Source organism: Crotalus tigris, unplaced genomic scaffold, assembly GCF_016545835.1.
Source record: "Crotalus tigris isolate CLP2741 ecotype Arizona unplaced genomic scaffold, ASM1654583v1 scf7180000023887.291335, whole genome shotgun sequence".
Taxonomy (NCBI): Eukaryota; Metazoa; Chordata; class Lepidosauria; order Squamata; family Viperidae; genus Crotalus; species Crotalus tigris.
The window spans coordinates 70,746-142,834 of record NW_024100249.1 but is presented as its reverse complement, the minus strand read 5'-3'; the positions used below and the strand labels follow the sequence as shown (position 1 = coordinate 142,834).

Sequence of the window (72,089 nt, the reverse complement as noted above, 5' to 3'; positions counted from 1 at the left end):
AAACAGCATAAATCTTTCCATGGCCTTATTACAGAAGAGGAACATATACTTTTGTAAGAAAACTTTAAAGTCCACTTGCCTCCCTGATGTTTTCCAGGCAACAACAACAGCATCAACATCTGGAGAATTGCTGTCAGAAACAAGAGAAGAGAAGCGTATGAAAAGCAAAATGAGCCAAAATGCATGGAAGTGGTACCAAAGTAAGACTTGGACATCTGGACCATTGAGAAATGCACAGATAGTCCTTGACTTACAACAGTTCATTTAATGACTGTTCAAAGTTACAATGGCACTGAAAAATGTGACTTTTGACCATTTTTTCACAGTTAGGACAGTTGCAGCATCCCCATGGTGACATGATCAAAATTCAGACACTTGGAACTGGGTCATTTTTATAACGGTTGCAGTATCCCAGGGGTCATGTGAACCCCTTTTGTGACCTTCTGACAAGCAAAGTCAATGTGGAAGTCAGATTCCCAAAGTCAATGTGGAAGTCAGATTCTTTCTGTGGCAAGAAAAGTCATAAAATGGGGCGAATCTCACTTAACAGCAGAAATTTTGAGCTCAATTGTCATAAAGCGAGGACTACCTGTAATTTCCTAGTAGAAAAATTCAGTTCCATGTTAGTGTTGCCTACAGACACGGGGTTGTTGCTGGGGGAAAGAAAGAAGATTGTGTTGAATATGTTCACCGCCTTGAGTTATTTGTAAAAATAATAAAGGCAGGAGACAAAGTCTAACAACTCATCCTGCTGATATCTTGGTAAGTTAATAGTAATAGCACTTAGACGTATATACTGCCCCATTCTTTACAGCACTCTCTGGGCAGTTTGCAAAATCGGTAGGTCATTGTCTCCCAGCCTAACCCAGGGAAGTTTTGAGATTAAAAGGTGTATGGAGTGTTAATAATAATTATAACAATAATACAGTCTTAGAAAGTTGTCATTTGGGAGAATGTAAGAGGAAATGCTAAGGGTTTTTCATTTAGAGATTACAATGGAACAGACAAATGAGTCTAGCAAGCAGCACATAGTGCTGAAAGGATATATGGGTAAGTGAACCAGCAGCCACAAAATTAGCTGATTGTAGCCTTTTAATTCTAGGGCAGTGGTTCTCAACCTTCCTAATGCTGCGATCCTTTAATACACTTCCTCATGTTGTGGTGACCCTCAACCCTAAGGGCTCTCCAAGCGTGCACCGACACCGCCCACTCACCCGCTGTGCCCGGGGCTCAGCGTCCCTCCCCTGTCCTTGCCTCACTTCCGAAGGTCGCCGGCCTGCCCGGCTCCAGCTGGCCGGGGAGGGGGGCAGGAAGGCCACTTTGCCAGCTCCGCCCAACCTGGTTGGAGAAGCGCCCGGGGGGGAGAGGGAGGGAGGGAGAGAGAGAGAGAGAGAGAGAGAGAGAGAGAGCCAAGAGGGCGACAGCACCGGCAGAGCTTAGTTCAGCCTCCTCTGCGGAAAGGGCCACGAAGCAGCACAGCCTCCCTTAGGAGATGCTCAACGGAAACGAATCCGGCACTGCAATGGACCCCAGCTCGAAACCGTGTGGAGACGGATAGAGGAGCGGTGTCTCGGTTCCTAAGACCATCGGAAATATGTGTTTTCCGATGGTCTTAGGCAGCCTCTGTGAAAGGGTCGTTCGACCTCCAAAGGGGTCGTGACCCACAGGTTGAGAACTAAGGTGACCAACCATCCTCCTTTAGGGAGGACAGTCCTCCTTTTGTAAGTTCTGTCCTCTCTCAAAAAGTGTCCTCCTTCATGTCCTCCTTTTCGATATTTGAAGACTAATCGGTAGGGCTTTTTTTTCCCTCATAGAACGCTCAGAACGGGGTTCCGGCATCTTTTTTTGATGGGTTTTTTTTTTCAACTTTTGCATGAGCTGTGCTACTCCCACTATTGGCTTTCAAAAGCCAATAGGAATTGCTGCTGAGCGCCCCAAAACACCCGGCTGGCAAACTTTGCACATGCAAGTTGTCTGTATTATTGTTGCAATGAATAAAATGTTTCTTTTATTTACGATATTTTTTTTCTTCAATTTATTTGTGTCCTCTTTTTTATTGTAAAAAAGTTGGTCACCTTGGTTACCTGTTCTGGGGGAAAGCTTGGGAATGAGAGTAAACACAAACCTTTCTTTCTCTCTCTCTCTCTCTCTCCTTTTCTATTTGTCCCGCTGAAGTTGCTCAAGAGCTTATTAATTGGACCACATACTGCTTCTGGCACAGTCCCATCTTCATGGGTCATTTCAGGGAAGGAAGGGGTTTGAGAAGCAGGAATGGCTCAGAAGTCTTGTCAGTGAGAGAAAAACAGAAGCTTCTCTTTCTGCAGCCAGTAGCTGGAGATACCTGTGTGGGTGTTTGCCTGCAACTGATGAGCAAATGCAGATGTTAGCACAGGTAGGCATGCACAGCCCTGTGGAAGGAGATGCATATGGATGAGGTAGCATGAGGGCATGCAGGAGTGGAAAAGAAAAACATGGAGAGCATGTTACTTGCTTCACTTGAGACCTTTCAACCGTCAATGCCGTTCCAGATCAACTGATGTTGCTCTGACAAGGATCACTGCCTTGCTAGACAATATAGACCAGTGGTTCTCAACCCTTCTAATGCCGCGACCCCATAATACAGTTCCCCATGTTGTGGTGACCCCCAACCACTTATACATCACCGGGTGCCAGGGGCGTGGCCAAAGAAAAGGGGGGAAAATGGTAGACAGCCTTGTTTGGCGACCCCCGTGAAATGGTCGTTTGACCCCAAATGGGGTCCCGACCCACAGGTTGAGAACCACTGATATAGACAATCCAGCCATTCATTTTATGAGTATGGGGGTTTGCAAGGAAGAACAATTACAACTCCAAAGTCCAACATTTTCACTACTGAAGAAGGAACTAAAGGCTTAGCTTAATGATAGCTATATGGGGAATTCTGGAAGTCGCAGTTTATAAAACTTAAAAGTTGCTGAGGTTGAAAAACACTGATCTAGTCTCTTACTTGCAGTTTTAGAAAACAATTAGCAAATTCATAACCAAACTATTCTTCTTCTTTGCAAAGGCAGGAAGCCAAGCTTATTTAGCAGTTGCCCCAATTTTGGGGAACAATCTGTTTCCTAGGATTTGAAAGGTATCATTTTTTCCCCATTGGGGTTTATGAATTCTTTAGCTGGGCTGATTTTCTAAATTTTAATCTATTTTATAGTTAATGTGAGGTTTATTTTGATTCTATTTTTTATCTCTTATTTTTTGGCACCCCTTTTCAAACTTGGTTGAGTATTATCATGTCAACCACCCATAGCCTATTGAATTGTGGTGGGATATTTATTAAATTCTTCCTTCTAGGAGATGAGAAATAAAATAGCATCCTTTCTACAATGCAGCATATTCTTACTAGTCTTTAATTAGTTTGCACTTTTGTGATTTTCTTTTCTAGATTAATTAATGGTTTTGATAATTAAATGGAACCCTTAGAACAGGGGTGTCAAATTGCTGGCCTGCAGGCCAGATGCATCATAATGAAATCGCACCCACCCCATTGCTGGCAATGGCAAAAAAAGTCGCGATATGTCGCAACACGTCATGTGACGTTGTGAGTTTGACACCCCTGCCTTAGGCTAATTTAAAGACAATTCTAGATTGTTACATCCTCAGATCATTGGGATGGCACTAGGAAAGGGTGTTTTGAGATCAAAGATAACACACCTCTGAATATTTTGAAGAAATCTAATCAAGATTGATCCATCAAGATCCATTCCAACTCTAATTTTTAACCTCTTGGAATGTCTGTGAAAAGAACATTATGTGAGGTTTGACCTTTAAAGGTGTTACACTGGATATTTAGCAGCTGAAGAAACACTGAAATGGTGTGTCTCACAAAACAGACCGTCCAAGGTGGGCAACTCAGTATCTTCCAGATGTTTTTGGATTTCAGCACTTACGAAGTTCTGAAAGGGTGGTCACAGATTCAAGGTTGCAAAATCCAAAATTTCTGGTAGGTGATTGCATTCCAGCCATGAACAAAGAAAACAGAACAATTTAGATCTGTGCAATGATTAAAAAAAGAGAAATATTTTAGGGCAGAATTACCCAAATTACCCCAAATTACCCAAATTTAGCAGAGATGAGACTTCAACTCATAGAATTTTCAGCTCACTGAAATTAAAGGTCACATGCTTAGGACCCAAACAATCAAGCTGAAAACAATACCCTAAATATACCAATGGGAAAAGCATAACTCTATCAACACTGACAGGGAAAGCTACTGTACATAGACAGAAAGCAAACCCCACACTTACTAGCACTGATGAGGTTATCTAGTTGGGTAATGAAATGTTTGCAAGGAAACAAACAAGTTCAGAGAGTACCAAAGACTCCACAGCTCAACCATGAGCTATAGATATTTGTTTCTATTAAAACCGTATACGATAAAACCTTTACTAGACCGTTTCAAAGTCATAAACCATTGTGCAGGTTTTTCAGAAACCCTTAAAAATGGACAAAACAAGACTAAAATAAGTGTGTGTGAGGAGGAAGATAAATCATTGATGATTACACCACCAGACTTCTGTCTCATTTCAGTCTTTGTATAGGATGTAAAAGTAAGCTATAGACATTCAGATTGGTTAACTTAGGCTCTGAGATAGTTTGCAGTTTCACTTAAGAAGGGAGGCAGAGATAAATAATGCTTGTTGCTCTACCTGAAAATATCAAAACCAGCTGTTACTTGGCCTTGAACTCTAGTTGATTTTAAGTGTTACAGTACATGCAATTTTCACGGTAGGAAGAAATCAGAAATTGAGGAAAACTAAGCCACCTGTAGTGTATTCGCTCTTCTCAGATGGTGCCAACCCTGCTTATCTATTTCACTTATTTAGGGTGCAATTTTATAACATTGTTCAGCTCTCCACTAAACCTTTAGGACCTTAGTGTTAAATTAGACAAGTGGATCTTGGTGGTCATCATTTGATCCTTCTATCAGAAAAGCCACATGCCTTCACAAACATGGGTGAGAGGAGTCATCTTTTTCTTCCAGGTTCAGTTATAGAGATGACCTTTGAAAGTCCCAAGCAGCCAAGCTGAACAGGAGAGGAGGTGGAAGATTCAGGCTCTATTTACACAAACTATCACATTTCAGATCCCACCCGTGGCAGGAACCAAGAGGGGAAAGGAACTAGATGATGCAGTTTCGCTTCTCCAATTTCATCTGTCTTCAAATGAAAAATAAAAGCACCGGGAAGCCATTGAGACTAACAGATTACAAATTATTTTGTAACTGAATGCACTTGCTGTGACCAGCAATTATGCTGGAAGAGGGAACAGAGTAGTGGTTGTGGGGAAAAGAGGAGAAGGAACTAGGAATCTTTGCCATCTTCAGTTGCTTATAAAGTATAGTAATAAAGGCGGATAAAGAAATCTAATAAATTGGGCTTGTGCCACAATTAGATGGAAATTAATCAAAGAGAGAAGGAACCTAGAACCAAGGAGAAATTTCCTGACAGTTAGAACAATTAATCAGTGGAACAACCTGCCTCCAGAAGTTGTGAATGCTCCAACACTGGAAGTTTTTAAGAAGAGACTGGACAGCCATTTGTCTGAAATGGTATAGGGTTTCCTGCCTGAGCAGGGGGTTGGACTAGATCAGGGCTTTTCAATCTTTTCACCCATTGTACCACTTTTAGGATATGGCAACATCCGAGTACCACCAGTCACCTAGCAAGGTGTCAAAAACTTGATGACCAAAAAGGAAAAAATGATAAAGTACAGGTAGTCCTTGATTTACAACAGTTCGCTTAGTGGCTGTTCGAGTTACAATGGAACTGAAAAAAGTGCCCCCCAAGCCACAGCCGAGCAAGACACCTGCCCAGCAGCACTCTTCCTTCTGTCCAAGGTTTTCATTGTTGTGAGCATTTCTGTTGAGGATTGGCAGCGGGGGTGGGGTGGGGGGGGATATTTGGTTTTTATTCCCCCCATCTGCTGGGTGGTTGCAGCAGGTTTTGATCACTTCACATGACCCTGGGACACTGTGACCATCATAAATATGAATCAGTTGCCAAGCATCTAAATGTAAATCACAAGACCCTGGAGATGCTGCAACATTCCAGTTGATTGGTGCTTCTTCAGGGCTCAGCAGAAGCACCAGGATCAGTGCCGAGCTCCAGCTGGAACCTGGCGCTGATCTTGGTGCTTCCACTAAGCCCTGACAGCCCCAAAGAAGTGCCGACCAGCTGGAAAGCGGTACTAATCCTGGCGCTTCCGCTGAGCCCTGACAGGCCTGCAGCTCCAGCCGTCTCTCGCTCAGGCTTGTGCAGTGCTGCCACCAGTTCAGCTCATTCCCCTCCCCCACTATCACTTTTCTAGGATGGTCGTGTACCACTTGCCATGTGCCAATGTACCACAGGTGATACCCATACCACTGGTTGAAAAGCCCTGGACTAGATGACCTCCAAGGTCCCTTCCAACTTTATCATCATCATCATCATCATCATCATCATATTATTATTATTATTATTATTATTATTATTATTAGATTTGATAAACCTATTGACTGCTGTATGTCTTTGTAAAGAACAGCCTTCTTGATTCCAACCAAAAGTTCACTTAAGAGAGCTAGCTATATCTCAAAAACTTGATGAGGAAGGCTCCCTTCAACTTCCTTTCTTACATCTACTATTCAAAAAAAGGGAGTGATTAAAGCATGAGTGACAGTGAGTGGGATGAAGACCCTTCACTTCATTCATTTGCTTGTCTAAAGAGAATCTATCAATATTAAAACTTCTATAGTTCATATCAGCATTCCTGTTTAGAAGAAGTTATGGAGATAGGTCTTCTGTATTTCTCCTCCTTTACATTGCTGGCTAGCTGAAACATCCTCTCCTTTATTGAAGCATCTTAGCTAGGGATTGTTACATTATTTAAGACCTCCAAAAGCAATATCCAAGAATGAGCTATTGTGAAGTATTATTGAATGAACAAAGGAGTAGCTAACTGACTTATCTGCATGAATGTAGCTTGACAAATTGTAGGGCAGCATCCATGCTAAGCTTGTGAAGATGTATTACTTGGAGCTCATTTCTTTGCCCTCCTGGAGGGAAACAGGGGTGGTCTTGGGTGTATTTTGGGAAGGAAGCAACGTGTTTATTAGTCTTCTCTGTAGACAGGGAGTAGGCTGAAGAGAAATTAAAATGAGATTAATTTTTGTCCCATGGATGTGAAAAATCCAGCCCAGTGCTTGAGCTTAAATTGGAAATACTGTTCAAATTTTTATAAGGAGCTGGGAATTTTACTAGTTGTAGTTCTTTTATGAATTTATGAATGAATGAGAATTCTTTAAACAAAAGCATTTTGATCAAGAATTTCAAGGGGAAGAAGGAAAATCAACGACAAGCCAGATACAAGGAAGTTGTTGAGCTCTTTCACACCATGGCCCTTTGGATTTTGCAAACTGTTACAAGCTGTTCCCAGCAAAGGATGGGCTTCCTTCTAATCTTTTCACCAAGTGTGGCATGCAGTCCACTTTCCAGAGGATCCCAGGACAAGCTGTCAGATAGGGGCTGTGATGGGGACACAGGCTTCTCCATTCCAAAACTAGAGCCAGGAGATTTGCTCACATGTGCTTTATCTTGTGGTTGCAGAGCAGCCAGAGGTTTTGGCTGCTTGTAAAGTTCCATCTCCAGATTGAACAGACAGCTGCTAATGCAGGAAGTGGGTAACTGTGAATGGAGAATATTTCCTGTATCTGACAGACTCATGGAGCAAAAAATGGGGCCACATCAATGAGCTGGGAAATTCCTCCAGTGAAGCCATTTAGTTCATATTCGGTTAACAGTTTTCCCCATGGATCATTGAAGGCTCTATGTATGCATTGAGAAAAATGTGCATATCTTAAGAAGACCTGGAGGACAATAACACTCTTCCACTTGTTCTCCCCACCAGCTGGAATTTAAGCCACTTTCCCTGTTACTCAGGTGAGCAGAATCAAACGTTGATTAGTTGCCATTAGTAGCACAAAACTTCTACCCATCCATTTAGCTCTTTTTAAAACTCTTTGAATGAATGCCCGCCGCCACTCACAGATACCAGTAGTGGCAGAACCCATTTAAATGGTATTTTATGTAAAAAAAAATCTTTTTATCAGTCTCAAATCTCTTCAACTTAGCTTAGAGTTTTATTTATTTACTTTTTCCATGTGTATGTTTTTATAAATCTGTATCACAGCATCTATTTTGCAATTTTTCCTTCTCATTTTCATGGAGTGTGATGGTTGCTTCACCACATGCATTCTTTGTACTTGAGTGACATGCCAGAGTAAGTTAAGCCATCAGCAGCCATGATTCCAAATCATGATTCTGACATTTCTTCTTGATCCTAATTTAATCCACAGCTTGCCTATGGATAACTCTGTGACCCAAACCACTTCATAACTTAGTGTGTTGTCCAAATGTGCTACTAAAGGAGAACTTCCATGATGAACAGGTAGGGGAGGTGGCTAGCAGAAAGAATCAGAGGCTGACAATGTTTGCCAAAGCACTGAGAACTTTTGATAGTTGTTTGGTCCGCTGAGAAGATGGCACTTAGCCCAGCCCTGAACTGACATCATATCTGCTTCTTCCCCAAAACCACAAATATATTTCCCATCCTCAGTTATAATGAAGGACACTTTGACTTTTGTGCTTGGAAAGATGTGGTGAGCTCAGGGCAGGAAGGATCTGTCATTCAGAAGGAAAGCCCAAGCCAGAGATCCCAGATTGGTTTTAATTTCACATGAGTTTTTAGAAGATTGATGGAAGAGTCAGAAGAAATACATATCTGATGCGCGCCATGCCAGAATGAGGTGGGGAACAAGCTCCTTCAGCTTGGTGCACCCAAACCAGAAATATGCAGTTTATATTCTGCAGCAAACATACATCTTTGGCTGCCTTGGGAATTTATACTTTCCCTGGATGAATGATTGCAAAAGTTTATGGAGTTAGTAGAAATGGCTAAATTGACTGCTTTGATTAAAGCAAAAAACAAAAACAAAAACAAAACACAGTTGCTTTTGTTTCTACTTGGAAATGGTTTCTATGTGTTTGAGGTGGGGGAAAAACAAAACTTTTGATTTTGGGTTTTACTGATTAGATAGGTTTGTTGTTATAGAAATGACTAATTTATACTACTATGTAAAAGTAAAAAGTTGAGGTTTGATGCTATTATCTTATTGTACTGCACCAAAGAGAGTTGGAAGTCCATGCCTTTTCTGTTCTTTCTCTTTTCCCTACATTTCCCCCTTCCCTTTTCCTTCCCTTATTTTCCTGCTATTTTCTTTTGCATTTTTGCATTTTACATTATAAACTAATAAAAAATAAATAACCAGGGGATTTGTACTTTCCCTCAGTACCAAGAAAATGTTAACTGCAGGGTGCAGATGAGAACAATGCTTTCAAATAAACCTGGATGCCTTCATGCTGTTTGGCAAAGCCCACAGTATGTTTTTATTGTGAGAGACATGCTAAGAGAAGGCCGGGCAATTAAATTCTTTTACGTTCTCAGCAGTTATCCCTGGAGGTGCTCGTGAGCAATGAATGTCATCTGTGAAGAGGCCGCCTTGTTCTTGCAATTATAAATGGTGCCCTTTAGAGAAGCTCCTTTATGTTGCCTCTCTACCTTTCTTTTGTGTGCCTTTGTTCCCCTTCATTGCACTTACATTGGCCTTGAAGAGTTGCAATGTGATGCAGATGGCTTCAGGTCTACAAATTCTTATTGAAACCATAAGGAACCAAGGACAACCAGGAACTGTCCAGGCTTGTCTAAGACAGAATAATCTCCAGCTAAGCATGTTAATAATATTTTGAGTCCTTTTTAGCATCTAAACAAGTGTTCCTCAACTCCGCAGCTGTCATGGACTACTGTTAGCTCTTGGATGTTGCCATGGCATGTTTGAGCCATAGTTAGGGATAGAACTTGTATACCTCAAGGCAGTGGTGGGATTCAAATATGTGAACAGCCGGTTCTCTGTTCTCTGGATGCCACTTCTGGAAGTCCATTCTGGGCCTGGGCAACAAAAAATTAGCTACCGGTTCTGCCAAAGTGGTGCGAACCAGCTGAATCCCACCACCGCCTCAAGGACATTAAAGTGCAGGATTGCAGCTAGGAAAATCTAGGTCCAAATCCTCCCTCTTCCAGCACTTACTCACTCTTTCCCACCAAGTGCTAGATGAGTGTGGTGGGCGTTGTAGTGCAAAGAACCCAGATTAGTCTAGTGGTTAAGGTACCAGGCTAGAAAGTGGGAAACTGTGAAACTGTGAGTCCAAGTTCTGCCTTACCCCATGAAAGCCAGCTAGATGACCTTGGGCCAGCCATGCTCTCTCAGGCCAACTAACCTCACAGGGTTGTTGTTGTGGGGAAAATAGGAGGAGGAAGGTTATATGTTTGCTGCCTTGAGTTATTTGTAATAACAAAGTTGGTATATAAACAGATCAATAAATAAAATATGGAGATCATACATTTGTTATTTTGAAGCCTTTTTACCCAGATTGGAGATATCATTCTGGAATTCTTCAGAATTCTTCACTACTCAGAAGCCTTGATTCCTGAGGGAATCCATAATAGGTGCGTAAGTTTATAGTATTGTAAGTTTATTGTATTGTAAGTTTGAATGATCTCAAAGCATTGTGGAAAGAACTGATCATCCTGATTTTTCCTTTTGACATTCTTTTTCATCAACTGCCCAATTTTTTGTTTCTTTGTTTGCTTTGAAGTTTGCTCTTCTGAAGCCAAGTATGATTGTGCTATCCACTTACATCCATTGTGAATATTGTTTTTTTTTTAATTATGATCACTATTCTCAACTGGCTCAGTTCATTTTAGATCATGTGCAAGATTCTGATTAAATCTAGTGATTAAATCTGTGATTAAACCTAGTGTTGTTTCCTCCATTATCGGTAGTTATTCCAGGACACAGTCCTTTTGGATATATAAAAATCTGGTTTCCTGGTCATATCTAGAATGTGTATGCTGCCAAACTATGTGAGAGTGAATGAAGACATTCATTGTTATTCTTTTTTCCATTCTGTAAATTAAGATTTATTGGGAAGGGAAAGGTGGCATATGTACTAACTTGCTTTATGGATTGTTAGACATTCACAATAATCCAGTGAGAGGGGGGGAAAAATCTGTTCCATGTGGAATCTATTGGGAGTTAGTTCCCTATTTCATAAGTCTATGGGATTCCAAAAAAGGAGAATATTTGAGCTCAGGATTGAAATGAGGACTCCTTGGTTTATATTAACCTGGTGTATGGATTTGACAATATATTGTACATTATGACCGTGGAGTCCTTTGCTCTCTGAGCTTGGTTGGTTTCTTGTAGACTTTTCATTACCCAAACTAGGTACATCATTCCTTACTAGCATTGATGATATTGCCTAGTTTGGGTAATGAAATGTCTGCAAGAAGGTAACCAAGCTCAAAGAGCAACCCCTCTATGGGATTCCCTTAGTTCCCTGTTGCATAAGTCTATGACAGTGGTTCTCAACCTTTTTAATGCCGCGATCCCCCAACCGGTTGTAAGTTGAGGACTACTCAACCAGTCGTAAGTCGAGGACTATTCAACTGGTGCAGCACCGTTTGCAGAATGGGACTTTTGGCGGGCTCAGCAGGGCAGAGACAGCCTGGACAATTCCTATTGGCTTTTGAAAGCCAATAGAATTAGACTCTATTCAAGAGAGTCTATTCTAATGGCTTTCAAAAGCCAATAGAATAAAAGGGAGTAGCACAGTTAAGGAAAAGGGGAAAAAAATGGCGGACTGCGTTGTTTGGCGACCCCCGTGAAATGGTCGTTCGACCCCAAATGGGGTCCCGACCCCAGGTTGAGAACCACTGGTCTATGAGATTGAGTGCTCTTTTGGACATAGAGGCCAACATTACCCACAGAACACTTCCTGTCTTTTGTATAAATATTCAGATATTCCACCAGGTTTCTATAATGCTCAAGGAATCTATGTTTTCCTCTAATATCAAGCATTCCAATTCTCCCATTTTGGCTCAGAGGTAGTAATCATTTTCAAATAAGCATCAATACACACACACATACACACCATACATACATACATACATGCATACTTATTTGAAAATGATAGTAACCTCTGAAACAAAATTGGAGAACATATATAGTTTGACCCATCTTTTCTGGCATGCACTCTTACCCTTGTGAACTTGTGGCCTTCTTGATTTATCAGGAAAAAATGGTAGACCAGGTTATGGGAAATTAAGTAGAAGAGACTGACTGGACCAAACTTAGAGAAAGCACCATAGATTGAAATCCTGTCAGAGATCGTATGTCATCTGCAGCCTGGGATCAAAAGCACAAAAATACTACTCTCAGTACTAATTGTGGACCGGTTTGGGCAAAGCCATGTCTAATGAAATTCTGCACGCATATGGAGTATTTGAAGACACAGGAAAAAACATTAAATTAAAATTAAAGCCATCTGAGTGACTGAAAAAATATAATCTCTAACAACTGTGAGTTCAGTGGTAGTCTACAAGGAGGAGACACCATATACTTGGATCTTGATAGATTTCCATTTTGGAAGCTTTATTCTCCCCACTTCAATTGGATATAGTCTTAACTGTTGTTGCAAGCAGTTACTATGTGTACAGCTGGTGTTCTTTAGCTTCATCTATCCACCCTTCCACCCATCCATCCATCCTTCTTTCCATCCATCCATCCACCCACCCACCCACCCACCCACAAAATGTGTATGAAGCTTCTTCACTTTGGGAATCTTATGACATGAAAAAGCACAATGAGTATTTTATATGAATTTGTGAGCCCTTCTGAAACATTTGTGTTAAAGCTAAATGCATGCATTCTGATTCTCCATTAGTAATAAGAACCACAAAATAATAATAGTAATAAACAGGGAGGAAAATGGCTGCAAAGCATCCTAAAGGAATTTCACTGCTCAGAAGCTTTATTAATTTCAGCTCAGATATCATCGGGAAACGTTGCCTGGGAAGAATCAGATGCAAAACGTTGAAAGTTGTTACAAAATCATTTACTCTGTAATTTTTCATAGTTGATGTACTTAATTTCTGGATCTCATTAAAATTTGGGAGGGCTCCAAAAAGAATAGATTATGTTTCCTTCTGAAAGTAACTTCATTTTCTAACCACATTTTGATGGGCATTTTTTTTCAGGGGAAAGAACAAGTAGTTTGAAGCCTAAATTTAATTACCTACTGTATGTGAATGGTTATAAGAAATTATTTCATTCCTGAACACTGTGAGGTTTTATTTATACACTGTAAATTCTCCAGGAAGCATTTACAATTCTGTTTGATCAATAAAAGTATGCTTAGTGGCACATCTCAAAATGTAACTGAGAATGTGGGGTGGGCATTAAAACATCCAAGTTATTTCATCCTAGCTTTAATCCTTTATCTACCTAGAACAGTGGTTCTCAACCTTTTTAATGCCGCGACCCCGAACCGGTCGTAAGTTGAGGACTATTCAACCCGTCGTAAGTCGAGGACTACTCAACTGGTGCAGCATCGTTTGCAGAATGGGACTTTTGGCGGGCTCAGCAGGGCAGAGACAGCCTGGACAATTCCTATTGGCTTTTGAAAGCCAATAGAATTAGATTCTGTTCAAGAGAGTCTATTCTATTGGCTTTCAAAAGCTAATAGAATAAAAGGGAGTAGCACAGTTAAGGAAAAGGGGAAAAAAATGGCGGACTGCGTTGTTTGGCGACCCCCGTGAAATGCTCATTCGACCCCAAATGGGGTCCCGACCCACAGGTTGAGAACCACTGACCTAGAAGAACCTTGGGACATGAGGGATTATAATGCTTCCTTTTATTGGAAGAATAAAAAATTGCTTTATGTTCTCCTTTAGTCAATGCTGTATTTTTAGCTCATGCCAATGAGCAATATGAGAGCGTCTGTCTTTCTTTCTGGGCAGGGAGGCAAGAAAAACAAGGCAGAGCCATTTAGTATCATGTCTAGAGCTGGTGGCATTTTTCTCAATGCATTTTCTCTCCAATGAGGCCAATTTAGGTCTTTAGTTCAGATCATTTTGCCTACTGAGAATGGCATCAGGCAGAATGAAACTTAATGGAGGATCCTGGAAGAGGCCACTGTGAGGAGACTCTTATTCCAGTCTCAACTTCAATTTGGCTCAATCTTAATTTATTGCAGATACGGTCATACAAGAGTTGCCAACCCATTACCAAGGTCAGAACATACTAAACTAGAAGATTTTATGGAAAAGATTCACACACACCACTAGAATGTATTGGTGCCTTCCAATTCATATTTCTAGCCAACCCAACTTTACATGGTTCATCAACTATATTCTTCATGCCTTTCACTACATTTTAGTGTCGACCATTGGTGATTTGATTAAAATAATATGATTCATGAGAGAAGAAGAACCAGAACTGGATCACGACCAAGATGATGTAGATTCTAGGATATTTTCAAATATTTTATTGAAAGATACTGGAGCAATTATGAGATGATCTGCTACAGAAGAACATTCTGTTCTTGCTAAAGTTGTATGGAACAGTAATAGGGATGGTAGCTACCTCAATGCATTGCCAAAAATAAAAATATCACCTAATTCTGATCCTTAAGATGGGATGCGGGTTGCTTACATGTAAGGCAAAACATGAGATTTTGCCTCAACTGTTGTTCTTTCCCTAATACTCTGATATAAACCAGGGAAACTTATTTGTGTGAGTTCGACAATAGAAAATGTCTCCTAAGGATTGAGTTGCAATTCTATTTGTAAGCTAAGAGTCTTAGTAGGAGGCAGCCCTGAGACAGCTTTGGCTTTCTAGGACATAAAGTGGCTAAATGTAAAAAAGTAGCACTTGGATGGAGGAACCACTGTAGAATCCCAAAGCTGTTGGCCAGACTGGGTAGTAAAAAACTCAAAAAACGTATTTAAAAAAAACCCACCAACATCTCAGAGGACAGTGATAACAATCCACTTCTATATTGTTGTCATCACAAAAGCTACATTGGTGTGGTAACCCAGAAGTTGAGTTTGACTCAAGTTAAAGTCTTAGGTTAGTATGACTCCTGATAGCCTTAGGACAGTGGTTCTCAACCTTTTTAATGCCGCGACCCCCAACCAGTCGTAAGTCGAGGACTACTCAACCGGTCGTAAGTCAAGGACTACTCAACTGGTGCAGCACCGTTTGCAGAATGGGACTTTTGGCGGGCTCAGCAGGGCAGAGGTAGCCTGGACAATTCCTATTGGCTTTTGAAAGCCAATAGAATTAGACTCTGTTCAAGAGAGTCTATTCTATTGGTTTTCAAAAGCCAATAGAATAAAAGGGAGCAGCACAGCTAAGGAAAAGGGGGAAAAAATGTCAGACTGCGTTGTTTGGTGACCCCCATGAAATGGTCGTTCGACCCCAAATGGGGTCCCGACCCACAGGTTGAGAACCACTGCCTTAGGAGAAGCCACGTTTTCCATATGTGGTGCCAGTGCTTTTTTTCTAAAAAAAAAAAAAAAAAGGTGCCGGAGCTCACACACATCATACAACCCGCCTTGCCTACCCTACAAAGTTCCATCCAAAAAAAGGTGCCGGAACTCCGTCCTGGGCGTTCTATTAGAAAAAAAGCCCTGCCTGGTCCCATCCAGATGCATTGGACTACTTCTATAATACTCAACTACAAATCTCACTGGAGTTTATGGGATTCACAGTTTAGCCCAATAGGAAGGCACAAAGCTATGGAAGACTGTCTTAAATTATCTTCTAGTTCTCATGTGTAAGTACCAGTAATATTTCTCTATAATGAATGGCGGTGGTGAGGATGGCAGAAAAGATTATTGGCAATTCACTCCCTTCTATCCAGAACATAGCATATAAGCGTTGTATCCGAAGCAGAGCATCCAGATTCTGTCATAGTTTTATTCCATATTGTATCAACCTTGTGAACATTTCGTTACCAGGCTAGGTAACATCTTCAGCATTTAGGGCAGTGTTTCTCAACCTTGACAATTTTAAGGCATGTGGACTTCAATTCCCAGAATTCCACAGCCAACATTCCTGGCTGTGGAATTCTGGGAGTTGAAGTCCACGTGCCTTAAAATTGTCAAGGTTGAGAAACACTGATTTAGGGGATGTCAGTGTCGGTGTTCTGTTTATAAGGGTTTCAAGTGTGGGTGTGTCAAGTCCAGTTGCCTCTTGAAAAAAAGCACCTTGGGAAGCACTGCCTTAATCCAAGGCCGGATTCCCAGACCTGGGCCCTCCAATAGTTTAAGGCTGGAAGGCCTAACCAACCACGCTGCTCTTCTGATCACACCAACGCGGCTGTCACCTTGACTTTTTCAACCATACCCCGCGGCCCTAAGGATTTCCCCAAACGCTGCCGCCAGTCGCTTTCCCTCTTACAACCGAGAGGGCCACCCGCCTCCTTCCTCCCCATAGAAACGCCTACGGGCTGCCTTCAGCTGTTCACTGAAACGCTCCGCTCGCGTTCCGCCTTCGCACGGTCCACTGCCCCAAGTAACTCAAAGGGTTGCCTTCGCGCAACACGCGTAAGCCGCAGAAACCCTAGCCCGGCTTAAACGTGTGAACGCAACCGCGGGCATTCACGTGACCTGGCTGACCATCCCCGCCGTTCGAGTGCGGCCGCGAAATCCGGCGGGGCACCTTTCCCTTCTCCGCCTCCTGGGGTGGGGTGGGGTGGGAGAGCTTTGGAGACGGCGGCGCCCCCGCGCGCGTGGGGCGTGTGCGGCTGGGGAGTCTCCACCTCTTCTGGCGCGGGCCCGGGGAGTCTGCCGAGCCGCCTTTGGAGCTCTCCGCAGACGGGGCTGGAGACGAAGGAGCGCGCTGTGCGAGGCGGCGGCGGCGGCGGCGTCCTGCAATCTCTTTCTCGGAGCAGCGCCCGAAAGAGCGACCCCTCGTCGGCTTCCTTTGCCAAGCGGGCTCGGCTCGGCTCCCGGTCCGCAGCACCCCATGGACGCCAGGTGGCTTTTCTGCCGAGGCAACGCGCGCTGAGCGTCCCCCGCGGCTGGGCTGCTCTCGCCCTCCGGCTCGCTGAAGAGAGGAGAGGCTCCGCTTTGGCCATGCTCCGATCCTGGGCGCTCGTGGCCCTCTGCTTAGGTGAGAGTTAGGCAAGGCTCGGCTGCTCGTTGAATTTGGAGGCGGGTGGGTCGGAAGGGCGGTTGTGTGGCTTCCTGGCTCGGCCCGGGATTGGCGTTCTTGGCGCCGTCGAGTTTAAATCGGGGCTGTTGATGCCTTTCGGGAAAGCGATGTCCGCCCCCGCCAGGATGGTTTTTACAGCGTAGCGAGCTCCGGGTTGCCGGGTTGGCGGGAATGGGCCTTGGAATGGGCCCGGAGAAATGTTAAAGTGAGGGGTCCTTGGTGGTCTCCGAGCTTGCTGGTTTGCAAGCACTGATGGTGTTACCTAGCTTGAGTAATGAGACGTCTGCAAGAAACCAAGCAAGCTCAGAGAGCACCAAGGATTCCTCATGTCAACCCCGAGCTGCAAATATTCTCCTTTATTGAAATGTTAAAGTCAAATGTCAATCCGAGCGTGTGGCGCACGCAACTTGATAGATGGGCTGCCGTCGAAGAGACGGTGGAAATCGCGCTGCGGAAAACTTGGTTACCTGTGACTTAACCTGGGATCGTTAAACTCAAACTACGATGTTTAAACGCGCTGCCAGAATAGCAGCGCGGTCCTATTCTCGACCCTCCGCAGCTAGCTTGATTTGTACACTGGTTTAGTCTGCATCGGGTTTGGAAAAGTTTGAGGTTCAAGTGTGTTAACAGAATCTAATCACGGAATTACTCCTGGATTGCAATGGAAGGTCAGTTAGCTGGAAATCAGAAAACCAGGAACAGCAGTACCGTAAACGGCATGTTTGGTAGCTAATCCGTGAAAGCGTCTGTTAAAATAAATGTGTTGACCTTTTAAAGATGCCGCAAAAGCTTTTACTAATTTTGCTTTTGTACACTCGGAGGGTTATCCTTAACAAAGAGCAAATCCGCTCCCATCAGTGTTTAAATATTGCAATCAGTGATAATGATAATGCTGGGCAGTTAAGAAAGTAATAGTTTTTCCTGATTAATCCAAAGTACCTTGTTCTATGTGGGGCAATACATCTCTGGAGGTTCTCATTCATCCAGCTCATAGTTGCCCCAAAATTACTTTTCCAAAAGTCAATTGGACTTTCTCATTTTTTTTCTTGAGAATGTTTTGCTTCTCATCCAAGAAACTGAAGAAGTTTCTTGAATGAGAAGCGAAACGTCTTAAAGAAAAATCAGACAGTCCAGTTGACTTTAAAATAAAAAAAAAACACTTTTGGGATGTGGGGCAGTATATAATGTAGTCACAAGAGGGAGGAACTGAATTCACCTGTTTGCAACCCCCCCCCCATGAATTAGCATATTAGCTTACATATGGATGAACCAATTTGCATGTTTGGTATTCTTTTTTTTTTTTTTTTTTTTTATTGAAATTTTTCAAAAGTTTTACAAATAAAAATCCACCCCCCCCTCCCCAACCACCCCACCCCCCCCCGACTTCCCAGAACTGAATATAGGATTATTTAACAAATATTTTAAAAATAACATTTGCAATTTATAAAATAATTAATAATAATAATAAAAATCACAGTAATAATATATATAGAAATAATATACATAACATAAACTTTAAAATGAATAATATATACTAAAAAAGAAAAAAAATAAAAAATAAAAAGAGAAGAGAGAGAGAGAAAGAAGAAAGAAGAAAGTAGACGAAAAATAAAGCATATATATATATAAAAAAAAAAATATATGAATAATAATACATTAAAAATGTATATATATAAAAAAGAAAAAGAAGAAAGAAAGAAAGAAAAAACAATCATTACAAATTATAAAAAGGCTAAATAATATTTTTCCATATCCAAATTATGTTGTATAAAATTTATCCATTTTTCCCATACCGCAAAAAATTTTTCTTGAGATTGCTCCTTTAAGAAAGCCGAAATCTTTGCCATTTCTGCCAAATACGAAACTTTATGAAACCATTCTTGTAAAGTAGGCAAAGATTCCTTCTTCCAATATTGTCCTATTAACAACCTAGCGGCTGTAATCAAATTTAACATCAATATAACCTCCTTAGCATCACAGTCAATAACAATACCTAGTAAAAATAATTGCGGAGTAAATTTTACCCTTCTTTTAAAAATTCTTTGAATATTCCACCATATCTTAATCCAAAAAGCTTTTATATGCTTACACGTCCACCAAATATGGTAATAGGTAGCATCCAAATATCCACATCTCCAGCATTTCGGCTGTAGATTAGGGTACATAATGGACATTTTCTTTGGGTCAAGGTGCCATCTATAAAACATCTTATAAAAATTCTCTCTTAAATTTTGCGCTTGTGTGAATTTAACATTTCTTATCCAAATAAGTTCCCAAGTATCCATTGAAATCGTTTCACCAATATTCTGTGCCCATTTAATCATACAATCTTTAACTAGTTCAAGTTCTGAATCTAATTCCACTAAAACCCCATAAACTCTCTTAATATGGGTTGGCCTTTGATCTCTTACTTGTTTTAAAAAAATTCCATCTTCTCTAAGCCAGCCCATTTTACAATCCATCTTCCATCTATCCACTATTTGTCTATATTGGAACCATGAATAAGTTAAGTTTTCATGTGTTAATTCTTCCAAAGATTTTAACTGCCAGTCTTGGCCATCCCATCTTAATAACTGTACGTAAGAGACCTTGTCCATATTTACCCCTTTCCTTATACCTTCTATGGCATGCCGAGGTATAGCCCATAATGGTATTTTGAAGTCACTTTTATAATACTTTCTCCACACTCTTAGCAAAGAGTTTCTTATAATATGAGACTTAAAAACCCAATCCACTTTTTTATTAAATATTAAATAGGCATGCCATCCAAAAAGCATGTTTGGTATTCTTTTCATTAGCCTAAGAGTAGCAATTCCCCTAGCTTAGTGTCTATCAAATCTGGGCATGTTTAGGATGTGTGGACTTAAACTCTGGAGGATTTCCCAGCCACTCGTATATATTGAAAGAGTGGGAGAATGCTGACTTTCTTGGCTTTTTGAAAAAAGTAAATTCTGCACAGAATGAAATGGCCAATGAGTATGTTGAGAATGTCAGGAGAACTACTAATGCAGGGTGAAAGTTAATCACGGCTGCATTTTCAAGAGCCAGTCTCTATTTGGAATAAACAGATTTTCTTTCACCATCTTTTTAAAGAGAACTTGGCCAAATTGTTCCTTGCTTTTAGCACTCTTTTTTTTTTTAAAAAAACGATACTTCTTCCCAATATTGTGCTCTGGAGAATATGGGGAATTCTCTCCAAAAGTAGCATAATGTGCGAGACTTAATAAATCTGTTTCCTGTGTGGGCTGAGCCACCTGGGCTCCTATTTGTAATGCAGAATGGATGGAGAACCAGGAAAAGCATCCAACACCCCTGTCTGTTGCCCAGAATGGATGAGGCTTCCTGTGTCTCTTGTGCCCAAAATACCAGATGGTGGTGTTGGGGGGGAGGTGGGGATGTGCTAAATCTAAGACAATGTCGTATTCAGAACCCTTCTGTTCTTTCTTTTCCCTTTCCATATTCTGGGATTGACAGCGGGCTCTGTGGGTAGCCTGGTTGAATCTTGGCTCATGTTTTAAGCCTAAATGGTTTTCTTAAGTCTGTCCAAGGTCAATTCCAGAAGAGTGGCCACAATAACCAATGGTAGTTAATATAGCAAAAAGTCTGGAGGCGGCATAAACACAAATCTTACTCCTCTATTTTTTGTCTTGTTCTGTGGAGAAGAACGTCCGTCACCAGATGGATAGTTTGGCTGATTTTTTTGAGTGGGAAAAATACTATTTTCTTGTGCTCTTTTGGTCTTTTTCATTTGAAATCCCAAGTCACTGATCTCTTGGCCTGCAGATTTTATATTGCAACAAAAGGGTTTCTCTCTCTCTCTCTCTCTCTCTCTCTCTCTCTCTCTCTCTCTCTCTCACACACACACACACACACACACACACACACACACATCATCATCATCATGTGTTAAGGTTCTGCTTCTGTTTGCTTGGGCTGGGATGGGTTCCGAAAGCAGCTCCCTTCTCAAGCAACTAATGCCAATCTATAGTATATCAAGAAGAATATTTATATGCACACAGTGGGCCTTCATGAGGCAGAGAAGGATTGCTAGTTGCTCAAATGTTGATGAGAGTTGACATCTGTGTATATAAACATGACATTCCCTGGCAAGTTTTGTAAAATCTGAAGCCACCCAAACATGGCTGACATCCATTTACTTTATGGAAATACATCTGGAAAGTGAGGTATAACGATGGAGCCTTGAGTTCACTTGTTGAGATGGGTAGCCATACAAAATACATTAATACATAAAATACATTAATGATGGACTTGTGGATCTCTGCAGAATGCGAGGCTACTGATATTCACATCTTACAACAGTGTTTCTAAACTTTAGCAACTTTAAGATACGTGGACTTCAACTCCCAGGATTCCTTAGCCTGTCAGACTCTCTGGGGATTTCTAGGAGTTGAAGTCCATATATATATATCTTAAAATTGCCAAGGTTGAGAAACCTTAGAACCTGGAGTTTCAACATATTTGATTGATAGCTAAAAGCAAACCATGGTAGGGTGATGGCCAAAATGTTGGAAAAAAGTAGAGCGATCTAAGTTCTGCCCTCAGCCACGGAAGCTGAGTGGGATATCTTTGGGGCAGTCACACTTTTTCTACCCAGCCTACTTCACAGGGTTACTGTTCTGGGAAAAAGTTGGAGCAGGGAACGCTATGTATGTTTCATTGAGTTTTGGTACAAAAGACAGGATCTTAATTTAATAAATATCATATGATTATCAAATATCATATTAGATCCAAGTAGAAGGTTAAGATGGCCTGAGATAAAAAGATCTTTGTTTTTAGCGTTATAATCTGCAGTAGCAGATAAAGCAATAAATAAAAAACCCTAGTAATGCCACACCTGGAATACTGCATGCAGATTTGATCACCACATTTAAAAAAAAGATGTTGAGACTTTGGAAAAAGTGCAGACAAGAGCAACTAAGATGATTAAAGGCCTGGAGACTAAAACATATGAAGAATACAGGAACTGGGTTTGGCTAGTCTAGAGAAAAGAAGGACTAGGGGGGACATGATAGCAGTATTCCAGTATTTGAGGGGCTGCTACGAAGAGGAGGGGATCAGTTTATTTTCCAAACCATTAGAGGGCAGGACAAGAAACAATGAATGGAAACTAATCAAGGAGAGAAGCAACTTGGAACTGAGGAGAAATTTCCTAACAGTGAGGACAATCAACCAGTAGAACAGCTTGCCTTCAGATGTTGTGGGTGCTTTATCATTGGAGGTTTTTAAAGAAGAGACTGGACAGTCACTTATCTAAAATTAAATCTGGGACATCTCAGTTCCTGCATATAGTAACAGATCTTCTGTAAACCATGCCTACCTGCCACAGGAGTCTTCTTCCTGCTGGATAGACAGATACATTCATTCACCCACTCACTCCCCTCACCCATAAATAAAGGCTGCTTATAAAACTAGTGGATTTAGAAACTAAAGCATGTAGTCCCTTGTGAGAGCTGCACTTTTGTAGATAATAGTAATATTAAGAGTGGTTATGTACTGTATGTGTAAAACCCAAGGAACCAAGAATGATAGGTAGAGTTGCTTTCAGATTGTATTATTATTGTGTTCAGCGATTGAGAGAAATCTTGCTAGACTCAAGCAACAATCTGTATAACTACTAGATATACTCTGTGAAATGCTAGGGAGGGTCCACTTTCACCCTTTCCCTGCATACCAAAAAGTTCAAGCTTTGCTGTCTAGTTTCCTCTCTGGGAAAGAGCCCCTCCCTCCTGCAATTCTGAACTATATTCCATCACATCGTGGTTGGGAGGAGGATTTCTGACCCATTAATAATGGGTGGTGGTTAGGGATTATCTATTTATTAGAGAAAAATAGATGTGTGACAATTGAAGGCATCTGTTTTAGATTAGCCATTTGTCCAGAACAGTATAGGATCTCCTGTCTGATCAGGGGCTTGGAGTAGAAGACCCGTCCAACTCTGTTATACTGTTACAGTTTTCCTAGACCACCAAATCAACAAAGAATTTAACCTCTGAAGTGCTTCAGGGAGTGCCTGAATGGCATATGAGTGGCATAGATGCTTAGTCTTCTAAGAGGGACTTTGAGGCATTGGGGCAAGAACAGAGAGTGATTCAAGAGACTCATGCAGAAGACTAATGGGCAATAGTAAAGCTAGGCAGTCAGATAATTAATAGAACTGGACTTACTGGTGTTATTGTGTTAGAGCTGACCCTCTTTTTAGGTTGAAGGTGGGCAACATCCCTGTTCAGGGAGATGCATTGTATGCTACTGGTGGATGCAGCTGAAACAAGTAACTGTTTGCATGTATCCATCTCATTGTTGCAGGACTGAGCCTCTGATATATTACTGTATATGAGAAAAGCGAATCAAATCACTTGTTAGTTTTCTTGGTCCATGCAAATGTAGACAACATGTTGACCTTTTAAGCTTCCTCTCCCCCCCAGCATGCAAAAATCTTGTTTGACATAAAAGATCCTTGAATATGTACTAGCCTTCAGTGTGGGTTGTTTTAAAAATATGGGACCAATATTATGCTATGCAGCTTCTCTGCCTGCTGTCTGAAGGGGATATTGCCTTGTTTTCTTTTCTTAGCATCTATGTTGGGTCTTACTCCATGAAACTTTTTCATAAAGAGGTGTGTGGTTAACTCTTGGCATTCAGAGGGCTGGGAAGAACCGTGTCTCTCAAATAGTTTTTAACTGATGTGATTTTATTCTACGTGCTGCTGTACTCTGTGGTTTGTGCTAATTATTTTGAGCTGACTGAATTTAAAAATAGAAGTTCATTGTTTCAGAGTCTTTTTTTGAACCCTTCCTTGCATCCTTCAGCAATAGATGGAAGAAGAAATGGCTTGTCTGGGTTGGGATAAAATGCTATACTAAAATTAAAGATATTTGTATTGTGGATTGTGGTTCGTTGTGTTCTAGGGCTTGGGTTTCGATAGATAGGTAGGTAGGTAGGTAGGTAGGTAGGTAGGTAGATAGATAGATAGATAGATAGATAACCTTTATTGTCATTTTAATGTGAGCACAATGGCACACACTAAAAATGAAATTTAGTTGCTTGCTCTCAAATTGTTAAACATACTATATACAACATATGTATAGACCTACACCCTTACATATAAGTAACATATAAATATTAATCACTGTCCATCTTAAATACAAAACGGAAGGAGAAAGCTTTAGAGTTCACAAGGTGAATATGGTATGGAACAAAACTGTAACTGAATCTTTTGTTGGAGCATGTTATGTGAACCAAGACGTTGTCTTAAGCTATGAGCATATAGCATGTTGAGTGATCATAGGAATTACTCTTTCATAAGTTGAATTTAAGATTTAATGCAATGTTTCTCAACCTCAGCAACTTTAAGCATGGCTAGCAGAGGACTGTGGGAGTTGAAATTTACCCTTCCAAAAGTTGCCGAGGTTGAGAATCTTTGTTCTATACTGAAAACAGGACTCAATGCAGCAGAAGTCAAAATGTTGGTGATTGGTCCATTTGAAGGTCCTCTTCTTTCTTTTTCTTGGTTATGTGATGCAGTGCAGACCATATGCAGATATCTTCCGCTTCCCAGTACTCATGTTGACATAAATATGCCTACATGCAACGCAAGGTGTTAGCAGAAACAAAAACAGTCAGGAAACACCTATGCAAACTCCCTGACTGGAGACTCCCCAACAGGCAGAAGACACCCAGAAAACACATGTACACCCACTCTGATTAGACCAGTGGTTCTCAACCTTTCTAATGCCGTGACCCCATAATACAGTTCCTCATGTTGTGGTGACCCCCAAGTGGGTGTGGCCACCAATAAGAGTGAGTAGGACAGCTAGGGAAAAGGAAAAAAAATGGCGGACAGCGTGGTTTGGCGACCCCCGTGAAATGGTCGTTTGACCCCAAATGGGGTCCCGACCCACAGGTTGAGAACCACTGGATTAGACCCTAGGGAGGAAGTCTGTACATGTGGACATGTTCACATATCACATACCACACACATGCATGCACAAAAAAACACTTTGCTAAATGAAACAGAAGAAAATACAGAAGCCTCCTATGGTGGTTGTTGGTACAGAAAGTGCGTTCTGCAGACTTTCCTTGCCTTGTTTAGGATTCGGAGAGATTCAGTGGTGGTAGGGCTGGGGAAAATACCAAAATAACTGAACTTTAACATTGAGTTTTGCTGCTTGAAGAAAAGTCTCAGTCCTTTGTAAAACTTTTTAAATATGTTCCATGGGGCGGAAGGAAGGAAGGAAGGAAGGAAGGAAGGAAGGAAGGAAGGAAGGAAGGAAGGAAGGAAGGAAGGAAGGAAGGAAGGAAGGGAGGGAGGGAAGAAGGAAGGAAGGAAGGAGATGGGAAAAGGATGGAAGGAAGGAAGGAAGAAAGGAAGGAGGGAGGGAGGGAGATGGGAAGAAGGAAGGGACGGAGGAGGAAGGAGAAGGAAGGGGGAGGGAGGGAGGGAAAAGGAATGAAGAGAAGGAAGGAAGGAAGGAAGGAGATGGGGAAAGGAAGGGAGGAAGGAGGAAGGAGAAGGAAGGAAGGAAGGAAGGAAGGAAGGAAGGAAGGAAGGAAGGAAGGAAGGAAGGAAGGATTCACTGTTTTTTCAAGTGTAGCCCCCTAAGGTGTGTGGAGGCCACAGTGTGGGCTAGCTAGCAATTCTTTGAAAAGAAGCTAATTGTGGAAGGCTAATAAAGTGTGATTTGCATCAATGTGGGATCTCCTTAAAGCTGCAATGCAAGTCCTACGTGTGCTGTACATGCATTATAAAGAGGAGCTTTTCTATTTAACCATTTTGTATGTTTAAAACTTGGAGCCGTACACCTGTACTGGAATTCTCTGAGCCTGGGAATGGAGATTTGGAAAATATTGCAGGACCAGCAGAGATCTTTATTCCTTTGCTCTTTGTCCATCAAATGGCAGTAACAGCATCTTCCCTGCACCAAGAGGCAGTCAGGATGAGGATTAGACTCATCCAAAAGCTTGTGCCTTAAAATACTCAATGGAAAAAGGGAAGCTATCTGTTTTCTACAATTCTGTAACTTAACTCCTTTTTCCTGGCAATAAATCTGATTATTGGGACAATGCAAAGAGTTTTCCCCAGGCGTGTGTTGTCACTGTATCATAACTCATGGGAGAAGTGGCTTGAGACATTTCACCTTCTCTCTTTCAGTCATATCCTTTTACCGCACTGCTAGTCCAGTCCCGGATAAACATTTCTAGGAGCTTCTATGGAGATTCTCAATCATTCAGGTCATGGTTGTCCCAAAGGTGCTTTTCCAAAAGGTAATTGGACTTTCTTGAGGTTTTTTTCCCTTGAAAACATTTTGCTTCTCATCCAAGAAATTTCTTCAGTTCTGAACATTTTTTTCCTGAACAGTTTTGAACTGAAGAAACTTCTTGGATGAGAAGCAATTGTTTTTTCAAGGGAAAAAAACCAAGAAAGTCCAGTTGCCTTTTGGAAAAAGGGATTTGGGATTTCTAGGAGTGGTGATGTAGCTTTAGGGCAGTGGTGCCAGAGGTGGCACTCGGAGCCCTCTCTGTGGGCACACGTGCCGTTGCCCCAGCCTTGCCTGCCCCCGCGACCCCCTCCTTTCCAGCAGCCCCCCTGAAGGAGAGTTGCCCCCGAGCGTGGCCCACATGGAGCAGCGCAGCCAAGGACATGGCAGCCAGGCAGCATAGACAAGACTCTGCCTTACACCCCATCATGCCGTTGATACTGCAGGGCGTGGACAGAGGGTGTGGCCGCCATAGCGCTGCTGGGCTGCCTGGGCGATCTGCGGTGGGCCCTGGATGCGGTGAGTAGTCCTGTAGGCAGGCAGGGCAGGGGGTGGGGGGCAGAGCAGGGGCGGGGCAGGAGGGTGGAGCGGGGGCGGGGGCAGTTTTTGGGCACTCGGTCTCTAAAAGGTTCGCCATCACTGCTTTAGGGAAACAAGCCTTTAGTGTGAGCTGACTTGTCCATCCTTCTCTGATTTTGGGAGAGTATGTTATACAAGGGGACATCTTCTTTCACCTTCTATATGTGAGACTGATGATGTGGCAATTAGCAATAGAAACTACTCTTCTTCTAAGAAGCAAAGTGACTGCATTCTTTGCAATGGTCAAGTTTAAGTAAAATTTGAATTTTTTTTCTTTAATCTGCATTGGAAGCTATTTTCTGGAAAGCGTTAAAGACGCTAGTGAAATGGTATTCAGAAAACAATATGGATGGCAAGGTGTAGTCAGTAAATTTTCAGCTTTAACTTGTTGTCAGGTTGACATTTAAAGGTTTTTTTGGCTGCATTCAAGGAGAAACATGTGTGAAGGCAAGATCAAAGACAGGCCTCTACTAAGCTGAGTGTACCCATCCAACAGGATCGTTGGTTGCTGGACCTTATTGCCTCACACTTCATTATGAGCTCTAGATTTTTATCTGAAAGTTTCAAAAATAACATTATCAGAGAGTGGCAAGCTAGAAAGAAGGAAACAGCCATCCTTTCCCACCCGTACATATGCACTCAACACCAAATCTCACTTCCCTCGCATATTGAAAGCTGGCTTAGAGATCTGCTTCATCAAAGCTACGAACCACTAGAGTTGGTAATATGAACATAGAAGTACATTATGGAAACAGAATAAATGAATATTTTTTTCATTTTAACTGTATATTTTTGTAGGGCTCATCTTTGATTATAAGGACAGGGTTAACAGAACAGTTAACAGAATAACAGAGCTGGAAGGGACCTTGGAGGTCTTCTAGTCCAACCCCCCCCCCGAGATGTTAAATCATTTCAGACTGGTGGCTGCCCAGTCTTTTCTTAAAAGCCTCCAGTGATGGAGCAACCACAACTTCTGAAGGCAAGCTGTTCCACTGGTTAATTGTTCTCACTGTTAGGAAATTTCTCTTTAGTTCTAGGTTGCTTCACTCCTTGATTAGTTTCCAGCCATCGTTTCTTGTCTAATCTTCTGGTGCTTTTGGAAAATAAGTTGACCCCCTTTTCTTTGTGGCAGCCTCTCAAATATTGGAACACTGCTATCATATCACCCCAGTCCTTCTTTTCATTAAACTAGACTTACCTAATTTCTGCAACTGTTCTTCACATGTTTTAGCCTCCAGGCCCCTAATCATCTTTGTTGCTTTTCTCTACACTCTTTCCATAGTCTCAATATCTTTTTTATAATGTGGTAACCAAAACTGGGTGGTTTTCAGAATATTATACAGTTCACATTTACAGTTGTTGCAGCAACCCCGTGGTCATGTGGTCAAAATTCAGGCACTTGGCAACTGGCATGTATTTATGACAGTTACACTATCCTGGCATAATGTCATCATCATTTGTGATCTTCCCAGCTGGCTTTAGACAGGAAAAATCAATGGGAGAAGCTGGATTCGCTTAATGACCAAGTTTCATTTGACAACTACAATAATTTGCTTAATGACTGTGGCAAAAAAGGTCATAAAATGGAGCAAAACTCACTTAGCAACTATCTTGCTTAGCAACAAAAATATTAGGCTCAATTGTGGTCATAAGCTGAGGGCTACCTGTATGTTTCTCTTAGTGTTCCATATTTCAGTGGTATTCAATGTTGTCATTTTCTTTTGCTTATATATGGAATAGTACTTCTTATCTCTGGTTGGACCAAAACAACAGGATTGAAAGAGGTTCCACAAGATGAAAAAGGAGTTTAAAAAGCTTTTATCAACCTGGATCTCTCTATAATCTGCTAAGACCCTTGCCATCTTGGTGGATAACTTAGACTACAGGAGTTGTGGTACAAGATTCTTACTGGGTTGGGGAAGGTAATATCATTGAAACCACTCTGATTTGAATGCCATGATGGTCTTTGACTTAGCTGTGTTGTTTATTTAATTTATATCCCACTTTTCTTTTTTGAGCTTAAGGTGGTGAATACCTTAATACCATGCTCGCTTGTCCAGTTTTTTCCCCCCTCAAACAACTTTGTGAGATAGGTTGTTCTGAGAGAGAGTACAATCTCTAGGGAGCTTTTGTAGATTTGAGTTTGGGTTTCCCCACTCCTAGTATCACACACTAGCCCAGTGATGGCGAACCTTTTAGAGACCGAGTGCCCTAACTGCAACCCAAAACCCACTTATGCATCGTCGAATGCTGGGGGGGGGGTGGCTCATTGGGTGGGTGTGGCCCATTGGGTGGGCGTGGCTGTGGTGGTAACGGCAGACTGGGTGGGACTAAAAAGTTCAATCAATCAATTCCAACTTTGCAAGATCTTTTTTTTTTCCACGAGAAGTTGAAATTGACTGATTGCACCTTTTTTATTTTTTGCACATGGCAGCGGAGGCCTAAAGCGAAAAGGTTTTATAAAACCCAGCTGAAGGCGTAGGACTGGGGTGACGGCGCACGTGCCCACAGAGAGGGCTCTGAGTGCCGCCTCTGGCACCCGTGCCATAGGTTTGCCACCACTGCACTAGCCACTATGACTGTCTTTTGAGCTGGGACAGAATGACTGGCCCAAAGTCACCCAGTGAGATTCTCTGGAGGATAGTGGACTAGGACCTGCTGCTAGTCCAACATGCTAACCAGTATACTATACTAGCTCTCATGGTTTAAGTGGAAACACTGTTCAGACTTTTGAGGCTAGTCGTGAGAGACAAATAGACGTTTTGCCATTGCTGGAACGCATGTTGGGTTCTTTAATGCCAGCTGTGGCTCAACCACAGCAGAGTACACAGGCTGATTTCAATTAAAAGGCCCTTACTTGTAAATATGAATTAAGCTGCCTATTTAAACATGAAGACAGCAATTACAGTACATTCAACCAAAAATCAAATGGTAAAACCCACACATGAGAGAACTGAGTAGTTTAACTTGTTCTTAATGTGACTTTTTTGATACAAAGAGGGAATATAGGACAGAAAGATGCCATTTCCATTTGGTTGCTGAAGTGCCACAAGTCAGGAAAAGTGTTTGTGTGGGTTTGTTGGCTGAACTAATCCACTAGCTCTTCCTTTACAGATAGTCCTCGACTTACGACCACAACTGAGCCCAACATTTCTGTTGCTAAGCAGGATAATTTTGAAGTGAATTTCGCTCCATTTTACCACTTTCCTTGCCACAATTGTTAAGTGAACCCCTGCAGTTGTTAAGTTAGTAACATGGGTTGTTAAGTGAACCTGATTTTCCAGTTGATTTTGCTTATCAAAAGGTCACAAAAGGTGATCACATGACCTTGGGATACTGCAACCATCATAAATAGGAGTCAGTTGTCAAACGTCTGAATTTTGAGCACACGACCATCAGGATGCAGCAATGTCAAAAGTGTGAAAAATGATCACGTCACTTTTTTCAGTGCCATTATAACTTCGGACAGTCACTAAACAACCTGTTGTAAATTGAGGATTATTATCTGTATTTTATCCACATTTTCTTATTCCAAGCAGAGCTCAGCTTTTCAACTATACCTGGCTTGGTTATTTATATTCCAGAGAATACAATATTCAGGATGCCAATCTATCACCAATTCTCTTTTCTAGAATATGCTACCAGTGTTTCTTAACCTTGCCCATTTTAAGATGGGTGGACTTCAACTCCCAGAGTTCCCCAGCCAGCAAAGTCCGCCCATCTTAAAGTTGCTACGGTTGAGAAACATTGTGCTATCCAGTTCCCCCCCCCTTTGCTCTTTTCAGACAGTCCTCAGTTTTCCATAATCTTTTTACCCCCTAGCAGAAAAGTGCTCCCCATCCACCCAACATGCTGACACCCTCTCCAGTCTATAATAGTGCTGTTTTGGCTACATGGAGATAAAAATGCAGATAATGAGTTCGGTATTAATATGATATGGTCTGTATTGTTCAGGAAATTAAGTAAGTCAGCAAGAGCTAAATCAGTTTCCAAACTTTTGTTCTGCCAGATGTAGCGTTCCTTGAGTAGGGTTTTTTTTCCCCTAGCAATTTTTGGTTTTTAAACATCTACTTACTCATCAATCTACATTTGTGGGGGGAAACAGAAAAACTGCAATATATTTACATTTCTTCCAATCTACTTTATAGAATACTATTTTTTTTTTTAAAAAAAAAAAAGCCGTATCCCTATTCTTGGGATGAAGACACGAAGAACAACCAGCTTCAAATCAGAAGATCACAAGGAAGTCCATTCATCATCTCATGTTTTTCTCTACGTGAAATATTGTTTTAAAAGACTGAATATATGAATAAAAAAGACATCCAAATTAAACACAAATTGGAAAGCATGCATTTTACTTATTAGTGATTTGTTTGTTCAATGTTGTTTCATTTAATTTTTCTCCACATGAAATAATTATGCACATCTCTTCATCTTAACCTAGTTTCTAGCCAATGTTTTTCAGACACGAAACTATAAGGATTGGATAAATAGTGTGGGTTCTTTTATTTTGAGATGGTCTGGCTTGCATAAAATAAAATAGTTAGTATAGTGCACTGGAATTCCACTACTTAATGAAAGAGTAGGTAGAATTTTGGCCATGTCTCTGGTGATGTTTCCAACGAAGAGTGGTTAAGTGCTGAACAAAAAATGAACATTGGCGACATTAGAGTTGTTATTACTAGAGCTATACAAATACTAAGAAAGAGGTGTTTGGGAGCTTGACTTCTCTCCCAGTTAAGCAGCTTCCCGGTCATGAACAGCCCATACAAAGACAGCTGAAAGAGAGCCTATAAAACAGTTGTGTTACTCAGCAAGAGATGGAACTGCTTTCATTATTCAAAATGGGGTACTTTGTGGGATCTCCCATACACTGCAAAGCGTCTCTTCTAAGAAGTTGCCCAGCTGTGGTTATTGCTATTATGTGGGATGTTTACATAGCTTTTCCATCCATCATCACTGAAATATAGCATGATTCTGTCATTCTTTGTGGGTTTTCCCTGGTGGTACTTGGAAATTGTCACTGATCAATGAGTATTTGGATTTCAGGGAGACATAGTACAGATATATATTCAACTCAAAAAGAAGTTAATGGTTTTTGAAATAGACTGGGCTTATTTCCAAAAAGAGTTTTGTGCTTTGGTTGATCCTAATGCCTCCCTACAGGATCAAGAACTCAAAAAGTATTATAAACCCTTAGCTTCAGAGAGGTGATGAGGCTAACCAGCCTTCTTGGGACTGATTCCCTGAAAGTATATTAGATGGCTACAACCATTATTTCAACCATGGGCAAGATTTTTGAAGATGGTATGAATTGTAGTGTTAAAGATCTGGAAGACAGCAGGTTGGGAAAAGTTGGCCCAAAATGCTTAGCGTCTTTTTGAAGGGCTAAATAGATTTTCAGTTCAGCAGATAGGACAGATGAAGTATAATCCCACAGTAGCCTCTTATTCACCTACCAGGGAATTCAAACTAAGAACTTCTGGTGACTTCTGATGAGAGAGAAGTTCCCTGAGGATGGGTTCCAGCACGAGTCTGAGAGCTCAGAAGACTAAATCTATGGTCCCGGTGACTGACCCAGATTGGATCCTGCAACATTATTCTGGGACATGTATATTTGCCTTCTTTAAAAAACAAAACAAAAAAACAACCCATGTATGAGAAAATCAGAGCAAAGCAAGACTAGGGTGAAATCTATTAACTCAGATCTTGTCTTCTGTCAGGTGATCTGTTTTTGCAGAGAATTCCTGGCATAAGTGATAAATAGTTTGAACATTTCCTACACAAAGAACACTGTGTCTCATTTCTATCTTACCTATACAGGGCACCTCTACATAGCCACAGTCACTATTGTCCAAACTTTTCACAAATCTTCAGCCTGTAGTTTGTAGCCTGTAACTCCAAAGATGTTGAGTTCTCTAGGGCAGCGACACCCAACTGTTTGGGCACCAGGGACTGGTTCTGTGAAAAAGTTTTTTCCCGTGGACCGTGTGTGTGTGTGTGTGTGTTTTCATGTACTACCTAGATCCTGTCCATGAGCAGATGATAGCTTTGTTTGCTTATGTAGCCCGGTTCCTAAAGGGCCACAGACTTGTTCTGGTCCATGGTCCGGAGGTTGGGGACCCCTGCTCTAAGGAGTGCAAAAATGGGAGCCCTCACCTTTCTCTTGCTGCATTTGTTGTGGGGAAAAGGGTTTTAATTGCAAATTGTCTGATACCGTTCTGAAGCTTAATGCAAAGGACGTCATGGTGCCATAGAGGTTTAGCAGTTGTAGAGAAAAAGGAAAGCCAAAAATGTTGGAAGTAGGAATTTGAAAGCATTCCCACTAAATGAGAATGGCCTGTTCCTCAGCTATGTGGAGTTCCAGTGTTTCCATGTGTGAAAGGGACATCTTACAATTTGTGGTAAACCCCAGTCCAGCCACAAGTCAGCTCAGCATTCTAGTGCCAACCATGGTATGTTGGTAAGAGTGGCTGAAAGGCTTTAGTGGAACTGCCCAGAGATTCAATCATACCATGTGACATCTTTGACCTAAGATGCTACCTAGCTAAGTTAATATTCTTGTTCAACCTTTTGCTGTAATGCATGAGTTGTATTAATAAGCTGTAAAATTGTGCTGTCTGGGGTCAATTGGCTCAGTGAAAGTAGTGCTATTCTAAACTGAAATAGTTAGTTTTGAGCCAAATTTTGCTATTGCCTCCACATATAAAACCAGATTGTCCAAACATGAGCCCTGCAAGCTTAGCCAAACTGGGTAGTTTTTTTTCCAAGCAATATTAGGTAACTACATTAATATAAATCCAAGATGCATATAAAGAAAAAAAGATGTAGAGTATGCAAAAAGGATCTACTATAGTGTGAATATAGAAATGGGTACTATACATGTGAAAATTTACCATATATAAATTATAGATTATAATTACCAAATTATAATCTATTATTATTAAAGTAAACCATAAAATCCAACCAAATTTGAGGAAATTAGTCTAGTGAAAAGAAGGATTAGGGGTGATGTGATAGCGGTGTTCCAATATTTGAGGGGGTGTTACAGAGAAGAGGGAGTAAACCTATTCTCCAAAGCACCTGAAGGCAGAACAAGAAGCAATGGGTGGAAAGTAACCAAGGAGAGAAGCAACCTGGAATTAAGGAGAAACTTCCTAACAGTGAGGAGAGTTAAGCAGTGGAACAGATTGCCTTCAGAAGTTGTGGGTTCTCTATCACAGGACAGCCACTTGTCTGGAATGGTATAGGGCAGGGGTAGGCAACCTTGGCTCTTTTATGACTCGTGGACTTCAATTCCCAGAATTCCTGAGTCAACATGGCTCAGCTTGGAAACCTCTCCCTTTCCCCTCAGCATGGCTGGCTCAAGAATTCTGGGAGTTGAAGTCTACAAGTCATAAAAGAGCCAAGGTTGCCTACCCCTGGTATAGGGTCTCCTGCTTGAGCAGGGAGTTGAACTAGAAGATCTCCAAGGTTCCTTCCAATTCTGTTATTCTGTTAAATTGTGGTTCTTGTTTCTGAAGACTCATTACTTTATCTTTATCTTTGATAACAGGTAACTAGAGTTTTCCAATGTTGCACAATTAAAAAATTAAGTTGATAATCAGATCTTTATGTTTAAGCATATGGTTTGGTCTTGTTAATAAGTGCAATAAACTTAACCTCTGTTCTTTGTTTAGTGACAATATTTATCTCTTCAAAAAAATTTACACCAAAAGGGTATACTTTGATCACCTGACCACCACAAATGGAGAAAATGACTCTTTTCTTACAACGTCTCCACTATTTGGAAGAATAATTTTGGTATATATGTGCCAATCTTAACAGGAACCCAGTGCCAATGATGCATAATTTACCACTGGAGATCTTGCATTGAAATTGAGGTGAACCCACCTGGTTTTATAACTGCCAATTTGTCTCCTGTATGAAATTACCAAGATCCGTATTCTTAACTTCCTTTAATCCATGCCAGACTTCCTTTAATCCATATGGTATATCTCCTATTTCTGATTCTAGTAATATCCTATACATTTTTGACATTATTCCTTTTAGTGGTTTTGAATAGTGAAGTATTAAATTCTAAAAATTAATATACGGCTGTGTTGCTGAAGCTCTAATATTTCTATTGCCCAAAAGAGATTTGAGTTGGTATAAAAAAATACCCCTTCACAGGAACTTATTGCTTATTTGTTTCTCTATTTGATCTTTATTGAAGACTTCACTATTATTAGAAAAATATTTCAATCTATAAAAATGTTATGCTTTCAAAGATTTCATTTTAGCCAAACCATGATAATTATCCTGATTGAAATAGGTTATCAAAGGAGTTAAAGGAAAAATATCCTTTATCAAAATTGTGTATTTATTCTTACAAATTTGAAGCATTGTTTTATTAAAACATTTTCACTGTTTTATTCTAGAAAAAATGTTTTGAATAAAAAACACTGATTTATAAACTTATTTGACTCTTAACCTATTTTCAGTTTAAATCCATTGTTTAGAAGAGTCTTCATAATAAATGGAATCATTTGCCGTAACTATGCTGCTTCACAATAGATTTACGAATTGGGCATGTTTCTGAGGTCTATAGGGAATCCTTTTATTTACTGTAAAAAAAATTGCATGAAAGCAGAAGCTTTCTATTTCTTTTTCTTTTTTTGCCAATGTCTTAAAGCTTGTTCTGGAATTATCACAGGGATGCATTGCAATAAAAAGTTAAGCTGTACAAGAATTTTCATCTTTACTATTGCAATTTGCTGTAATATAATGAAATGTTGAATAGTCTTAAAAAACCAACCCCAAATGTAAATTTAATTAATATCTTTTTTAAAAATAGCATTTCCTGAGAATCAAAAGCTTCAAATATGTTTAAAGAAGAAATGGCTAGAGAAAATTTATTAATTTCACTAAATTATATCATATCTAATAATTTCCTGATAAGGATAGATATATTTCAATTTGGAATGAATCCAGATTGATACATAGGAATCATTTTACCTATAACCACTTACAGTCCATTAATTAACACTTTAATATACAGTGTAGTGCATTCCACTACACTGAGGTAAGATTTACTGATGGCATGGAGTTGTTCTTTAGGGAATAGTGAGCCACATGAACCTCAATTGCTGAGTTTAAGTCAGTTAAGCCAAAACCACACATGTCACAACACAGAACTTGTTAGTTTGAGTGGGAAGGCAACATATCATACACAGCTTGTTTAAGTAACTGCTGCCCAGTCCTCTTCCTTGTTGCCAGCCATCTTTGTACAGCTGGTCTGGTGGACTCTTTGTGCTGGCCCTGACTGATGAGCTCATCAACCTGTGCAAGCTACTTTGAATCTTTCCATGATGCAGACTGTCAGTACTTGCATTGGATATTAGGACAGTGCCTTCCCTGACTATCAGATTGTGGTGGAATATAATCTGGATTTCCAGGAGGAGGGAGTGCATTGATATCAGTCACCAAAAACCAAGAAAGACATGTTGAGGTTCTTCTAAGCAGTTTCCTTTTTTTGTTCCTCACTATAAATACAAATCTTGCCAAACTAAAACAGACTACTTTGCACCAAAAGCCATGTACTGTGAGAACCCTTAGGGGAAGTTGTCTTAACATTTTTTCTCCCATACTAACTGTCTATACTTTGCTGTCTTTTCCTCCTCTGGAATCCACTCCCTCCCTCCTAGGAATCCAGACTACATTCCACCACACAGACCTATAAGGAAGACCAAACTTCAAAACCAAAGATACTAATACTGTTTTATTATACAGATATAATTGAGCCGAATCCTTGGTGTGAATGTGCTTCCTCCGTCCTTTTATCTTTATGAGAACTAAGAAGATCATATCTGAGACACTTTCTTAAATTACATTTCTACCCTGGACTCAAATCTCTGACTATTGTCTTGATTGTGACTTTTCCCCTTATTTCTCAAGTTTGTTCATTCTACCCATTACATCTACATGTTTTATATGGATAAGTTTTGTGAATTTGAAATAACCATGATTGTAAGGAAATTACGGTCCATAAAAACAAAGCATCTTTTTTTCCCCTGCTGGCTTAATGCACTTCACCAGCATACTATATTAGAGTATCAATGTCAATGTCTATATTTTATTTGTATTGAAACTATATCCTAAATGCTCAGCTGAAGTCATGCATGCTTAATGTGGGTCAGCTGAGCCTCCAAAACAGCTTCTGGAGTTTCATCCAGAATTGTAAAACTTTATGTTGAAAATGAGAATGAGGGAGGTACGGGAAGAAAAGACACAATGTCAATCAGACATTGAAAAAGGTAGAAAATGGCTTTTGCCACAGCAAAGATTGTTCTACATAATCTTTCAGAATCTGTAGGTAGGATGAACAAAGAGCATTAAAAACACAAAACTTGCATGACTATGAGATTCTCAGTCACTCAGGTCATGGCTGCCCCAAAGTTGCTTTTCCAAAAGGCAACTGAACTTTCTTAGTTTTTTTTCCTTGAAAATGTTTCGCTTCTCATCAAAAAAGCTTCTTCAGTTCCAAACTGAACTGAAGAAGTTTCTTGGATGAAAAGTGAAACATTTTCAAGAAAACAACCCAAGAAAGTCTAGTTGCCTTTTGGAAAAGCACCTCTAGGACACAAGACTTACTTATTCTAAGTCCCAATGCCAGTTGGTGAAAGTGATAACAGATTTTGGAGTGAGCCCAGATCCCAAGTCTTGGCTCTAAATCAACTGCAGAGAAGATGTTGTCTCTCAGAAAATATGGACAACCTGGAACCTTACTATGATGTACAGGTAGTCCTCAATTCACAACCATTCATTTAGTGACGATTCAAAGTTATAACAGTACTGAAAGAAATGGTTACAAATGGTCCTCATGCTTAATGGCTGTTGCAGCAAGCCTGTAATCATATCATCAGAATTTAGGCGCTTAGAAACTAAAACATATTGTAGCGCTCTGGGGTCATGTGATTGCCATTTTGTTACCTTCCCAACCAGCTTCTGACAAGCAAAATCAATGGGAGAAGCCAGAGACGCATGATTCACTTAATAGCTATGGAAAAAATGTGCTAAAATTGGATGCAATTCACTTAACAATCACCTTCCTTAGCAATGGAAATTCTGGTCCCAATTTTGGTTGTAAGTTGAGGACTACCTTTATGGTTAATGGTACAGCTGGGAGGTGCCGAATCTGAGATTTCTTTGCTGTTTCACATATTCTTCCTCACTTTGGTGTCCTTAACATGTGCCAGGCTTCAACTGGAACTGAGATTTCTCAGGAACAACTTCTGCACTTAATCTGCCATTTATAGGAGCATTTCCTAAGGATTTCCCGCCTTGGGGAGATGCAAAAAATATAGGCCTATAGGTGTTATTTATCCTGATTAAAGAGAATATTTGTCGCTCAAGGTTGAATCGTGCGATCCTTGGTGCTTTCTGAGCTATTATTTCTCCATTGTGGTGCTGATGTTCTACTTCCTCAAATCTGTGCAGATCCCATTTTATATAGCATTAGGAAAGTATTAAAAATTTAACTGCTCAAGAGGTTTTTAAAATCTTGAACATGCTACTGAGTTATTTACTGTTGTTTTGATTTTGTGTTTATTGAGGTATTTTGTGGTTACTGCTTTTATGTAATTACTTTTTTTGTTTTTGTTTTTGTTACTGCACCCTGTTGTGTTACTGCTAATTTTTGAGTTGATGGATTGCAGCAGACTAAACTTAAAATGTAAAACTTAAATATATAAAAAAAGTTAATGAATAAATATTTCTCTAATTCTTACATTGTTATAAGGTAAGCAAAGCTGCATGAGTTGCAACAATTATCTTATTTATTATAAGATGTTCCTGAATTCCTAACCCTTTTATGCTAACAGACCTGGTAGGGGAAAATACCAGACTCGCTGCTTACATACTAGATAAAATACACTCTTGCTATTCTCAGGAAAAAAAATTAATTAATAAAGTATATTTTATATACAAGGTGAGAAGGTTAAAGAATCTGAGAACCCTTGCCATTTTCTGTGTAGCACCCTAACTTAATGGGAAATCCATGGTTTTTCCATTAGGTGTTCTTGTGGAAATTTTCACAAACCAGATTTTTCAGCAGTTCTTTTTTCAATTGATGTGTGGGAAAGCAATAGCTTCTACTTTAGCTGGAAGTATGCAAACCATAACAATGATCTGGCATTCCCATAAATAGTGCGAAAGGAAGAATGCAAGTCGTTCCACTGATTAATTGTTCTGTCAGGAAATTTCTTCTTAATTCTAGGTTTCTTCTCTCCTTGATTAGTTTCTTGCTTCTTGTCCTGCCCTCAGGTGCTTTGAGTGAATCACTTGATGTGCATGGTAAGATCTCAGTTTCAGTTTTGGGACTTTTTAAGCAGGGCTGAGAAGACTTAATTAATTAAATTTAATTTTGATTAAATACTGGATAATTTCTTCCAACTAGTGTAGACAATATTAAGATGTCTGGACCAAGATCTGATTTATTAAACGGTAGGTATCTGTGTGCTCCACACAGTCTGGAATGTCAAGTAATAGAAAATAATTTGTTTATAACTGTGTAAGGGCAACTAAACTTCAGGTTAATAAGGTTGCCTGTAGAAAGAACAACTATCCAAATTCCTACACTCCAACAGATGGTCCTTGACTTACAACCATTCAGTTAACAACTGTTCAAAGTTACAACAACACTGAAAAAAGTATTTTGAGTGATCCTTTCACAGCATCTTCATGGTCACGTGATCAGACTCTGGGTGCTTTGCAATCAGCATATATCTAAGATGGTTGCAGCATCTTGGGATCATGGGATTACCATTTGCAAACTTCCCAGGGAGCTTCCAACAAGGAAAGTCAATGGAGGAAGCTGGATTCATGTAATGATTGCATGATTCACTTAACAAACACAATGATTCACTTAGCCATAGCAAAAAACAGTAGTAAAATTGGGTACAACTCAGTTAACAACTGTTGCGCTTAGCAACTGAAATTCTGGTCCTATTGTGGTCATGAGCTGAGGATTACCTATATTTCTAGGAAAAATTGTAGTTCAGAAATTGGGTGATTCAGCCTGTTTTATCAGTAGAGAGTTCTTACTTTTGATGTGTGATAAGAGCCGTGGTTTCCTTAGTAGAGACATATTTTTCAATTACTGAACAACATCTTCATTCCATCAAAACCAGGCCACCTGTAAAAACCAATGCAAAATCTAAATGAGAGGCTACATTTCTGATGAGGAAGTCCTAAACGTTGGCGTAATTTCAGGGCACACAGCTTCTGTGATTAGATTATGTTCAAGGCAGGTTGAAGTTTAATTGAAATGTCTGTCAATGATATTTGAGGGAGCTGGAATGCATCAAGAATGGTCGCTGCTGACAGGCAAAGCAGTAGACTGAAATTTCAGACTATCTAGAAACCACACCCTAATAAACAGTTTCCTCCAGACCCTGCCTCTTAAAACAAATTCAGGTCTATGCTTTGATTGAATAAGCATTTTTCCTTGTAGCCTGTTGTTGTGTCAAAGTGAAACATGCCCCCTCTCTGATTTATTTTGGTTTATGTCACTGGTGCTGTGGCATGTATCACTTTAATAGCTTTCTAAACCCAGCATTTTCCTTGACAACCTTTAAAGGGCTTTGCACATAGTGCACATTCTGAATGGAAAAACCCTTTTTGCTGTTGTTCCCTTGCTGTGGTAACAGTAAGCACGAGAAAGTCTTAAAAGAGGTTTAAAGAGCTCTTAAAAGAGCATGCAAACTCTTAAAGAGGTTATTTCAGATTGGTGCCACTTAGCAGGGAGTCTTCACTTACCAACCGCCTCATTTAGTGGCCCTTCAAAATGACAACACTGTAAAAAAAACAACATAGTTTTGTGACCAGTCCTTGCATTTATGGCTGTTACAACAGAACAGAATAACTAGTTGGAAGGGACCTTGGAAGTCTTCTAGTCCAACTCCCTGTTCAAGCAGGAGACTCTATACTATTCCAGACCAGTGGCTGTCCAGTCTCTTCCAATGATGGAGCACCCACAACCTCTGGAGGCAGGCCGTTCCACTGGTTAATGTTGCAGAGTCCTGTGAATGCCATCCAGATGATTAGCACACATTTAGCAGTAACAACCATTTCAATGTCCTATGATTCACTGATCACTATTTGTATGCTTCCCAACAAGCTTGTGGCAACAGAATTAATGGATAACATGGAAATAAAATCATAAATAAAGTCACAGTCGCATGATTTTCCATTTAGCAACAGTTGCAGGTCCCAGCTGTGTTCCTAAGTGAGGATTTTAACTAGGTTTAAACAACACACTACGCTGAACCAATTTTATGCTATAGCATTGTTATGTGAAGTAATCTGAATAAGAATTTCAAATTTAAGACACGAAAGCTTATACATTTTATTAATTGTATATGTGCATATGGAGATAATCACTTCCATTCTCCTTTAGAACACGAGAACTAAAACTAGTTAAAAATTAATATCCCTAAATTTCAATCTTCTTTTTTAAAACTTGTGCTCCTTTGTTTGCCCTCATGATGTAGTGATTAAGGAGACCCAAAATGTACCTCACTGTGTGACCTGGAATCAGTCACTGTTTTTCAACCTAGTATGTCTCTCAGGATTGTTACTGCGGGAAGAAAAACTGAAGGAGGGAATATGCTATATGCATGGATTTGAGCACCTGGGAGAAAGGCAGGATAGACAGGAAATCTAACAAACAGATATGGACCTCTCATTGTTAAATTAGCTAAGCTTTAGTTGATCAAAATCTGAAATAATGAAAAACTGATGTAATCTCCATCAGTTTGCTTAGGGTTTTTTTTTCCTATTTTGAACTTGTTGGGAACATTGTTTGCAATTTTATTGAGGCTGCCACTTAAAAATATTTAAGGCAATTGAAGGAGAAATTTCCTGAAAGAACAACTGATCAGTGGAACAACTTGTCTCCAGAAGTTGTGGGTGCTCCAACACTGGAAGGTTTTAGGAAGGGATTGGACCATCACTTGTCTGAAATGGTATAGGGTTTCCTGCCTGGGTAGGAGGTTGGACTAGAAGACCTTCAAGGTCCCTTCCAACTCTGTTATTCAACTCTGTTATTGGTTCCATCTAGTATAGTTTGACTGGTTCAAGCACATCATAGTCCCAATGTTTTGTGGGATTTGGTTTTTTTTTCCAACCAAAGGTAGTGAAAAACAGTTATTTACCTATATTGTATTGTTGCAATTATCTGTGTATATTTATTTATTAGATTTTTATCCTGCCTTTATTATTTTATAGATAACTCAGGCAATAAACATACATAATACTCTTTCATCCTCCTATTTTCCCCGCAACAACCCGTGGTTGTGGATTGGGCTGAGAGAGAGAGGAACTGGTCCAAAGTCACCCAGTTGGCATTCATGCCTAAGGTGGGACCAGAACTCCAAGTCACCTGGCTTAAAATCACCCAGCCGGTGACAAAGGGAGCAGAGCAGCCCTCATCAATGATCTTCCACAAACTAAAAACACTTAAGAGGCTCTCTCTGCTGTCCCTTTCATTTAGAACAGGGGTCCCCAACTGCCGGCACTGGGCTGTGGCATGCCAGAAACTGGTCCGCGCAAACAAGCAAGGCCCCATCCGCGGGATACTGGCAGTACATGAAACCATGCCCCCTCTGGTCCGCAGAAAAACCTCTCCCCGTGGAACCGGTCCTGGTGCTCAAAAGGTTGGGGACTTTGGATTTAGAGCAGTGTTTCTTAAACTTTTTCCCCTTAGGATCCTTTTTTAAAATTATGGAGGATCCTAAAAGAGCTGTAATTCATAGGGATTGTATTTATCATATTAAAAATTAAAATAGACACATTCGCTTCTACTACTATTTCTCTTGCTCATTTGATGGAATTTTAATATTGCATTGTTTTTCCAACATAGTTTTGCAATTAATTTTGACTTTATAGATTTCTGAGAGAGTCTTGGGGAACCCCCAGGGGTCCCAGATGCCGCACTGGTCCAGTGGTTAGAATGCAGTATTGCAGGCTGATTCTGCCCACAGTCTGGAGTTTGATCCTGATTGGCTCAAGGTTGACTCAGCCTTCCATCCTTCTGAGGTTGGTAAAATGAGGACCCAGATTGTTGGGAGCAATATTCTGACTCTGTAAATGGTTTAGAGCAGTGGCTCTCAACCTTTCTAATGCTGCGACCCCATAATACAGTTCCCCATGTTGTGGTGACCCCCAACCACTTATACATCACCAGGTGCCAGGGGCGTGGCCAAAGAAAAGGGGGAAAAAATGGCGGACAGCCTTGTTTGGCGACCCCCATGAAATGGTCGTTCGACCCCAAATGGGGTCCCGACCCACAGGTTGAGAACCACTGGTTTAGAGAGTGCTGTAAGCATACTATGATGCAGTATGTAAGTCTAAGTCAGGGGTTCTCAACTTTGCTGGCTGAGGAATTCTGGGAGTTGAAGTCCACAAGTCTTAAAGTTGCCAAGGTTGAGAACCCCTGGTCTAAGTGCTATTGCTAAACACTGCTTTAATATAGTTCAACAAAAATGCAAATCTTTGGAGATCCAATCAGGATGAATGCCCTTCTTAGCAGAATTAGGAGAGCCTTCTCTGCATCCACCCTTTTCTACCACATTTAGCCTCTCCCTAGGACTGTGTTGGGAGTAGCATAAAACAAAGCAGAAAGAAAAAACTAAGTTCTTAGAATGACCAGTTTTGTGAGGTTCCTCTAGGGCAGTGTTTTTCAATTTAGTAAACACCTTTTAAAGTTGTCGAAGTTGAGAAACACTGCTCTAAGGTTTCATCTCTATGCTGATAGTAGGAAAATAAGCTTAACCTTTGGTGCTAACTCACCATGGAAATTAGCTTAATCCAAACAATCCTGGGGCTATTTGGGGCTAAAGCAAATTTGCTCTAAGCCCACCATGAGTGGATTTAGCAGTTTGCATAACAAGCTCCATTCCTGACCCAGATAAGGATGTCCCAGGGACAGCTTTATTCCCAGTGAACATTTTAAACTGGGGTTCATTTTCTGACTCATACACTCCGGTCAGATTCTCTTGCAATCTTTCTCTCAGATTTGGCAGAGGGAATGCGTGCGATATTCCTTTTCTTATTCAGAGAGCATCTTGCCTTTTGTAATTCTATCCTTCTGGAACAGTTTCTTTCTGCCCTATTAAAAAAAAACCCACTATTATAGTATTTCACAATTGTAGCCTTTGAATATTTATCAATTTCCATCTCGTGTGCTAGTCAGACAGTTCATATTAAGTTTTTTTCGGTTTAGCTAATATTAGAAACATTCCCTGCCATTTAATGAATCTTTTTGCTCCGCCTTACTTCTTGCTGTTAGTTTTCTGTCAATCAGATGAAACTTCTCATTTACACTTACATTTACACTGTGATAGCTGCTCCTTTTACTTTTGTGATGAGGCTTAATTATTTACACACAGGAAATGTTTTTTGGAAATCCAATGAATAGTTGCACTCTTCAGAATGCTGCAGAGAAAGAAGGGGAAAAGTGTGCATATATGTACACATTCTTATAATCAAACAACCACAACCACTGCTAATAAAGAATTCCATCCCTGCGTATGCCAGGATGACATATTTAATTCCAGAATAAGCAGTGTTGTCTCCCTTTGATGCTATCTCTTCTGCAAGGGAATGGAAGTCTGGGAACATCATTAAGTGGAAAGGTTAGTTAACCACTTTGGTTTCAGCTGCCACATTGGAAATCATGTCTGGTAATTTGGTCTTCCTTCAGTTGGCAACGCTGAAATATGTTTGGACCTCAGCTCCCAGTTCTTGCTTCCTATTGGCAATTTTCCTGGTCTACAGATTCAAAAGGCATCATGGTCTGATTTCACCAGGATCCATAAGACCGAGGAGCAATAGATGCTATTACTCCTTGCTTTCCAGGAAGACCATCAGGGCAAGGGCAGTCCATCTGCATTGGCCCCCATTGCTGCAACTACAAGAAGCTAGCTTTGCCCTCTCTAATAGAAGAGAATGTTAGCAACTCTGGGTTAAACTGTGGGGTCCTTGGTGCTCTTTGAGCTTGGTTTTCTTGTAGATGTTTCATTACCTAATTAGAAGAAAGTGGGGTTTGCTCTCTATTTATATATAAGTGGCTTCTCCTGTGAGTGTTGGCGAGACTGTTCTTGATGGTTCCTTGATTAGACTGTTTGCTGTTTGATTGTTTGTCAGAGTTGGTAGTTCCTTGATTGGGTTATTGTTTAATGCCTGATTGTTGATCTGATAAATCTTGGGGTTAATCTCTGAGTAATGATTACTATCCAGGAGATGTTGTGGTCTAGGATGCTCATAGTTTCCCAGTTGAAACTATGTGAAGTCTGTCCATGTGTTGTGCAGATAAGAAGTTCTCATCAAGTCTTGTGACTGCAAGTTGGTGTTCAGGAAGGCACTTTGCTAGCCTTCTACCTGTTTGTCCTGTATAATGGCTGTTATAGTCTTTATACTTAGCTCTCTCAGCATAGATGAAGCCCTCAGCCTCTAAGGTAATTGTCATGGATAGTTTTGTTTTCATTTGTCAGAGATGTAGAACCATCAATTGCTGGTGAAACAAGAAGGTGAGCAGGAGAAGAACATCCTAGGTCAGGGGTAGGCAACCTTGGCTCTTTTATGACTGGTGGACTTCAACTCCCAGAATTCCTCAGCCAGCATAGCTGCCTCAGGAATTCTGGGAGTTGAAGTCCACCAATCATAAAAGAGCCAAGGTTGCCTACCCTGGTTCTAGGTGGTATAGAAATAGCGATGTTTCACTCTGTGTTTTTTCCCTGGCCTTGAAGAACGTCTCTCCTTTCATTACCCCTTCATTACGAGTTTTGCATTTTTTTAGATTGTAAACGTAAGAGTCTGATCTTTCTGTCTATCTCTTAAATAGTGCAAGTAGCTGTGGGGAACGGTTATTTGAAAAATGGGATTAAAGTGCAGGAAGTTTGTTCTGAATTTTCAGATGTCCTTTGGTCTGCAGACTAGCAGTAACTCTGATTGGAGGCCTGTTTTTACACAGCTTAGGGCTATAATGGTATGTGGGAATGACCTTGGGAGATAGAAGAGCTACAGACCAGGTATCTGTCACGCGAAAGGCATTTCACTAAAAGTAAAGGAAGGGAAAAATATCTGCAAGGTTCTGTTAATGCACCTTACAATAAAGCTAGAGTTACTATTCATTGTTTGTTTGTTTGTTTCATTCTTGTCTGGACGTCAGAGGGCTAGTAGTAAAAAGGCCCTTTGCCTTTTGTGCATACCAAAAGTACATCTCTCTTTGCAGCAATGTGATTACTGTTCAGTTAATGTTGTAATATATAAGAAAAGAATAGTTACCCAAGATGTTCATATATACTTATGAGAAGTGCATAGGGTTACATGAATTGATTCCTTCACCCATGGCCTGCTCACAACATCATGTTTGGTTGAATGCAGGTACAAACTTCTCTAATCTTGTCCTTTTTATCTTGTAAGACACCCAGTGTCTCTTGATGGTGAGATTGATGTCATATACATTTAATAAACAATAAATAAAAGTCAGAGTGGAAGGGGTGCAGTATTACCACATTCAGACAGGAAGACTGGAATTGGTAGTGGTAGATTAGGTTCCCTGCACAATTAGCTGTTTTATAAAAATGGAAGGATTATTTTTTCCTTCGGCTATTTTAAGAGTTGCTGCTCTTATCCAAATTTAACAGCAAGACCAACACAATTTCCTCATATGATGTTGGCCTCCTTCACTCCATTTTTTTACGACACTGCGGTCCCTTAAGTCAGGGTAGAATCAGATGGACCTGAGCATTTACTAGCCGGACGCCCTTCCTGATGTCATGCGGAGTTCACAGCAGATATTTTTTTCTTTTTCGCCCTAAGAGAGAAACATCTGCCACTACCTAGGATTGAACTCTCAACTTTCCAAGTGGGAGGCGAGCATCTTCACCACTACACCACCGCGCTCTCATGGTCCTCCTTCACTGTGGTCTTTAAAGTGATCCTTATAACACCTAATGAACACTTACATTGATGGTGTGTTCTTAAATAGTATACAAGATGACTAGGTGGAGCTCGAAGGTGGGCTCAAATGTGTCATCAGTTTGGAGTTGCTACACTCCCCACAAGAGACCTAAATCCATGAATTCTATTGACTCTTATATAGCACCAATTTTCCTTCAACTTTAGTAGATCAGGTTTTTGTATATAGGTAGTATGTAAGAAACTTGAAGTGCTTTGAACTAAACTCCTGTTCCTGGTTACTTGTGCTTGACAAATAGGTCCAACACATGAATTCAGGGTGAGTAGACTTTCTCTTTTCATCCAGAGGTCCAGCTGTGGGGCAATCATTCCAGGCATTCTGTGGTATGTGGATATAGGGAAAAGCACAAAACCTTTGGCTAAATAAATAAATCTACTCAGAGTTCTTGCACTTAACTACTTCTCATATATCGTAGTGGTACTCCAGTTGATACAGTAGGCGAGTTGTACATGTAGACAAAAACTCTGTTTGTTGATGGTTGCATTTCTGCTTGTGGAAAAGCAATTTGAGAATAGAAAAGTGAGAACGAAGCGGATATAGTACAATCTCTTTGCCTGCCTGAGGCTTCTCCATTTCAAAATCAAGATCTCTCCGAATCATTTTTGTGTTAAAGACTATTTCTTAGTAGAATTATGTATATAATATCTTCCAGTCTCTCAAAGGCCTTTAAGATGGTTCATAACACTAAAGACCAATCACAGTATATAATTGTGGGAAAAAATAACCCTTTGTAAACACAAAAAAGAAATCAAAAGCTAGCATAATTCACACATGATTGAAACCTATTAAATGTCTGATAAAACATAAATTTCTTAAATACCTGCTTTAAGAAATCAGGAAGGGGTTACCTATCACCATATCACTATTGGGTGAACGCTTCATAATTAGGGTGCAGCTACCAAATGGGCCCAGATGTTATAAAATCTTATATTGTCAGGCCCAGTCCAAAAACAATATAGAACAATGCCGGCAAAGTTCAGTTCTTTATTTGCTGAACTATATAGACCAGGGGTCTTCAAACTTGGCCCTTTTATGACTTGTGGACTTCACCTCCCAGAATTCCTCAGCTTGGCTGAGGAAGTTGAAGTCCACAAGTCATAAAAGGGCCAAGTTTGAAGACCCCTGATATAGACAGACTCTTGCCAGATTAATCCTATACGACTCTAATGGATATACACTGGGAGAATCTAGAGCAGTGGTTCTCAACCTGTGGGCTGGGACCCCATTTGGGGTCGAACGACCATTTCACGGGGGTCGCCAAACAAGGTTGTCTGCCATTTTTTCCCGTTTTCTTTGGCCACGCCCCTGGCACCCGGTGATGTATAAGTGGTTGGGGGTCACCACAACATGGGGAACTGTATTATGGGGTCGCAGCATTAGAAAGGTTGAGAACCACTGATCTAGAGAGTAGCTACCCTAAATTTCTTCCTCTTTCTCAGATCCAGTTCTGGCTAGATTGTCTCTTGCTTTACTCCCCACCCCACCCCGGAATGTGCTTCTTCCTTCTTTGAAAACTCCCTCTCCATTGTAGTCCATCACACCACCACTCCCTCAATAGACATAATCCATCACATATATAATGGCTTGCTGGTGATAATGAAGCAAGATGCTCTGAAATTGACAGGAGAATGTGGTTTTTGATATAACACACTTATTTATAGCACAATTATTTATAAATAATGACCTGATGTTTTAATTGGCAGCATATATTAAGAGTGAACTCTTGGAGGTTGAGCAGGATCATTATAATAAGATTTTAAAAACAAGCATCTCAGAAAGTATTCTGGTCTCTATCTGTACCAGCTGTTGTTTCCAAATATTATTTAAAGGAAGCCTCCCAGAGAAAGCATTGCATTAAGCCTGGCATACATAATCCTGAATTCTTTTCCAAGATGTTATGCTAATGACCTGATTTGTAGTTTTTTGCTGTACACTTTTAACAATAATTGGTAGTAGATAGATGATATTCGTGACATGTATATTCTTTTTTCACTATTCCTCAAATTCCTTTTTTCTATTTTTTTTTTTTAACCTCCTGCACTCCAGAGTGAAGTCCATTTATAATCTCTTCCAATTCTGGCTGTTTGGTATTAATGTCAAAGTGTTTTTAAATAGTTTATTTCTTCATGTCAAATCTCATTTCATAAACTGAGGTTTTGCTCCATTGCTTTTTGAAACAACACATTTTATTGAAACCTTATGGACTAGTCTCCTGATCTCACCTGCCTTTTTATTTCTGCTCTGAGCACTTAGAAAGCCGCCTATATTTCTAGAGTTAAAGATAGAAACGAATGTTGTTTCCAAGAAGGAGAGTGAGTAAGAGTTGAGGTTGAGTTTAGTCTTATCACACAAAAGAACTATAACTTCGGAGGCACTCTTAGGAAGTGGTCTTATTACAGCTGTTTTTATTTCTCATTCCTCTCCAATTTAATGTCCAGGTTAATTTTTAAATTATCCTGATAAAAATTCTGTGTCACTCATTTTCAACTTATTTTGGGGATGCCCTCGTGTGGTGGAAAAAAGAAGTGTATGAGTTTCCAGCCATATAGAGCAGTGCTTCTTAAACTCTTTTCTCTTAGAATCCCTTCCTGCTTTTAAAAATTATCCCAAAGGAACTTTCGTTTGCATGGGTTATATTTATCAATGTTTACTGTATTAAAAAAAAGTTTGATGGGATTTTATTATTGTATTATTTTTCATCATAGGTTGGCAAGTAATTTGATTTAGCAGATTCCTGAAAGGGTCTTGGGGTAGCCCTAAGATTCTTTGGATGGAATGGGCCAAGTCTCCATGACTGTTAACTCATTGAGGGACAATTCAACAATTCAGTTTAATTATTTAAAATAATTAAAAAATATTTTTTGTCATTCACATTTCATTCTGTCCCTCCTTTTGCAATCTTTCTTAAATCAGGGGTCTGCAAGTTTGACAACTTTAAGAGTTGTGGACTTCAAGAGTTGTGGACTTCAGCTCCCAGAATTCCTCAGCCAGCCACTCTTAAAGTTGTCAAGCTTGCAGACCCCTGTCTTAAATGGTTCTACTCTACCATTTCTTTGATATTAGAGTAAATCTTGTCCTGTCTCAATTTGCCCCACAGCGAGCTGGCTGTGGCAAGTTGCCCTAGCCTAGATCAGCGGTTCTCAACCTGTGGGTCGCGACCCCATTTGGGGTCGAACGACCATTTCACAGGGGTCGCCAAACAACACAGTCCGCCATTTTTCCCCCCTTTTCCTTAGCTGTGCTACTCCCTTTTATTCTATTGGCTTTTGAAAGCCAATAGAATAGACTCTCTTGAATAGAGTCTAATTCTATTGGCTTTCAAAAGCCAATAGGAATTGTCCAGGCTGTCTCTGCCCTGCTGAGCCCGCCAAAAGTCCCATTCTGCAAACGGTGCTGCAAGTTGTCTGCAGCGAAGGCGAGCTGTCTGGAAGTTTCCACCCCTCCCTGCTGAGCAACTACTAAAAATGTAAGTAAAAGACGGCCAGGGGTGGGAGGTGGGAGGCCGGCGGGCGCAGGGAGGGTTGCTGGCGCATGTAGGGCCCGGTGGGTGCCTTACCTTCCTTGGGCTGGGCCAGCTGGTGGCCCAGCTGGTGGTCGGCCTGCGTCATCTCTGCCGCTTGCCAGCTGCGCCTCGGCTGGTGCAGGGGGCGGCACCATGCATGCGCGGCGTTCCCGGGCAGGGAAAGTCCTTGACTTACGACCGGTTGAGTAGTCCTCGACTTACAACCGGTTGGGTAGTCTTCGACTTATGACCGGTTGGGTAGTCCTTGACTTATGACCGGTTGGGGGTCGCGGCATTAAAAAGGTTGAGAACCACTGGCCTAGATCCTCCTAGGACCCCACTTTCCCAAACACTGCAATGGAGTATTTTGCAGGGCTGCATGTCAAACTACACTATTTTCCCTAATGCAAATCTTCTAATAAAAGTTTGTGCAGAAGATTTGACTTTTTCTCAATATTCAGCAAAGGCAGGGTTTCTTCAACTGGCTTTTTCTCAAGGCAGGGAAAAGTTGACTAAAGTTCTTACAAGATGAAGGTAGCCAGAAAACCTCAGCTCAGATTCTGCATCCGCTACAGAATAAAGAAGGGTTGGGAATCAGTATAAAAGAGAAATCTTAAAAAATTTATGTTGGCAGAGCTGCTGCAGCTTAGAAAGGGCTGCAGCTTCAGCAGCTGTTATTTTTATACCGTTTATTAAATTGGGAAAGGAAAGTAGAAGAGCAAGTGATAATGAAATCTCCTGACATGGTTCTGCAGCATTGTACAAGTAGTCCTTGACTCACAACCACAATTGTGACAAACGTTTCTGCTGCTAAGTGAGAAAGTTAAGTGAGTTTTGCCCAGTTTAGCTGTTTTGGCGATGTTATAACAGTTACCGGTATTTGGCATTTTCCAGGATGCTTTTCCCACTTTAGCCTACGGTATGTCTGGGAGGAATCCCATCCAAGAATCAACCAGACCCAAGCATGCTTAGCTTCCAAACACGACAACCTGGGTGCTGCCATCTGCCCTATTCATAATATCAATAGTCTGCTCCCCAGTTGTTTAGGCCAGGGGTAGGCAACCTTGGCTCTTTTATGACTCGTGGACTTCAACTCCCAGAATTCCTGAGCTCAGGAATTCTGGGAGTTGAAGTCCATGAGTCATAAAAGAGCCAAGGTTGCCTACCCCTGGTTTAGGCCTTTAAAACTCAATACCAGCATTTTGAATGGCAATGAAAATGTTTTAGGGAAAAGATTAAAAAAAATGGCAACATACTCTCAGCCATGGTGTGCCCAAGCTATTCATAAAATGGATTCAAATGTTTCATGTTAATACCAACAGTCAATTATCATGCACAACCAGCCTTTCTGACACCTTTTCTGTGGAAGTTGGCATGCACCAAGGCTGGGCATTGTTGCCATTACTGTTCATTCCCATCATGAATACCATCACATTAGACCAGGGGGGTCTTCAAACTTGGCAACTCAGTAGCTGACTGAGGAATTCTGGGAGTTGAAGTCCACAAGTCTTAAAGTTGCCAAGTTTGAAGACCCCTGCATTAGACCATCACAGTGCCTCCTATACAGGTAGTCTTCAACTTACAACCCCAATTGAGACCAAAATTTCTGTTGCTAAGTGAGACATTTTTAAGTGACTTTTACCCCATTTTACGACCTTTCTTGCAACAGTTTTTGCCACAATTATTAAATGAATCACTGCAGTTGTTAAGTTAGTAACATAGTTGCAAGGTGAATCTGGCTTCCCCTTTGACTTTCAAAAGGTGATCACATGACACTGGGACACGGCAACTATCATAAATATGAGCCAATTGCTAGGCATCTGAATGTTGATCCCTTGACCATGGGAATACTGCAACAGTCATAAGTCTGTTTAAAAACCATCATAAGTCACTTTTTTCAGTGCGGTTGTCATTTTGAACGGTCACTAAAAGAATGGTTGTTAGTCAAGGACTACCTGTAAACCAAGTTGAGATTCTGAGTTGGTTTGAGCTTGGAGCTGAACTGAGCAGAGCAGGTTTTGAATGCAGAGATATTCGTTCCAACCTTCCCGTTTCCAAAATTCTTCTCCATCCCTTTTTCCTATCACTGTGTGAAATCTAGGTCAGAAAATGATGTTAGAAGGAAAACCATGATAAACCCCATCTTTCTCCTATGGGAAGCCAGGCGGCCAGTCTGCAAGAGTCAATATTTAATCTAGCTCAGTGGCTTTAAACTGTGCACAACCTATTCTAAATTGAAGCTCTCCAGATTTGTCAGGAACGTGTTTTCCAGAATTCCTAGGCAATGGAAAAATGGCTGGGAATCACATTAGGAAGGCTTTCCACAGTTTTCTTCTTAGATTGTTTCCTTCTGTATTTGTTAACTTTTCTTTTTTCAACTATAGTCCCTTAATTTTTTATCTCTTCTCTGCTCCTCTTATCTTCTTTTGTGGAGTAACTTTAACTTTAAACTCTTCCACTTTCTAATTTTCCATCTTCTTTGTAGAATTCAGTCCCTTAAGACTATTCCTATCACTCAGGGCCGCTCAAGTTTTGCTCCCTGAAGTTTTAGACACTCCCTTTGCTTTTTCCTAAATAAATTGGACCGCATATATTCTCAGAGCTTTGTTCTACAATTGGAATGTGTGTGAATACCAAAAGGTTTGTTGTTATAGAGATGGTTAGTACATATTACTATGTAAAAATAAAAAGTTGAGTCTGTATGTTATTACCTGACTCTACCACACTAAAAAGAGTCGGAAATCAAGGCTTTTCTTTCATTTTCTCCTTTTACCCTACACTTTTTCCTCTTCCCTTTTTCCTTCCCTAGTTTCCCAATAGTTTCATTTTTCTTTATATTTTATATTTTGATAAATTAATTTAAAAAAGGGAAGTGGGAATGTTTATGAACATCCTTTCCTACCTCGTCTCTTCAATGCTGCTTATTTCACTCTCAAAGCACATTGCACAGAAATTAAAGCATCATAACGGCAGTGCTTTTCTCTTTTATTTTTCTCCTTATCTCTAATTCAGAAAAAAGAGGGTTTTTTTAAAAAATGTGTTAGATTCCCTGATCGTCTTTTCAAAGCAGCTGGGATATAAAACAATGTTGGCTTGATGTATTTGCCAAGAAGACATAGTAAGGATTTAATCAACGTGCAACACACATACCAGTTCAAATATGTTAGTGTGCATATAGTTGGGACATAAGCCATCAATAGACAACTAAAATATCCACATTTGAGGAATTTACTGATGTAAACAGGGGTCCTATTTCATTAATGCATTAATGCATTTTCAGATGTTGTTACTAAGATGATGTGGCTTTTCTCTACAACATTCCAGAATTCGCAATCACATCAATGGCTAGTCTGAATAGGATTTTTCTTAGAGTTGTTATCCCAAAATACCTGCCTGTTTGGCATTTGTAGCACTGCTTTTTGTGAAATGGACAAGAAGCCAGGATTCTCTCTGTAATTTCCTTTCAACTCTCCAGATGAAATTATTGATTGATTCCATTGTTTCAGCCAATCTTGAAACGAGACATAGAAGCATGAAATCTCAGTTGATTTACTTTCATTTCACCTACACTGCAGTTGAAACTGCCCTAAAACTAAGGCGGTTTTCCCCTGAAGATGCTATGGCAGCTTTCCTGAGGGAATTCTTGCCCCACCTCATCCTTTTGATTCCTGAGCTTCAAGCCTTCTAAAGGAAATGCTAATTTGAAGGCTTTGCTGCTCCCCCTCAGTAGCCCACAAAAAGTTTGTCGATTTTCTTCAGCACTCCATGAGCCCATGTAAAGTCCAAAGCTATTTGCCTCTCCTTGTTTTCATTTTCCGTAGGGTGGGGTGAAAGACTTTAGTTTCTTGACCTTCAGGAACCCACTACAACAGGGGTCCTCAGCCAATTCTGGGAGCTGAAGTCCACAAGTCTTAAAGTTGCCAAGGTTGGAGACCCCTGCACTACAGGGTAATGATTTCCATTCTTTGTTCGTGGCATTTCACATCAGTAGATATGAAGATGATCACAGATTGCCTTCCAGCTGCAAGTAGTCCTTGACTTACAGTATGACCATTTATTTAGCGCACTGAAAAAAAGTGACTTATGAGCATTCCTTGCACTTAGGACTGTTGCTGTATCCCCATGGTCAGCCCATTAAAATTTGGGCACTTGGCAATATATACGATGGTTGCAGTATCCCAGGTTCACGTAATCGCCATTTGTGACCTTCCTAGCAAAGTCTGACAATTAAACTCAGGGAGAGAAGCTGGATTCATTTAACAACCAAGTGATTCACTTAATAACAGCAGTGATTCTCTTAACAACTGGGAAAAAAAGATTGTAAAGTCAGGTGTGACTCAATAACTCTCTTATTTAGCAATGATCCAACTAAGATGATCCAAGGCCTGGAGACTAAAACATATGAAGAATGGCTGCAGGACTTGGGTTTGGCTAGTCTAAAGAAAAGAAGAAATAGGAGTGACATGATAGCAGTATTCCAGTATTTGAGGGGCTGCCACAAAGAAGAGGGGGTCAAATTATTCTCCAAAGCACCAGAGGGCAAGACAAGAAACAGTGGTTGGGAAGTGATCAAAGAGAGAAGCAACCTGGAATTAAGAAGAAAGTTCCTAACAGCGAGGACAATTAATCAGTGGAACAGCTTACCCCCAGTAATCGTGGATGCTCCATCACTGGAGGTTTTCAAGAAGAGACTGGACAGCCACTTGTCTGAGATGGTTTAGGTTCTCCTGCATGAGCAGGGTGCTGGACTAGAAGACCTCCAAGGTCCCTTCCAGCTCTATTCTATTCAATAGAGATTCTGGTCTCAATTGTGGCTTCTAAAGATTGTGAGGATTGAAAATGGTGGCAGGGTAAATTGTCCACATGCCCTCCTAGCCTTGAACTCTGCAATTCTCTTCTAATTTGACAATTCTTTTTTAAATCTGGACATTCTCTTTTTTCTCAGATTAAATCAGGGGTTAATTTTACCTCTTGGACCAGGAGTGTCCAACCTTGGCAACTTTAAGACTTGTGGACTTCAATTCCCAGAATCCCCCAGCCAGCATGTTCGACCATTCTTTTTTATTCTTTCCTAGCACTATTGAGGAAAGAATGGTTAATCCCTTTTTCAGTTTCAGAGTTCCTTCTTGTTTTTTTTTCTTTCATTGAACCATTTTGTTACTTGCTGGTGGAGACTAGCTTATTTCCCTCAGATATTCAGAGAACAATTCTTACTCTCCAGAAAGGATCTTATTCATTCCAAATCTTGGTTCCTTATGTGCTGTGGTTTGTGCTGCCATCATTTTTACAAATGTACCGGTGCTTTGTAGGAACCATGTATAAATTACCAGAATTGATGACAACAATTGCAGCTAATCAAACAGGGATTATGAAAAGCTTGGGAGCTCTTACACAAAATATTGAGCCGAACACAATAAGGCAGTTTTTTTAAAAGTTATTTTAGCTTCTTTTACATCTATTTTTATTTGAGATGTGTATTTGTCTTGTTTAAATTTCCAGCTAAAAGCTGGGATATTAGAGCACAAATTGTGTTTAAACACTGTTCCAACAACTATCCATAACTATTCTGGAATTTCAACTACTTTATGTTTGCTTTTTTCTGGAATTGCTAATTATAATCAGTGAAGCTCTGATCCTTTCATCTCTAACTTTGATTCATTTTTGGAAAATGTATCCCAGTTTTCGTGGACTTCCGTGGGATCTCTGCATTGCATCTTTTACCAGAGATGTAAAAGAGACCCTAAAGAGCAAGATATTTACTTGGGTGAATTCCATGAACCTTAGTACCAAGTGTTGTGCATGTGTTACCTTCCTGCTGAAAGATCAGTTGTATAGCTTGGGGGGGGGGGGGCTGTCTTAGATTTCAGAGTCCAACTAGAAGGAAAAGAGATGCTATTGTCCAGAAGCGCCTTTATTCAGCTGCACCTGGCTATTAACACTGAAGAAAAAGAAAACATCTGGCTATATCGATTTGTCCTTAATCATTTTTCTTCCTAATTACAGGAAAACACACAACTCTATACAGAGCATTTTGATAAATGTACTGAAACTCCAGTTCCAGTCAAATGTGGCAGCTATATTTGATCAATTGCTTGGTAGACACATTATCCCAGTTATGATATTATTTCTTGTTTGTTTCTGGACCTATCTCCAGTTACTGGCTTTGTTAACCAAAGTCCTAAAAGATATCAGAATAACAGTTGGAAGAGACCTTGGAGGTCTTCTAGTCCAACCCCGTGCTCAAGCAGGGAACCCTATATACCAGTGGTCCCCGGTCTGTGGACCAGTACTGGGCTGCAGCATGCCAGCAACTGGTCCACACAAACAAGGAAAGCCCCATTCACAGGATGCAGGCAGCACACAAAACCACGCACTCTCCAGTCCATGGAAAAACCTCTCTCCATGGAACCAGTCTCTGGTGCCCAAAAGGTTGGGGACCTCTACTATATACCATTTCAGACATTATTAAATTTATTTGCCACCCATCTTGAGGTTTAAAGTGACTCATAAAACACTCCTTCCGTATGAGATTTCCCACAAGTTACCGTACTCACTTGGCTCTTTTTAATCTTTTAGCAACCAGTCAAAGTTATAACAGGAACCCCCCCCCCAAATCCCTATGTATGACTTGGAATTCCAATGCACTTCCCCCCCCCCCCACAGTCAAATGGTCGCATTTTCGGTGCTTGACAACCAGCTCATCTTTATGGCCAGTTGCAGAATTTCACAGTCATGTGAACACAATTTATGATGTTTTGGCAAAAAACAAAACAAAAAACCCCAGCTACAGGAATACATTGATTTGCTTAATAGCTGCTGGGTTCACTTAACAACCATGACATAAGCTTTATGACTGCTGCAAAAAAAGTTATAAAACTGGGTCCTGTCATGTGGACATCTCAACTTATGGTTGTCAAGACGTAGGATGGAAATTCTGGGCTCCATTACAGTTCTAAGGCGAGGACTACATGTAAATATTTTTAAAAGAGGAAAACAACTGTTCTCAGCTGGTGTCATCCAAAAGTGTTATGTTATGACCCGGGATTGGTGCGTAAGCGGAGACTTGTCAGCATTTATTCAACCACCATCCCCCCAAATCCCCACAACCCAGCAATTCCTGGTCCCTTCCCAAGTCTCTGCATCCAATTCACACCTACAGTTCAAGAGCAAGGCTCAAGCACATGCGCATACACACTCCGTGCAACTTCCCGGCAATGGAAGTCCAAGGGAGCAGCAAGGCTCCAGAAGCAAGACAGGATCTCAACCTCAGCAAAATTCACAACAGATGACTGGGAACTTCACGGCACAGAGAATCCATTGGGAATACAGCAAAATCTGGAATAGAGCCACGTCACTATTAGCTCACAGACGTCAAGGCAAAGTATCAAACACGAATCAACAGTAGCAAGGATTCTGGAGCAAAGTTCTTCCCAGACTTGGGAGAGTGTTGCTGTGAAATACAACACTTTATTTTATTTATTAAAATTTATAGACCGCCCCACTCCCGCAGGACTCCGGGTGGTTAACAATAAAAACACAACATAACATAACAAAACAAACAATACAATAACATTCATCCATGGGTCAGATTTTATAAACCCCAGGCCTGCCGGAAAAGCCAGGTCTTAAGCAGCTTGCGGAAAACCAACAGGGTGGGAGCGGTCCTAATCTCCGGGGGGAGCTGATTCCAAGACGTGGGCGCCATCACAGAGAAAGCCCTCCCCCGCGGCCCCGCCAAATGGCACTGCTTGGCCGACGGGACCTGAAGGAGGCCCAGCCTGTGGGATCTAACCGGGTGAAGGGAACTATGAGGTAGTAGGCGGTCTCGCAACACTTGTTCCCGTCAAAAGCCCTTCCTCATGGCATCTCCTTGAATGCAAATCTCCAGGTGATCCTCATGAGGAGGGGTGGGGTGCCCTCCTCCCAAGTAGTCGGTTCACCCTACACTGACTGTGCCTCCTCTCCATTCTCCGTGCTTGGTGATTGAGCTCGTCTCCGGAGCTCTGCCGCTCCTCTGCCTGCCCTTTCCATCTCCTGCCCCCTTCCTCGGTCAGTCTGCACCCTCTCTTCCTCCCTGTCTACTCTTCGGAGGCCCGAGGGACCCAGGACTGCCTCGTCCATGTCTCCAGGTCATTCCTCATGGGCCATAGGGACCACACCATCCCCCTCCATCGGCCCTAGCTCCATCTTTTCCTCCTTCTTGGACCCAGGCACTAACAGAGTCATGACGTGTAGGGCCTGTACAGAAAAAAAAATGTAGTGGGTGTTATGTTGGGAAAAAAGGCTGTTTTAAACATTGCTCTGGTTTTATCCAAAGAGTAGAAATGGAAAGCCAGATCTGGTCCTTTGATGCTTTAATTAAAATTAAAAAAAAATTTAAATACATCTTGCCAGGATGTTCCTTATTGAAAACCAGAACACCAGAAAATTACCTCCTGTAAATAGAACATGGTAGTTGGAAACGGATGTCAGCAGACTTAATTTTGGGCCTCTTGGCTAGACCTCCAGAGATAAAATACTATAAAAAAGAGAGATTGATTGTAGCCTTGCAGACAGTACTAGGTCTGTTTATGTAATTTTTTCACTTTCCACTTCACTCTTCAGCAAGTGATGGTTTACATAGGAGGCTTGCTAAAAATACAAATCAAATATAAAACTTAAGATCTTGTTATTATTGTTCATTTCATTTTGTTTCATTTCACTTATCACTTCCATCCAAATAGATGCTGGAGAGTTCATGTATATTCATATTACAAAACCATGATAATAAATGATGCAGCATTTTAGATTTTTTAAAGAACATTCTTTATTATTTTTATAAATAACTCAGCAAATAATGCAGTCGCATCTTCATATGCCTAACAGCAGTAGCTCAAAAGCAAAAGTAAAACAATAAGAAAAACAATAAAAGTTTGCTTTGTTTTTTGATGACGCATGCTTGTATATATACATGACAGAAGAGACTGAATTCTGTTAGCGCTCTGGAACTATTATTATTAAATTGTGACATTTTAAAAGCTATTCCTATTGCTATTTCATTTCTCTAACAGACAAGCCTTAATTTTTCCTTCTCTTCATAATAGTGTCTGTAATTTTCTTTTTATTTAATATATAAAATATAAAGAAAAATAGAAATAGGAGATTAAGGGAGGGAAAAGGACAGGGGAAGAGAAAGTGTGAGGTACAAGGGAAAAGAAAAAAAGGTGTTGACTTCCAATTCTTCTTAGCACAGTTCAAAATAAAAGCACTCTAGCCTCAATTTTTTGTTTTTACACACTATTATATAACTAGTCATTTCTATAACAGCAAATTAGACAGAACAATTAACCAGTGGAACAACCTGCCTCCAGAAGCGGTGAATGCTCCAACACTGGAAGTTTTTATGAAGAGACTGGACAGCCATTTGTCCAAAATGGTATAGGGTTTCCTGCCTGAGCAGGGGGTTGGACTAGATGACCTCCAAGGTACCTTCCAACTTTATTATTATTATTATTATTATTATTATTATTATTATTATTATTATTATTATTATTTTGGATCATTGCACAGTCAGCCAGATGTTCAGACTGGATTTGGCATTTTGTCTACCTATCGAGTCCTTACCCAGGACCTGGGATAGGCAGATGTGGATGTTTGATGGTATTACAGGTATCGTCGCAGGATGGAAGCAGTTCCTAGTAAGGCCGCCTTTTGCAATTGACTAATAGCGAATTTGTCAATGCCAATGGTGTTCAAGTGGTGCTCCAGTTGTTTTGGGATTGCACCCAAGGAGCCTATTACTATTGGTACTACCCTTGCTTGCTTTTGCCACAGTCTTTCTATTTCTATTTGTAGATCTTTGTATTATTACTATTATTACTATTATTACTATTATTATTATTATTATTATTATTATATCTGCCTATCTAATCAACCCTCTGACCTTAACCTTCTCTTCGTAATAGTAAAATGGACAACACAGTGACCTTCCATATAATTGCAGAGGAAAAGTGATATTAACAAATGCTATTACTTCTTTTTTAGGAACTGAAACACTGTTCCTGAGAGTTCTCTACCTCTATCCTAAAAAAAAAAAAAAAATCTAATTTTTCTTTCAAGCCTTTGCATCTGGAAAGAAAATATGGGATGTCCCCAGAGCACACATCAGCCAGCTCAGCTCAGAAAAAGTACTATGGGAGCCGCAGTGCCAGTACCACTTGCGCCACCTTCAGGACGGTGCGAGAATTTCAACTGTTTTACCGCCACGGTTAGAAGGTCATTGGATCTCAACAGGGTATGTATGAACTTTGTCTCAAAATGCAGAGGTGCAGGATAACATGACTACTTATGTCTGGGTAACATATTCAGTGCATTTGATTGTCAAGGTGGGCTTCTGTTAAAATATGGAAAGTATTTCTTATTTCCTGGGGGTGGGGTGGGGGTAAACCTGTTCCTCTCTTGCAATTGCGTCTTTTATGGCACTTTAAAAACCAATATATAGTTGTAGTAATCAGACACTGTACTAATCAGTGTCTTTAAAGTCCTCCAGTTGGGAAGGTAAGAAAAATATATATATAAAACTTGAAATTGCTTTTTTTGACATTACCTAGGATCCCAAGTTTTAAAAGTATAAGCTCAGATACATCTGCAGATTTTTGAATTACAAAAAGTTCTAAAGTTCTAAAAGTTACTTGGACACCTCTTGGATTCATTTCTTGATACATTTGTATGTAGGTAGGCGTAGGCAACCTTGGCTCTTTTTATGACTCGTGGACTTCAATTCCATGCTGGCTCAGGAATTCTGGGAGTTGAAGTCCACAAGTCATAAAAGAGCCAAGGTTGCCTAGCCCTGGTATAGACCTTCCTGTCTTAGTGCAGAACTGTTAATGTTTCTCATGGAAAAGAAGACACAAAAGAATTTACTTAAGTGCACAGCCCCAGGTTATAGTACTTCAACGCTACTGATAAGGTAGGGGTCTCCAAATTTGAGCCCTCAAAATGCAATGGCCTGCGATTCTCAGAATGTCCAGTCTTGTTTGAGAAGATATTCATCTTTATAAAGTAGGAAATCGGAGCTCACAGATGCTTCTCTATCCATACCCTTCCCATTTTTAAAATGTCTTTAGTAAAATGGAATATATTTGTCTCATCTTTCAATCCAGAGGGCCACATGTATTTTCCTTAAGCCAACCCTGCAGACTTGGCAGATCAGACCTTTTATAAGAAAAATGGGACAATGCCAGACTTTTGATAGCTCTGGAATTTCCCCAGTGATGAAATTCTTGTTCCAAATAATGACTTTATTTTGTTCTATAAATTATTCCTTTGTTTTGTTTCTATCAGGACAGGAGATTTGGAAACAGCACCACAGAGTTGAATAATTCACAAAATGGCTGCCTTGGTAACTGTGGCTATTCACGAAAGGCAAATGAGATGTCAAGAATCTTTTCTCCCTTTGCAGTGGACTTTTGTTCGATCAAAAAGTGTTCTAGTAAATAAATATGCTGGAAGAGGCCCTTTCCATATGCCTGCTTTCTGTTAATATTTGAAATTAAAATAATCTTTTTTTTAAAAAAAAAGAAATCAGATGCAATTCTGGGAATCCATCGGTGCTGTCATACTGTTCCTGGAACTGAAGATATTTTTCTAAGTTCTACTCAACTCTCTAAACTTATCCTCTTAACAATTTTGTTGAATTGTCCAGCAGCTTAGCTACTGTGCCATCTTTGATATTTAACAGGTTTACTAATACAGTGTTGGCACATACCTACTTTTGGCAACTAACAGAATAATAGAGTTGGAAGGGAACTTGGAGGTCTTCTAGTCCAACCCCCTGCTCAATCAGGAAACCCTATACCATTTCAGACAAAAGGTTGTCCAATCTCTTCTTTAAAACCTCCAGTGTTGGAGCACCCACAATTTCTGGAGGTAAGTCATTACACTGATTGTTCTAACTGTTGGAAAATTTCTCCTTAGTTCTAGGCTGGTTCTCTACTTGATTAGTTTCCATCCATCTTGTCCTGCCTTCAGGTGCTTTGGAGACTAGGTTGAATCCCCCCCTCCCTTCATTGTGGCAACCTTTAACAGGAATTTCCTCCCCTTGCCTTCAGGTGTGAAGTGCGCCCAGGACCTGAATTCCTTACTCGGTCATACATGTTCTTTGCCAACCGCCTCTTCAAAGCCTATCAGTTTTACTACCGTGACCCTTCCTGTAGAGAGCCCACCTACTCTCTGGTCATTAAAGGGAGAATCAGGCTCCGGCAGGCATCCTGGATCACCCTGGGGGCTACAGAAGCAGATTATCACCTTCATAAAGTTGGCATTGTCTTCTATAGCCAGAGGGCCATGCAGGAAATGGTTGCCCGCCTCAACCAAACAGGAGTGCGCTGCAGTGGATTTTTGCCAGCTGGACGGACTTGGGCTCCTGATGCCCTCTATGAGCTTCTGAGTGCTAAAGGGGAAGAGGACTGCACCCCTGGCCTTGGCTTTGCCATGCATGAGCTTAGCCTGGTACGAGTGGAGAAGTACCACCAGCCTTTGCTCCTTCAGCACAACCAGGGGAGCAGGGAGGTTGAGGAGTTGTATCTTGGAGACATTCACACTGAATGGTCAGAGCGGCTTCAGTATCGGCCTACAGGATATCAGCGCCCACTGCAAAACGTCATGGTAAGATCTATGCTTTCAGGGAATTTCTATTGGAGTATTATTAACTTGGCCTTTTATTGTTTGGTCCCACCAAAAGTCCATAGAAAGAGTAACAGAATAATAGAGTTGGAAGGGACCATGGAGGTCATCTAGTCCAACCCCCTGTTCAGTCAGGAAACCCTGAACCATTTCAGACAAATGGTTGTCCAATCTCTTCTTAAAAGCCTCCAGTGTTGGAGCGCCCACAACTTCTGGAGGCAAGTCGTTCCATTGCTTAATTGTTCTGTCAGGAAATTTCTCCTTAGTTCTAGATTGTTTCTCTCCTTAATTAGTTTCCACCCATTGCTTCTTGTCCTGCCTTCAGGTGCTTTGGAGAATAGATTGATCCTCTCTTCTTCTAGAACAGGGGTGTCAAATTCGCAACATCACATGATGTGTTGGAACGTATTGTGACTTTTTTGCCATTGCCAGCAATAGGGTGGGCGTGGTTTTGCTATAATGCATCCGACCCGCAGGCTAGCAGTTTGACACCCCTGTTCTAGAATGAGGCTAGGATAGAAAGAGTAACAAGGAAAATGTAGTACACCATTATTTTTTAGGAAAATGTCATTACTAGAGGAAATAAGCCTGAACGTAATTAACAGCAGGCCTGGAAACCCAACTCTTAATGTAGCTGAAATGTGATTACTCAGCTGGCCTTGGTTCCTTTTTTTTTCTTTGCTTTGTTTTTGCTCAGAAGCTTGGTTTTCTTCCCAAAATGTGTATTTTTATCAAAATCATAACTAATCAATTTAGAAAGATGATTGATCTTTAAGATAAGTTCATTGCACTTCAGCAGAAAAACCCTTGTGAGCATTACCAGATGGGAACACAAGGAAAGCGTAGGGAGAGAAGGAAAAAAAATGGATTTTCCACCTATTTAATATTGCAACAACTGGGGTGATAGAATAACACACAAACAAACCAACCTCCTAGACACATGTTCATACTGGCATTGAAGCAGAGTTATCCTGGGCCAAAACCATGGAGGCATGAGGTAAACCAGATGGTAAACAGGAATGCTTTGTAAAATGAATTTAAAACCAGTGTAAGGTGTGCTGAAATGCAGACTTCGTTGCAGTACTTTGGATAATCAGCTAACAGTTCTACATTTCATATTTTCCATCCACAATATCACTGCTTGAAGAGGATTAAATGCTGTCCATTTAAGTCCAAAGAGCTTTGTTTAAGTGAAAGAGAGAGATTTTTGACTGCAAGCAAGGCTTTGCAAGTTTCATCTGTTCTGAAGTGATAGGTAACCCTACCTTAGGATAGTAAAACTCCAGCTAAGGCTTAGAAGTACTCTAAACCAGTGTTTCTTAAAGTTTTTGCTCCCTGAACCCTTTGCCAAAAGACTACAAAAGAGCTTTCGTTTATGTTGGTTATATTTATCAATTTTTACCAGATTAAAAAGGACTAATTCTTAGAATATTTATTTATTTATTTTCCCATGTCAAACCTTTTTATTAGTTTATAGCAGAGATGTCAAACATAAGGCCTGGGGGCCGGATGCGGCCTGCGAAGTGGTTTCATGTGGCCTGCGAAGCCACATGAAACAGTGAGGTAACGGCCCCTGCTGCCTTGGCCGAGGTGGGGCCGGGAGGGAGTTAATGTACAATTTTGTGGTGGCCATCTATGCTGAAATGCATTCAATCTTAGCTCCATAAGCCCTCCCCTGCATGGCTTGAGAGGAACAGTGAGGCTCCTCCAGTGGACCATGCCTTGGCACTTGCCCCAGTCCCACCCCCTTCTGCCAGAGACCCTCAGATCTGTCCCACTCCTACCCAGGCCCCCACAGGCCCCCTTGATGTGAACGATGTAGAGCTGGCCACGCCTACCCAGTAGGCCACACCCAGTAGGCTGCACCCACCCTGGCCACACCCACCCGGCCCCCTGAGGGCAACCACAATGCTGATGCAGCCCTCAGTGAAATTGAGTTTGACACCCCTGATTTATAATATAAAATACAAAAATACTAAAGTAAAAAATAGGAAAAATAGCAGAGGGAAAAGGAAAGAGAAAAGTGTAGAGAAGAAGGGAAAAAGAAAAGATATTGACTTCTGACTATCTTTGGTGCAGTAAAAATAAGAAATAATAATATTTATTTATTGAATCTTGCAAAATTATAAATATTAAACATTAAATATTAATATAAATAAAACATTTTCCATGAAAAAGCCCTGTAATTTTTTAACAAAGAAAAAATGAGCATATTGTTTTAAATATTTGCAAAAAGCTTCAATACCTGGCAAATAATTTATATTTTGTGGACCCCTAGAGCAAGGGTTCCTAACCGCTGGTCTGTGGACCGGTACCGGGCTGCGGCATGCCAGCAACTGGGCCGCACAAACAAGCAAAGCCCCGTCTGCGGGATGCAGGCAGCACAGAAAACCACACCCTCTCTGTCCACGGAAAAAACTGTCCATGTAACTGGTCCCTGATGCCCAAAAGGTTGGGGACCTCTGCCCTAGAGCAGTGGTGGTGAACCTATGGCACATATGCCAGAGGCGGCACTCAGAGCCCTCTCTGTGGGCACATGTGCCATCGCCCCAGCCCCCCCCTGCAGCCCCCTCCTAACCAGCAGCCCTCCCAAGGAGAGTCACCCCTGAGTGCAGCCTGCGTGGAGCAGCGCAGCCAAGGACATGGCAGCCAGGCAGCGGGGACAAGACTCTGCCCTTGTGCCCTGTCGCATGGTTGATACTGCAGGGTGCAGGCGGAGGGCGTGGCCACCATGGCGCTGCTGGGCCACCTGGGTGACCTGCTGCGCGCCATGGAGGCAGTGAGAGCCCTGCGGGCAGGGCAGTGGTGGGCTGGGGTGGAATGGTAGTGGGCAGGGGGCTGGTTTTTGGGCACTTGATCTCTAAAAGGTTCGCCATCACTGCCCTAGAGGATCCTTGAAGCCATTCCTTATGAAATTGCATACATAGGCAAATCAAGAAGAGAACTTGAGGCAGGTTCTGGAGAAGGCCAAAAGAAAGGAACTGTTGAAAAAAACGAGGCAGATCCGTTCTAAAAGAGGATCTATGGTATATATTCTATGCTCTTTTGTTCTAATTTCCTTTTTCCTGTTACAGTTATATAGTTGAGCAGTAAATGGTGACTGTACTCTTTGTTTGCTCTGGGTGGTGCTTTATATAAACAGAATTTCTAGCAGATTCTTCTAACAGAAGAATTTCATACTTCTTGTGCAAAAGATCTTGGCTTCTGTTCCAGGCACCCATAGTTTTCAGTGGTGTTAGAGAGCAGCTCTGGGAAAAACATAATTGTAGGGACCCCTGCATAATCTTAGTTGCTGTAAGACTTTTGAGAAGAACCTTGAAAAGAGCTACTGAGCAAAACAAATACAGGTAGTCCTTGACTTACAGCAGTTCATTTAGTGACTGTTCAAAGTCACAACGGTAGTGAAAAAAGTAACTTATGACCGTTTTTCCCACTTACGACTGTTGCAGCATCCCCATAGTCGCAGGGGATCAAAATTGTGGCACTAGACAACTGGCATATATTTAAGATGGTTGCTGTGTCCCTGGGATCATGTGATCCCCTTTTGCGATCTTCTGATAAGCAAAGTCAATGGGGAAGCCAGGTTCACTTTACAGCCACATTACTAACTTAACCATTGCAGTGATTCACTTAACAACTGTGGCAAGAAAGGTCATCAAATGGGGCAAACTCACTTAACAACTGTTTCACTTGGCATCAGAAATTTTGGGCTCAGTTGTGGCCATAGGTCAAGGACTACCTGTATTCCAAGCACACAAATGCATAGGCTGGTTGCTAAGTTATCTTGTATTTCATGTGGATTTATTTTAGGATGTTGTGTGCACTTGGCCATTTAGGGTTAGGATTATTTATTTGTTTTTATTTATATCCCGCATTTATTATTTTTGTAAACAACTCAAGACAGTGAACATATCCAGTAACCTTTCTCCTATTTTCCCCACAACAGCAAGGTGAGGTGAATTGGGCTGAGAGAGAGTGACTGGCCCAAGATCACCCAGCTGGCTTAGTGGTTTAATATAAAGCAGGGGTCTTCAAACTTGGCCCTTTTATGACTTGTGGACTTCAACTCCCAGAATTCCTCAGCCAGGCATGCTGGCTGAGGGATTCTGGGAGTTGAAGTCCACAAGTCATAAAAGGGCCAAGTTTGAAGACGCCTGATATAAAGCATGAATCTAGTGATGGACTTCTCAGTAGTAGGTTATTTCTACTGAGATAGTCATAAGAGTTTAATATTCTCATTCTATGTTTTCTTCAAACTTTGTTGAAATGGAGCATTCCTACAACCTGGAGGAAAATCAATTGCTTTCCACTATACTAGTTGTTAGCAGAAACTTCTCCGGGACTGTTATTTCTCTTATCAATCAATCAATCAATCAATCAAATCAATCAATCAATCAATCAAACTCCACATCATCACAGATAGACAGATCCAACCCCAAATTGCTTCTGTACAAAATAGCTCTTTGATTTTTCCCAAATCTGTGCTTATTTTAACAAAAAAAAACCCTCCCATTTTGGGGAAATTATCTTCCATTATTAAAGTATTTCCTGTTTTAAAAGAGAACATACATATTTCAGTAACTACTGGGCTATTTAGTTATTACAGACTGTGTAGCATCAATGCTCCTTAGAGTGACAGTTGCAATAAGGTGGTTAAAAATGGTTGAATTACAGTAGATTTCAGTCAACATGTCAAATTGCCCTGGTGCTGAGCTAACTACAGCATTACTTAAATCTCCTTCCCATACAAACAAGGCTGGTGTCTCCCAAAATTAACCATATAGAACAGCTCATAGCTTATAAAAACAGACATCATTCGCCATAAATCCTTTGGTGCCCACTATGATAATTAGAACAGGAGTTAACTTCAAATGTTGATCAGAAACCATTTGAGGGACTTCATACATAGTTAGCTATAATTCCCCAGACCAGCATGGTTAGAAAAACACCCTCCCTTGTTGTGAATTAAAACAAATAAATAAATGACTTCTAAATCAGGCTTCCCAGCTGGTGTTTTGTAGATGTGTTTCACTACAACAATTATCATTTACTTGGGCTGATTTGGAAATAGGAAAGTTGTAATTCAGCACACAAAGGTCAACATTTCAATATGCTGGCATCATATTACTCTGTCCATTAAGACAGTGATAGTCTTGAAGTGGATGGTATTCAGATGCTCTGATTTCTACTGTATTACAACCAATGTCATTTTATTACTTTTATTAGCTTAACAAATTCAGGACATCAACATTCAGCATGTCTGTGTTATAAACTTCTTCCCACAAAGTTCAGTAAACCTTGAGCAATTTAGTTCTTTGGGTTCAGAACAGTCAAGAAATGTTTTATTTTGAGGGTAGTCATAATAAACAGTGCTAAATATTAATACAAATTATCTACTGGAATTAGGGAAGTGAAGAGTGTTTTGGCCTATCTGGGGGTTTAATTTCCTATAGTTGAAATCAAGCTCCATTAATATTTCATACTTTATAGATTTTTTTGGCGTTCAACTATGTTAAACGAAATCTCCCAGCATCCCTCACCATTGACCATTGTGGAAAAGGCTGTTGTGAATTACAGTTTAGCACAGGGTATCTGCAGGTGTGATCAAAGCTCCATCTCTGCTTCACTTAATAAAGCACAAGAAGCACTTCAATTGCCCATCACAGCGACCATCTTTTCTGACACATACCATGTGGACACCCCAGTTCATCAACAGTTAGAAAGCCCTTTGTTGCTTCAAATTTGTCTTTAAAACAGAAGCTCATCTTTGCTACTGAAACGTGTTCTCCATGATAGGAAATATTAACAATGCAATTAAAATGTTGCTGTCATTTCCTTCCACAGCACCACATTCATCCCTGTCCTGCCTGTGGGATTATATACAGAGCTGACGAACATAACCCGCCAGTATTACCAGCCAGACCTGAGCTTCCTATGTTGCTCAGCGGCCATTGGGTCAGCTCTCGCTGTGAAGTACGCCCAGCTGTGCTTTTTCTTACCAGATACTTCATCTTCCATGCCAATAACCGCAGCTGGGAAGGCTACTATCACCACTACTCTGACCCTCTCTGTAAGCAACCAACTTTCACCGTCTATGCCTTGGGTCATTACAACGAGGGAGCACCATCCGTCATTGTGAGAGGAGGCACCGAGCTGATCTTCAAGGTGACCCATGCTTCGGTGACACCTATGGATCAGGTCACCGTGTCCATGCTGAACTCCTCTGATTTGGGGAGTTGCGGAGAGGCTGGATCTTGGCACATTGGGCAGGAGCTCGATGTGACTCACACGAATGGGTGTGCAGCTCTAGGTATTAAGCTCCCCCACACCGAGTATGAACTCTTCCGCCTCGAACGAGATGGAAAAGACCGGAGCCTGCTCTTTATTGGTGAGAGACCAACTGATGGGTCAAGTCCTAACACTCTCGGTAAGCGGCCCACATCCTACCAGTCTCCTCTTCTCCAGTGTGGTGGGCCCTCGGGAACTTTGGCAAGACATAGTATGCCACACAATCCAGAAAAATTAAGTGCCCAAGTGAACCATGGAGCACCAAAAACTCCCTTATCTCAGCTGTTGTTTCTTGCTACATTGCTGGTCATCTGGGATTAAAAGCTTGCTCATGGAACAGCAGAAACCGCAGTTCAGGCTTTGTGTAGCCATACCAAAAAAATAAGCACACTCAAAGGTGGTTTTTCTTTTTTACAGGTTGCAAAAATTATGTTTCTTTGACAGCTATGATTTGCGCTGCCATGCTTGCTTGCATACAGACATCGATCTGTAAATTGGGTTTTATTTTTGAAATGGAAGTCATTCACTTTTCATCAGGTGACTCAATACACACAACTGCCTATTTCTGAAGCAGTTTTTCTCAATCTCAGAAACTTTAAGATGCACGGACTTCAATTCCCACAATTAAATTAAACTGGAGAATTCTGGGAGTTGAAGTCCACACATCTTCAAGTTCCTAAATTGAGGAACACTTTTCTGAAGGGTCCAAGTAGATAGGAAAAGTTTTTTGGAGGGTGAAGGTTCGTTTTCTGAACTTGTGGGTTGGTTTCCAAATGGCTTGTTACCAGGCTAGGTCACATCTTCATTGGGGTTTAGGGGAACTAAACTCCACTGAAGATGTTACCTCTCCTGATAACGAAACATTTGGAAATCAACCCACAAGCTCGGAGAACGAACCTTCACCCTCATCCTACACCAGAGCTACAGCTATTTGCCACTTTTGCAAAAGTTTTTTTTTTATTTTCCTTCCAAGACATCCCGTTGTTTAAACTTCTGTTGTGTGTTGAAGCAATGTTACTTTCACTCATTTTTCTTTTTGACATTGCTTCGTTCACTCATTTTTCTTTTTGACATTGCTTCGTAGTGTTTTTATTGATATGCAGCCACCACTTTTTACAATGCAAAAAGGTATCAGTGTTGAAATAATAAAGGATGAGAGAAATTGAATTCTAGGTGCCATAAGAAAGAACCGTGTGATGTAACGTACACATAAATTAAGAGCCTTATGAGGAGCTTATTTGCCAGGGTGGATGGTCCATCTTAGCAAGAGGGAAACACCTTTCTTAGTAGAGCAAATACCTAGGATGACGGTGTTCCATAATTGTTTTGTTGACCAATTGTAAGCAGGTTTAAATTATCTTTAAAATAAAAATTGTATGGTTTCAGTCCTCAGGGAGAATAAGCTAAAAAAAAAAGTAGTCCTGTCAGCAAGGTCACAATTCATGGATGCCAGCTTATTTATCTGTATTGTGTTGAGCATGTTGCTTACAATAAGGCTAAGAGTAGTGCTTATGGAAGGGGAGATGAAACCTGATCCTGTCAACCGTGAGTCATGTACATGGTAACCGAGGTTAAAAAAAAGATGGTGGTCACGATCAAAGTCCTGTCCATTTTGCATGGGTGTCAGCATTGCAAGCACATACAAGTAGTCCTCGACTTACAACAGTTCATTTAATGGCCCTTCCAAGTTATAATACTGAAAAAAGTAACTGACAACCATTTTTCACACTTAAGACCGTTGCTGCATCCCCATGGTCACATGATCAAAATTGAGAGGGTTGGCAACAGACTCGTATTTATGACGGTTGTAGTGTCCCAGGATCATGTGATCACCTTTTGTACCCTTCTGATAAGCAAAGTCAATGGGTAAGCCGGATTCACTTAACAACCAGGTTACTAACTTAGCAACTGCAGTGATTCACTTAACATCTGTGGCAAGAAAGGTCTAAAATGGGGCAGAACTCCTATTTAACAAATGTCTCATTTAACAACAGAAAGTTTGGGCTCAATCATAAGTCGAGGATTACCTGTACAAAGAATCAGGATTTGGGCTTCATTGACAACCATCAGGTCCTGCTCCCATGTCCCACAAACACCACTTTAAAAACATAATTACTACTGGGCCAGTGGGACTTTCCTCAAGCACTGAGATTGCATAAAGGATTTGGCCCCATGTTCTGCAGCAGTAATATTTAAGAAAGAGGATTTATTTTGGTAAACAAAAAATTCTCAGGCTTTGTCTCCAACTTCCTCAAATTGGTAGATTTCAGATATGATGACTGCAGTGTCCATAATTCCCAGTCAGCATGGCATAAAATGAGACGCACTGGACTCCCACACTTCGGTAAGGCTATTTGCTGTCTTCTAGTGATTTCTCCTATCCATCCTAAATTTTGGGGGGGATCGTTTTAGCTTTCTTGGTTATCAACATTGACTTGAGTTCTGTCAAAGACCTATTTTTTTAACAAAGCAAACAACAGTGGTTGTCACACTGCTCAAAATTTTCTTCAGATCTATGGAAATCCAGTCTGAGTAGCAGCTATTTCATTTTAAGCAATTAATATTTTCTTTTTCTTTCTTTTTCTTTTGCAGTAAGAATAGGCCTCCCAAAGCTTAGGAAAGAACAAG

General features: G+C 40.8%; 1 protein-coding gene across 2 annotated transcripts; it reads left to right on the top strand.

Moving 5' to 3' along the window:
- The first annotated feature begins 16,724 nt into the window (after positions 1-16,724).
- On the top strand, positions 16,725-71,225 carry APCDD1L (APC down-regulated 1 like). 2 transcript variants are annotated; one of them, XM_039322213.1, is made up of 4 exons: positions 16,725-17,089; positions 60,609-60,783; positions 62,600-63,155; positions 69,018-71,225. In XM_039322213.1, exons 1-4 carry the CDS (start codon positions 17,053-17,055, stop codon positions 69,780-69,782), a joined length of 1,533 nt encoding a protein of 510 aa, XP_039178147.1. In that variant the 5' UTR covers positions 16,725-17,052; the 3' UTR covers positions 69,783-71,225. The 2 variants fall into 2 exon arrangements, with proteins under 2 accessions (XP_039178147.1, XP_039178148.1); XM_039322214.1 differs by lacking the exon at positions 16,725-17,089 and adding an exon at positions 61,833-62,417 and having other exon boundaries at positions 60,648-60,783.
- Positions 71,226-72,089: the final 864 nt, after the last annotated feature.

Excerpts from the sequence above, each read along its gene's own strand:
- APCDD1L (XM_039322213.1), top strand. The coding sequence starts at position 17,053 with ATGCTCCGATCCTGGGCGCTCGTGGCCCTCTGCTTAG. Across the intron at positions 17,090-60,608 it reads GCTCGTGGCCCTCTGCTTAG|CCTTTGCATCTGGAAAGAAA; the intron begins GTGAGAGTTAGG and ends TTTTCTTTCAAG. Across the intron at positions 63,156-69,017 it reads GCCCACTGCAAAACGTCATG|CACCACATTCATCCCTGTCC; the intron begins GTAAGATCTATG and ends TTCCTTCCACAG.